This window comes from Helianthus annuus, chromosome 13 (genome assembly GCF_002127325.2).
Source record: "Helianthus annuus cultivar XRQ/B chromosome 13, HanXRQr2.0-SUNRISE, whole genome shotgun sequence".
Taxonomy (NCBI): Eukaryota; Viridiplantae; Streptophyta; class Magnoliopsida; order Asterales; family Asteraceae; genus Helianthus; species Helianthus annuus.
In genome coordinates this window covers 53470717-53542805 of record NC_035445.2, presented here as the reverse complement: position 1 = coordinate 53542805, position 72089 = coordinate 53470717, and the positions used below count along the sequence as shown (strand labels likewise).

General features: G+C 39.2%; 1 protein-coding gene, 1 long non-coding RNA gene and 1 other non-coding gene across 7 annotated transcripts; 1 reads left to right on the top strand and 2 right to left on the bottom strand.

The window, feature by feature from the left end:
* Positions 1-43948: 43948 nt before the first annotated feature.
* Positions 43949-45512, top strand: LOC110900823 (extensin-like). The gene is made up of 2 exons (XM_022147686.1): positions 43949-43988; positions 44926-45512. The coding sequence occupies exons 1-2, from the start codon at positions 43949-43951 to the stop codon at positions 45510-45512; spliced, it is 627 nt and encodes a 208-aa protein (XP_022003378.1).
* A 3714-nt stretch (positions 45513-49226) lies between these two features.
* LOC118486239 lies at positions 49227-49333 on the bottom strand. The gene has a single exon (XR_004878091.1). It is a non-coding gene; the product is annotated as a small nucleolar RNA R71 (small nucleolar RNA).
* A 19001-nt stretch (positions 49334-68334) lies between these two features.
* On the bottom strand, positions 68335-71278 carry LOC110897847. Of its 5 annotated transcripts, none has more exons than XR_002569022.2 (11): positions 71176-71278; positions 70637-71078; positions 70376-70457; positions 70242-70279; positions 69891-70111; positions 69711-69806; positions 69528-69596; positions 69300-69432; positions 68839-68946; positions 68595-68738; positions 68335-68503 (listed from the first exon to the last, which is right to left on the bottom strand). It is a non-coding gene; the product is annotated as an uncharacterized LOC110897847 (long non-coding RNA). The 5 variants fall into 5 exon arrangements; XR_002569020.2 differs by having other exon boundaries at positions 68844-68946; positions 71176-71276; XR_002569023.2 differs by having other exon boundaries at positions 68844-68946; positions 70637-71029; positions 71176-71274.
* Positions 71279-72089: the final 811 nt, after the last annotated feature.

Below are 72089 nucleotides of genomic sequence, written 5' to 3'. Positions count from 1 at the left end.
ATGTAGGTATACTCACAAAACCTACCGATAACCACACTTTCGACTCCATCCTTGACACCATTTCTGCATCAAAGTACAAAACTTTGATAACAGCAGACGCTCCTATTTACCTTGATACCTAGAGAGAGTTCTGGAAAAATGCCACCCTTGAAAAACAAGGAGATATCATCGCCGCCATCAACTCCTCGATAAAGGGTAAGAAGGTAAACATCTCACCAAAATCCATCTCTGAAACCTTTAAACTCGATGATTTAAATGGAAAAACCTCATTTACAAAAGACTAGTTGGTAAAGGATTTCATGAACAGGGGCTATGCAGAACAACCAAATAGGGATACCCTACAAAAGGGTTACTTCCCTTCTGCACCCAGATTTTTATTCCACACACTGCTCATGTGTGTTTCTAATAAAACAACGTCTTTTAATGAGATACCAACGAAAATCCAATGCCTGGGGTATGCAATTTTAAATGATAAAAACTATAACTACTCCCAGGAAATATTTGATGATTTGGTAAAGAACGTTGATAATACAGCATTTCTGCTCTTTCCAAGATTTCTAAGTTACTATTTTGAACAAAAGTTTGTTGAGAAAGATGCAGAATTGCCCAAACAAGGTGTCTCATTCAAAATAAACTGTTTAACAATTGAAACATTTTCAAGAATGATGGCACCAATAAAATTAAAAACAAAGGAGGCTGAGCAGGTTTTAGAAACTGCTACTGATCCTCAAGCAACCACTGCTGAGCCCACTGCTCCAGGTGATCAAAGTAACACACCCACTGCTTTGAAACCAACACCTGCCACCAAAAAGACCAAAAGAAAAACATCCAGAAAACCCACCAAACCCACACCAAAGGCAACTCTGGAAGATGAGATCCCAGAGTCAATGCCAGTGACAACACAAAAGTCACAAGAAACCACTGCTGCTACTTCCTCACAGCAGATGGAAGAAAGATCTCAACCCCAGCCTAAAACTCCTCCTGCATCCTCACAAAAGGATCAGGTTGTAAGCACAGGGACACCAAATTATGAAGCTCTGTATCCACTCGGATCCATCTTCCATAGTCCTGATCCCAAGGACATGTCTCTTTCAACACCCATACCCTCACCAATCATATTACCACAATCAATAATACCCCTGTTGCATGCAGTTGATATGGCACAGACACAAACCAGTTCCTCTCTATCACCTATTACTGAGAGTATACCTCCACAAGTGACTGGGTCTGATGCTCATACCTCTGCTATCCCAGCAACAGCTGAGGAGGTTACACCCCCTGAGTTACAAGTAACTCTCGGTGGTAGTTCAAGTGGAGCAGCAACTACAACTGATGGATCAACAGATCTTCAGTTGGACAGTTGTTACATTACTAAGACTCCCTTGAAGGCAATTTCTTCCATGGCAACATCGGTAACCACCAGTAAGTTATCTTTAACTGCTGGTAACATCAAAGGATTATCGAGTGCTGAAGAAAGAAGTCCCCAGTACCAAGAAAAAGGGGCATCAATGGATGACTTTTGGGCCACAGCTCCTAAGTCACACATTGATACAACCACTGCTGGTGGGGATTCAGATGATCCTGTTAATTCAGGTGATGATTCAAAATACAATGAATTGATGGCCAGAGTTGAAAATCTAGAATCTTCTGTTGCCGAAATAAAAGATATGGTGCAGCAGCTGTTAGAAGCTCAAAAAGCCCAATCAACTGTTCCTCCTGCTCAAGCACCTGCTCCACAAGCATTTGCTGCAAATGAGCTTTGGAATATCTTCCAGCCCATGCTTGAACAACAGCAACAAATGGCTGATAATAAGCATGCTCTTCAAGTAAAAATGCTGACCAACATGGTGGAATCAAGGTTCAAAGACACTCAAGCAGATATCAAAGCTATAAAGGCTAGCATCCAAAAGACTGCTCAGAGTGAAAAAGCTCCATCTACCATTTTCTTCATGGATACACCCCTGGCAGATAATGCCAAAAAGGGGGAGAAAACCAAGCTGAAAAAGAAAGGTATAGAAGATGGGATATACAGTGAACCAGAAAAACCCAAAACCTCAAAAACTTCAACAGCTGATACAACAGTAGTTACAAAAACTGCTGTGAGTAGCCAAACAGCTGTCGTTACATCAACACACACACTACCAACACACACAACTACTGTTTCAACACACACCACCACAACTACTGCTCCACCACCATCTTCATCTGTGTCTATAACACAAAAACCACCACTATCATCATCTACAATCATATCACCACCACTGCCTCCTGCCACAAAGCAGAAGACAGCAGATGTTACAACATCTGTTGTAATGACAACAGTGATTGAAACACCAGTCGTCTCAACCACTGTCAGTCAATCACAATCACAAACCACTGCCATCAAATCTCAAACCACTGATCCACCTAAAACATCATCAGCCTCCCCTCCATTAAAAAGGAGAAGGGTTTTCATTCCTGATGAAGAGTCACCACCACCATCACCACCATCAAATATTATCTCACATCTTCCATCCCCTGCTCAAAAGCAGAAGACATCTGCTGACATATCAGCAGTTGTAATGACAACAGCAGTTGAGACACCAGTTGTTTCAACAGTTGTTAGTAAATCATCCACCACTGCTCTATCCTTTCCTATATCTCAACCAAAGCTCTTTAGCAGAAAAAGAAAGCCAATCACTGCCGATGAAGGGATACATGATCCGAATGCTGAAAAGTATCCACTGGAGCTTGAAGCCATTAAAAATAAAAAGAGGCAGTTTTATACAGAAACAGATCCATCAAAAAGAAAATTCTCCTCACTCATAGGCTATATAGCTCCAGAAGATATAACTGATTATCTCAAGATAAAGGCTAGGCAAGCTAAAGTTAAAGCTAAGGTTGACAGTGAAAAAGAAAGGCTAAGCGAAGAAGGCATTGCTAATAGACCGGAGTTCTACCTTGCAAAGGTTAAGCAGATGGAAGAATTTGCACAAGAGCTAGACAAAGAAAAGGCTGATCAAAAGAAGAAATTGAGAGAACAACTTCTAGCCTTCATCATGAAAGAAAAGTTCTATCCTGCTGAAGAATCCCAGTTTAAAGAATGGCCTTTAGTAGCTTTAAAGCATGAGGCTGAAAGGATCCAAAGAATCAAAAATGATCCTTCAAAGAAAAAGAATGCTCCAAACTGGAGTAAATATAAAAAGCTCATTGCTGACCTCACTACTGAATATAAAGGAAAGAAAAAGGAGTTAGTGGATGCTAAGGTGGACACTGCTGAAGCCATATCAAAATGGTCTAGGCAGCAAACTGATGAAGCCTATGAGAGGCTGAAGAAAAGGAAGAAGAGAGAACAAATGGTGAAGCTGGAACAACAAATTGAAAGCCTCAAAACAATGCTAAAATCAGCAGACAACCTTACTCTTGTGACAAACCAAGAAGAAGGTAAACAGCTGTCTGACAAGGAGGTCAAAGAAAAGGAAGCAGAGTATCTCAAAGACACCATCATGAAAATGGGTCTAAAAGAAGATAGCTCAGCAAGAATTCAAAACCTTTTTAAGAAGGTATTAGACAGTCCTGCATCCCCAAACACTGCAACAGGCATGATAGAAAAAGAAAAATAAGAGCTTACTGGACAAGAAACTGCATAAGACATAGCTGCAGCAAACAAAGTCATTGAAGAAGCTTTCAAAAGAATGTCTGAAAGTTTGCATGTGTTTTCAAGGCCATCATCCCTCAACTCATCTGAAAATAAATCTCTCCCAAGAAACCCATTAGGCTTAAAAATACTAAAGTGGCTGTCTGATCAAAAGACCCACGTATTGACCTTGGTCAGAGCCAATGGTGAGGTGAAGTATATATCAAGGAAAGAAGCACTTGGCCTAAGTGTTGAAGATTTGCAGGATCTCCTTGAACTTTCACTGTGCAGGGATGAGGATGACCAGAGTGCAAAGGAATTTGAAGCTGTATTCAAAGAACAAGCTAAGGCACTCTTGATGAGTAATAAATGTCCTGAATAAGGAAGGGTTTTGGCATTATCTGTTCCAGGGGGAGATTGTTGGGATTGAACCCTAACAGAGGAACAGATAATCTAAAGCCAAAACGGATCTCATCAGTGGACCATCAATAAGCAGCAGTTTACCCTATGCTCTCCCCTTAACAGTGGTTTTCTAACAGCTGATGAATCTTAAGTGCTGCTCAACTACAACAACTGATGAACCAAACACTGATGATACCTTAAAGACTGCTGAAGACAAACACTGATGCTCTATCTACTGCTGTTTCCTAAGTACTGCTGAAGACTCAAGCACTGCTCTCTCAAAGACTGATCATCTTTGAAGAATGCACTGAAGATTCAACATCTGTGCTCAGGCTACAACAGTGGAACGTGAAGCAGTAGTTTTCCTTAGCTTTGCATTTTATTGATCATCAGATGTTGCATTTCAGTAGTTTGTATAGAACAGTATTTGTAGTTTGTTAGGTCGTTAGATGTCACTATCATGGTGACGTCAGCTGAGGTAGATCAGTAGTTTGGTTTGCCTATAAATATGACAGTATTCTGTACTGTTATACTTGATTCGTTTTGAGTGAGTTCACCTCCTCAATTCAATCCTTTCATCTTGTGCAACCAACTCTGGTGTATCAGGCTGAGGGGGAGTTTAGATTGTAAGCTTGCTGTAATCATTTGCTTTATATTGTAAATCTTTTGACTCAATGAAATAGCAATTGTTTATCAATCTATACTTTCCTTTGATTGTGTTTACAAAGTTTGCTACTCATTTCCGCCGCACTCATTCGTTTTATGCAAACAAACACTATCATGATGGCCCCTAGATCCCAACAGTAATTGAAAAGGTTCAGACATAGCTATTGTTGAAGTTAAACTCTCAGTACAGTGTTCGTGAGAGGGATTGCTATCACTCTGAATGTCAATAGCTTGAAGCAGTGTTACAAACTTTGGTGGAATGGAAGATGAAGGGATTGCTGTCGAAAGAGACATTGCCGTGGGAGAAGGGCTTTTAAGTATACTCTCATATGAGGGTATGACATCATCTTGTGGTGTCCCTGTGAATACAATATGTTCCTTTTGTAAGGAATCATGAGGAGTTTGGTTTATGGGTTGAGATCTTTCCACATGTTGTGAGGAAGTAGCAACAGTGGTTTGTAGTGACATCTGTGTTGTCACGGGGTTAACCTCTGGGATCTCATCTTCCAGAGGACCCATTTTGCTGGTTTCGGTGGGCTTTTTGGATTTTGTTTTGGTCTTTTTGAGTTTTGTTGGTGGGGGTTTCACAACAGTGGTTGTAGTGCTGTGATCACCAAGAGCAGTGGGCTCAGCAACAGACGCTTGAGGAGTAGTTGTAGACTCATCTAAAATTTCCTCATTCCCCTTTGCTTCAGTTTTGAAAACATCTGACTCTTTAGCCATAAGGTGAGTGACGAGGTATGACCCGAATCGGCTAACCTAACCCGGTCATTACCTATTATTTTATTATAAATAAATAATCATAAACATTTATTTTAGAACATTCCATCTTGCATGGATAAGTCACGCAACCAAATCTCCAACTTTTTGGGAAGATTATGCAAATCCCTAACTTATCGGAGCCCATCCTAAGTTAAGGGAAACCCTGATGGTAAACTATAAATAGAGGTCAACATCTAAGGTATGAATCATCTTACTCTCGTGCAGCCTTCTTCTATACACATATTCTTTTTCTCCCAAAACCGAGACTTATTCTCACGCTGGAGGGTGGTTACAGGAATAACTCCATTCCTGTAATGAGTCCTAACGGTGTTCTGTTTTGCAGCTAACAGTTCGGGTCGCCAAGAGTTGAAGTCCTAGTCGGATACTACCGCAAAGGTTAGTGTTTCTTCATTGGCGCCATCCATGGGACCTTTTCGGTAACAATTAGACTGAACCCCATGGCAAGCGATCAGAACGTAGCAGTTACCCCAAGCCAAGCAATGGTAGACAATAATCCGGTGTCAGGAACGGGCCCTATTACCACCGTGCCGGCCTCACCGGCTGTAACCAGGTCGCTCGACTTGGAGTTTGAAGCAGAAGGACCACAACCAGGTTTTACAGGCACTACCGCCGTTTCTTCTGGGAACACGGCGACAGATTTGTTCTCCTACACTTCTCTGCAGTTCCAGTCAGTCGAACCAAGTGTAACAGGCGTTAACATGTTCACCCCAGTAGCAACCGCTAGTGCACAGATAACACGTCTTAACTCTATGCCAGTTATTACATCGGCAAGTCCAAGCACTGTTATACCACAGGTGAGCATGCCTCAGTATTATCAACTTCGGTTACATACGCCATGCCGCCCTTGTATTCCGCAGCGTTAACGGCGGCACTGTCTACGCCGCCTCACCAACCAGTGGTCATGCCAGCAGGAATTATGAACGCTCCAGTCACGCCAGGAAATCAAGCTTATTTCCCCGGGTACTATTACGCACCCCCATATGGGTATTTACCCCAATACGGCAATTCAATGTACACTCCCCAGGGAGCCACGTAAGGCCATATGCAGCAATCGCCATACGCGGCTTACATGCCGCCTTGGTGGACCTTTCCAACGTCACAACCGGTTTATGCTCAAACCCCGCCGACAGCGGAACCTGCTTATGACAGAGGGAACACATCCAGATCTCAATTTTCTCCAGGCGGAGGCCCCGGCTTCATGCTAAACGTCACTTCGGCCCAACCCCCTGTCATTCAGGGTACCAGCCAGAGCGGGGTCATCCCTCCAGTACAACCCATCAATGTAGAAGAAGACGAACTCACCAGACCTTACAAACCAGTGGATGCAACTTTCAAATCCAAGTTCACCAGAAGAATAGCGGAAGCTCCTATCAAGGAAAACCCCAAGATGCCTCAAACCATAGGCAAATACGATGGTCTAGGCGACCCTGATGACCATCTTAATCTATTCAAAAGCGCAGGGGGGGTAGCCTGTTGGCCTATGCCCCTCTGGTGCAAAATGTTTGTACAAATTCTGGTAGGCGCGGCTCGGGTCTGGTGGGACAGTCTGCCCATTGGGGAAATTGACAGCTTCGAAGATCTAGAGTCAAAATTCATCTTGCAATTCAGCCAATAGCACAGGCACACTAAAGATCAAAACGAGCTCCTCCACATCCGCCGGCGAGATAATGAAACAGTGGAAAATTTCATCGTGAGGTTTAATAAAGAAAGCCTGGCAATCCCGGGTGTAACAAATGATCTAGCGTGTGGAGCTTTCCTACAAGGAGAAAATGATGACGAGCTATTAAGAACACTTCATGGAAGAGATGGCGTGCCTCCCACTATCGATGAAATCTTGAGAATAGCTAAGGTGTATGTAATACAAGAAAAGGCAGTAGCTGCTAGTCACGCGGCTAATAGAAAAAAAAGGAGGCTCAGAAAAGCCAAGAGGAGAGGGAACATCGGGGTTCTAAGAATAAAGGCAGAGGAAACCGATACCAAAGAAGCGACAAAACGGACTCGCAGTATGATAGGTCTAGAAATACCTATTCAAGGAGTGAACCCTCTAAGCCGCGATCCGATTATCCTAACTTGAGCAAGACGCCAGCAGAAATCCTAGCCTCCGAGAACCTCAAGTTCAACCCTCAGAAGCCACTAAAGGACAACCCCAACAACTATACGAGCAAGTATTGTGAATACCACAAAGGGTGCGGTCACGATACTAATGATTGTTTTCAGCTAAAGAAGCAGATTGAATACTTTGTAAAAGCGGGTAAATTGGCACACCTAGTACGAGAAATCAAACAGGGCCCGCTGCCCATTAAAGAAGAGAATGACAAGGTGGCGGGTAAGAGGCCGCGGGAGTTAAACATGGTACACGCGGATAAAGTTAAAGGAGCCAAGCGGAGTTTCTCCACGCTCGAACCTTGGATGCTGGCTACCATGACAATAGAGCCCCGCGTGGAAGATTTGCACCTCACTACTGACGCCTTAATCATATCTGCCACGGTAGGAGATTATCACATGAGAAAATTCCTGGTAGATACCAGGAGTTCAGAGGATATCATCTACGAGCATTGTTTCAACAGAATGCAACCGGAAGATAGGAGGTTGCTTGAGTCAGTACACGCCCATATTAAAGGCTTCACGTGGGAAAAGGTTGATCCCATCGGCCAGATTATTTTCCCAGTCACCTTCGGACAAGCCCCCCAGGAAAGAACCATACTCCTTACATTCCTTGCGGTATGCACTGAGTCTTACCACAATGTAATCATTGGAAGGTTCACCCTGGGAAAACTGGACGCTATCGGATATTGCTACTGTATGTCGAGATAAGGTGGGAGAGGTATTGGACACCAAAAGACGCCGGCAGGGGCCTACTGGCGCCATCGGTCCGAAAAGGTGGGTATTAAGCACACGCCATCCAGATCAGACAGTAACAATAGGGGATAGTCTTTCCCAAGAAGTCAAAAATAACCTAAAACAACTACTGAGAAGAAACGCCGACATTTTCGCTTTCGAGCATTCCGACATTACCGGGATACCCCGGGAGAAGGCAGAGCACAAGCTAGCGACACTCCCTGGCATTAAACCTGTTGCACAGGGCAAGCGAAGTATGGCTCCAGATCGAAAAGCAGCAGTAGTCAAAGAAGTTCGAAAGCTGGTTGAAGCTTGAATACTCAGAGAAACAAAGTACCATACATGGGTGTCGAACCCAGTGATGGTCAAAAAACCAGACGGCACGTGGCGGATGTGCATAGATTTCAAAGACCTGAATAAAGCATGCCCCAAAGATGCTTACCCGCTGCCTGAAATGTATTTCAAAGTTGATTCCCTGGTCCCGTATAGGTACAAGTGCTTCTTAGATGCATATAAGGGTTACCACCAAATCAAAATGTCCAGAGACGATGAAGAGAGAACAACGTTTCATACTGATGTGGGTATCTTTTGTTATACCAAGATGACTTTTGGCCTGCGAAACGCCGGAGCTACATACCAGCATCTCATGGACAAAGCTTTTGAGAAACAGATCGGCAGGAACTTAGAAGTATATGTCGGCGACTTAGTAATCAAAACCAGGGAAGAAAAACAAATGCTAGCAGACATCGAAGAAACTTTCCAAACGCTCAGGGAATATAACATCAAGCTCAACCCCAAGAAGTGCTCATTTAGGGTCGAGGAAGGCAAGTTCTTGGGGGTAGTAGTCACCGGGGGCGATTTTAAAAGCCAACCTGGAAAAGGTAGCCGCCATAACGCGGATGACCTCAGGAATCTTAAAGAAGCGCAAGCGTTAAACGGGCGTCTCGTGGCCATCAACAGATTCTTGGTAAGACATGCCGAAAGATCTTGCCATTCATAAAAACACTGAAGGACTGCCTTAACAAAAAGAACTTCAAATGGACCAGCGAAGCGAAAGAAGCCCTACAAGACATGAAGCGTTTCATCGAGAAACTACCCATGTTAACTGCACCATATCCGGAAGAAATACTCAAAATGTACCTGGCAGCGGCACATAACGCAGTAAGCGCTGTACTCATGGTGGAGAGGGATGGGAAACAAACACCCATTTACTACATCAGTTCACGCTACCCGGCGGCTACGAAGATACTTTCAAGGGCACCACGTACAGGTTTTAACAAGCTACCCGCTACAGCAAATCTTGCACAAGCCTGAGATCTCTAGAAGATTGGCTAAATAGGCAATTGAGTTAGGAGCATTGGATATCGAGTACCGAAAACAAACAGCAGTTAAAGGGCAAGTAATCGTCGACTTCCTGGCCGAAATTCCCGAGGGGGAAACTATACAGGACCTCTGTATCCGGGACATCCCAGAATCCAGCACAGCTAGACAAACATGGAAGCTTTATACCGATGGGTCATCCAGCGGGAAAGGCTCTGGAGCGGGTCTAATGTTGATAAGCCCAGATGAAATAAGGCTGATGTACGCTTTACGTTCGGATTTGAATCCTCCAACAATGAGGCAGAATATGAGGCGCTACATGCGGGTTTAAGGATGGCTCAATCCATGGGAGCTACAAGAGTGGATGTATGTTGATTCCTTACTGGTTAATAACCAGGTAAACCAAATGTATGTGGCCAAGGACGAGTCAATGGCGAAATATCTAGCTAAAACAAAAGAACTCATAGCCTCTTTTGACAGCGTCACACTCAATCACGTTCACAGAGGAAAAAATCAAATAGCAGACGTTTTGAGCAAACTCGCCACTTCTGGCATGGAAAAAGAAGTAAAGGTAGAAACATTGCAAACATCTTCCGTTGAACCCCAGGATGTCTCCGCCGTTACAGCGGAAGAACCCTGTTGGTATACTCCCATATTAAAGTTCCTCACAAAGGGATAATTACCTTCCGCCAAGGGCGAAGCTCAAAAGATACAAACTAAAGTGTTGCAGTATGAAGTAAACGGTGGCTCCCTATACTGAAAATCATATTTGGGACCACTGCTGCGATGTGTATCCCCAACAGAAGCTAAGTACCTAAATCAAGAAATACATGCGGGTATATGTGGCATTCACGCTGGACCTTGGGTAGTGGTCGCCAAAATTCATAACGTCGGGTACTATTGGCCTGGTATGCACGAGGACGCCATAGAAGAACTCAGAAGGTGCCGTAGTTTCCAGAAGTTTGCTCCCCAGACGCTCCGTCCAAAAAACAACTTAATCCCAGTCGCCGCTGCTTGGCCTTTCCAAAAATGGGCGGTTGATATCGTGGGGCCATTCCCGCTAGCTCCCGGGAGGCTAAAATACCTTATTGTGGCAATTGATTACTTTACCAAGTGGGTTGAAGCCAAGCCTTTGGCCAAAATCACCGCAGAGAATGCCAAAAAGTTCCTTTGGGAAAACATAGTATGTCGATTCGGATTGCCGCTATACTTGGTAAGCGACAATGGAACGCAGTTTACTGATAAGGTTTTGTAAGAATGGTGCGCAGAACTCCAGATTCAACAAATTTTCACATCGGTAGCGCATCCCCAAGGAAATGGCCAGGTAGAGCGGGCGAATAGGAGTTTGCTTGACGCCATAAAAAGAAGGTTAGGTTATGAAGGAAGCTCCTGGGTGGAAGAACTGCCAAATGTCCTCTGGGCACACCGAACAATGCCTAAGACAAGTAATAATGAAACCCCCTTCAGCCTAACCTATGGCGCGGAAGCAATGATACCCGCGGAAGCGGGATTGCCCTCGCTATGTCGCCTCGCTACCAACAACGATAATGATAGGCTCCTAAGGGAAGGCCTGGATCTACTCGAAGAAAGGCGTGAGGCCGCCGCTATCAGCGAGGAAAAATACAAGAAGACATTAGAGAAATACTACAACAAACGCATGGCTCAGCATACTTTCAAGGAAGGCGAGTAAGTCATGCGTGATAATGAAGCCAGTAGAGCGGAACCCTCAGGCAAACTGGGACCCAACTGGGAGGGCCCCTACGTCATTCAAGAAGACCTGGGCAAAGGGGCCTACCGCTTATCCCGGCTAGATGGTACCACGGTACCGCGTAGCTGGAACGTGGCTCAATTAAAAAAATGTTATCTATAACGCCTTGCACCTAACAGTGGGGTTGGACTTTTCTTTTTCTGGCAAACAAGTGTAATTCATCCATAGCGATGTCGCTTCCTTTATCTAAGTTTTGAGTTTAATAAAAGTTATTCCTTTTTGTTTTTCCTCATTACTTAAACATACGATAAAATTTACCATCGCATTTACACTGCACTATATGGTACAAGTAACTACCATCGCACCTTAACTTCACAAAACGATAAAAAAGAAAAGTATCCTTAACACGAAATATTTTCCATACATATAATTCAAAGGGTCAAAATATACAGCGCTAAGAGCGGGTATCTTGGTAATGGATACGATAACCGCTACAAAAAGATAGGTATTTTGGTAATAAATACATGCGACTATCTTACAAAAACCAAGTACTTGTCCCTGTTGTTAAAAACCAACATATGGGAACCAAAACCGAACATGTTCTAATACCTACTCCTTACAATAATCGCTACAAAAAGATAGGTATTTTGGTAATAAATACATGCGACTATCTTACAAAAACCAAGTACTTGTCCCTGTTGTTAAAAACCAACATATGGGAACCAAAACCGAACATGTTCTAATACCTACTCCTTGGAACGGGTTGCCATCACCTCTGCAGGGGTATGCAACACCTCACCACCATATCCCAACAAACAGGGATCAACGGCCAAGTCATCGGTGTGTCCTTCAACTACCGGTAAAGCTACCATCCCCTGATCATCAACAGGATTCTTAAAAGAACGACCACCACGGCGGCGTTCATACACCAAGTGGCAACGTTGAACATGATCAGCTGGGATGACTTTCATCAAAGTATCAGCTAATAGTGAAGCCACATTCGTGTCAACTGGCAAAGGGTCCTCATAAATGATACTCTTGCACGACCGGCTAACCCGGGGCAAGACAACATCAGAAGGTAACCCTTCTTCCTTGATCATCGTCTTCGTCACCGGAATTTGAAGACGGACCAGACCATCGGCGGCATCTAAACGCCGGAAAATGTCAGAAAGTCTCTGTTTATAACTCCTCCGACTCATCTTTTTAAATTACCAAATCAGGAAAAAGAAGCTCAATTTATAGAGGGACAAACAATTTTGACAGTGATGACGACAGCAATATTAATGAAAAATAATCATCACACGTCAAGTTGCCACATTTAAGAAGAACAGCAACGTTATCAATCATGACATTAGCATTAAATGTATGACAAACCAATCAGATATTTGCGCAAAAACCAAGTCAAACAGTGTCATTACAAATGTTTTGAGGAAGTAAAATACATGATAAACAAAATAAACTACTTATTCCTCCTCCGACTCTTTCGCGGGGTCCAGCATCAGGCGCAAGGAATCTATGCCATCCTCATTCACCTTGTCCATCAGGCCTGCATACGCGGGCAATGGATCGTTGTATACCGCCTCAAGTGCATCAGCCATATCACCTTGGAATTTTCCCCTCACCGTGTGGAAATCGGGAGCAATCTTCTCCGACTGTTGACAATCAAAGTATCCTTTGTAAACACCATCATGGTGACCAGATTGATACGCGGTAGCGGAAAGGCGATCTATTAGCGCCGTAAAAGGCGCCGACTGAAGAAGATATTCAAACGCCCCTACTAGTCTGTTGGTTATCAACCAATTCCTATCACCCTGCAAGGCAGCCAGTTGGCTAGTTAAGCTGTCCACTTCAGCGTTCGTTTGCTCCAGGGCACTTTCCATTTCCTTCAGGCGCGCGGCAGAGGATTGGGCAAGCGTATTCCTTTCAGAGAAAAGGGAATCGCAATGGTACTGAAGTTTCCTAAGCTGCTCTTCCCGTTCCTCCAACTCCGCTTGTTTCGCCTGGGCTTTAGCATTTGATGCCTCCACCTCAACAGTCAAAGCCTGATAGCGCTCCAGCACCTGAGACACAAAGTCAGTGTCAATTCAGAATCTTTCCACCTGAGCAGACATTTCAGATCTCACCTTTTGGGCTTCAGTAATAGCTTTACGCTCCAGCTCCTCCTGCACACTCTTAGCGTGAGCAAGGACCCGGTCCTTCTCCGCTATGTCACGAGCCCATATAAGCCATTCCTCAGCAAGGTGGGCAGTCACCCTTTTTAAGTCATCCCCAGCCTTGTTTTTCTCTGATAAAAACCTGCTCTCCCTTAACCCAGCAGCTTGGAGTTGACTCTCCAAGCGGTACTTCTCATCTAAGTTCTTCGATAGTAGCCCGCGCTTGGTGGAGCTCATTGTTGTCATGCATCCACCTACGCCGGATCTCTGCAAGCCTCCGGGCTGACTAACAGAATCCACAATTGTGGGATTCCTCAAATTCTCATTGTTCAAGCCTTCAACATATGTAGTTTCGGCTGGGGGATAAGCCCGCTCAACCCAGTGCTGAACCACTTGGGGGAAGATCAGCCTAGAAGACTCTGCAATTTTCCACTGGGGCTAGTAGCGTTTATCTCGAGCACTGTGATCCCAGTTGATAGTAGGCAAATAAAGGTCATCACCCAAGCGGGCTCCATCATCAGCAATGTCACTGCTGGACCCCCCAGCATCGCTAGCAGCAGGACCTCCAGCACTAGTCGCCTCGTGAGTAAGGGACACGGCGGGCATCTCTTTCTCGGTAGCAGAAAATATGCTCACTGGAGAATCAAACAAAGAGGAAGGAGCGACACTGGAGGTCAGTGGCGTGGAAACTGGACTAGCTGTTACAGTCACAGCAGCGGTATGCATAGGCGGCGGCATGGCACAACTAACAGCGGCGACAACACTCGCCTGAGATATGAGCTCTGAAAGGTTGCTGCCGCCAGCAGTGGGAAGCACTACCCCCATAGATGACAATGGGATGGGCGTCACATTTTCAGCTTGAGCCCCGCCAGTAGTACCTGTATCAAAGACAAGCTTCAGTCACATGAAGCTCATAATCCATAATAACATTTGAAGGCCAAAAGTACATACCAAGCGGCAGGGCATAGGCGGCTTGCACAGCCTCGAACGCGGTCAGAGTAGGTGCAACAAACGTTTTTCGTTTCTTCGCTACATGGGTGGGGCTTTTCGTTTCAGCAGTAGCAGAAGTATCACCCATGGTAACCTTTATCCGGGTTGGTTTCTTCTCGGGAGCGGCAACACTACTCCCCCCACTGAGAGGAAGGGGAGATACATACACAGCTGGGTCCACTGGCACAGCGGGTAACAAAAACTGCTCTAGGTGAACTTTCAAAACATCTGGCTCTTGTTCATCGAGCACGCGATCCGCGGCCCTCAACGCGATATGCCGCGGAGGGTCAACAAAGTCAAACAAGCTCCATTCCCCTGCAACGTGCATACATGTTATTTCTCGGATAACAACATATATGGTTGGCAAAAATATGTATACCTTCATCATTCCTTTGAAACGAAGGATACTGCTTGATGTCGCGCCACAGTAGACTCATCCCCGCCATTACCAAGGCCCTTTCTGGGATCACTGTGCGCTCAAATGGGTGGCCACACAGCCTCGTATACAGGGCGTTTGCAATGTAAGCATCTTCTGGAGGACTATCATCTTTAACCTTGTCTTTCGGCTCCATATCCCTCCAGTGCATCTCGCCAGGAATCACACCAGCATCAATGTAGAAAAATTTCTTCTTCCAATCTTTGTCTTTGGAACTGGTAGGAATATCCCTCAAGCAAGACACATCGGTATCTCTCCGGTCGAAGGTAAAAAATGGGGAGTTCAACACAAGAACAAAGAAAGCCCTAAAAACGATAAGTTCAGGAATGTGCCCTAGGGCCGCACAAGCAAATTCGAATTGTCGGAGTTTCACCAATCCCAGTGGATGCAGTTGGGAAATGTAGATACGATAATGGTCAAGAACCAATTTGAAAAACTTGGTAATGGGCAATCGGAAGTTGCAGAATTTGAAAAAATCACTAAACAACGTGATTTTACCCTCCTTCAACGGAAATGCCGTGTCCGTTTTCAACGGTAACACCAGATTCCACTCAGCCCTAATGCCATAATCTTGCATAAGGTTGTTGTACGACACAACTCCCCATTTGCAGAACAGGGCATCAGAGCTAGCTAAGGCAGAAGAAGAGGATTCGCCGGTCTTAGAGGCCATTTGTTCGAAATAGGAAATTGAAAGAAATGGCTATGAGAAAGAAAGGAAATGGAATTCAAAACTCACAAACAGGAGTACTATTTATACAAAAAGGCAACTTTTCAAATTCGAAAAGACGAACGGACGGGAACACGCATCAAAACAGGGGAATACAGTTGGCATCCTAATGATGACTTAACTGTCACATCCTATCCCATCGCCACCATTTTTTCATAACACACAACGGTACTTCAATCAATAAAATTTGCCCTAAAATGGGGTATGCTGACGTTTCCTTCTTTTAGTCCGATCTCATGAATTTCATTTCATAACTTCGGACTGGGGGGACATGACGAGGTATGACCCGAATCAGCTAACCCGACCTGGTCATTACCTATTATTTTATTATAAATAAATAATCATGAACATTTATTCTAGAACATTCCATCTTGCATGGATAAGTCACGCAACCAAATCTCCAACTTTTTGGAAAGATTATGCAAATCCCTAACTTATCGGAGCCCATCCTAAGTTAAGGGAAACCCTAATGGTAAACTATAAATAGAGGTAAACATCTAAGGTATGAATCATCTTACTCTCGTGCAGCCTTCTTCTATACACATATTCTTTTTCTCCCAAAACCGAGACTTATTCTCATGCTGGAGGGTGGTTACAGGAATAACCCCATTCCTGTAACGAGTCCTAACGGTGTTCTGTTTTGCAGCTAACAGTTCGGGTCGCCAAGAGTTGAAGTCCTAGTCGGATACTACCGCAAAGGTTAGTGTTTCTTCAGCGAGTAAAAGTTAGACTATTCATTTTAATACCTTCACCTTTTTCAAAAGCTTTTTGAGAAACATGTTTTTGCAGATAGTAGCTTAATAGTCTAGGAAACAAAAGAAAACCAATAGTTTTCCCCTTTTTAATAGCAGCAGCTTTCCCCATTTTAATAGCAGCAGTTTTGCCCTTTTCAATGCTATTTAAATTTGCAACCAAATCAACAAACAGTGCTTGGGAGTAGTTAAAATCAATATTTGTCAAAATTGCATACCCCAATGACTGAATTTTCAAAGGTATTTCATTAAAAGAAGTAGTTTTATTTGAGAGACAGATTAAGAGAGTATGGAACAGGAATTTCATCGGCGGTGGAAAATTACCTTTAAACATAGTTGCCTTATTCAACTCTCCATCATATCCCCTCCCCTTCTAGTATGTTTGAATCTCATTTTTCGGCAAAGAGGTCTTACCTGCCAAGTCGTATACCTCAAATGTTGTTGATATGGTACTGGGGGTAATAGCAACCGATTCACCTCCGACTTTTGAAATTATACTTACGGCCACATTGTTTTGTTCTTCAATATTCGCATTAGCCCAAAAATCGCGAAGCGTCACTTGGAAAATGGGTGCGTCGGCGGTAAGAATGACCTTATATTTTGATGATGTAAGAACATCAATCATCGAATGATAGAGAGTATTGTTCTTGGTTTTCTCAAAAATAGCAACGTAGTTATGCGATTTTTTCATCACCAAAGTCATGATCAGAACTGAAAGTTGCGAGAGGTTGACGAAGAAGTGTTGAAGAAGAAGGTGGAAACCGCTCTGCTGAATTTTAAACTCCAAACAAAAGTAAAACCTCTGTTTGGGGATGAAACAGTTGTTTATAAAGTGAAAAGGTGAATGTTGACGTGTCAGAAGTTAGAAAGATCTGATGGCTAACATCTGTCCACGTCACAACCTCTACTCTGATAATGGATGACAGTTGTTGAGAAAACCACTGTTGGCCAATAACAGATGTTAGGCAACATTAGTAACTCAGCAGTTCTCAGATTAAACAGAACCTATGAGAACAGACAATACCCTTCAGCAATATTTGGAAACCACTGTTGGGCAACAACAGATCTAATGCAACAATAGTAAGTTAGCAGTCCTTTCAACAGAGTTTTAATATAAAGGAATAAATTGATATTAAATATCAGCAGCCATTTAATGCAAAACATTTAAAAAATAAATTTTCATGGGAAAACTATAAAATTAAACATCAAGAAACTGAAAGGACAAATTTTAAACCTCTGCCAAAAAAATATAAAAAAAACCTCTTCATTTAAAGACCAACAATAATCTACATGGCAAACAAAGGCTACTACCACTTCATCGGACACAAATGTTGTAAACAGTGGTAAATCAACAGTTGAGCAATAACAGATGTTCAGAACTATTGAGCAGTGGTAAATCAACAATAGTAAAACACCTCTTCATTTAAAGATGTTGTGCAATAACAGATGTTCAAAACTTCTATTGTGTTAATCATTGACAATTCTTTGGAAACTGTTGTTGGGAATAACATCTGTTCCTAGTAGCAACTCAACAGTCGTTACAAAAAACAGGAATTGTTGAGCAATAACAGTTGAGCAATAGCAGATGTTCAGAACTGCTGCGCAATGGTAAATCAACAGCATTAAAATACCTCTTCATTTAAAGATGTTGAGTAATAACAGATGTTCAGAACTTCTATTGTGTTAGTCATTGACAATTCTTTGGAAACTGCTATTGGAAATAACAGATGTTCACACCAGTAGCAACTCAACAGTCGTTACAAAAAAACAGGAATTGTTGAGTAATAACAGTTGAGCAATAACAGATGTTCAGAACTGTTGAGCAGTGGTAAATCAACAGCAGTAAACAAACCTCTTCATTTAAAGACGTTGAGCAATAACAGATGTTCAGAACTTCTATTGTGTTAATCATTGACAATTCTTTGGAAACTGTTGTTGGGAATAACATCTGTTCCTAGTAGCAACTCAACAGTCGTTACAAAAAATAGGAATTGTTGAGCAATAACAGTTGAGCAATAGCAGATGTTCAGAACTGTTGAGCAGTGGTAAATCAACAGCAGTAAAAAAACCTCTTCATTTAAAGACGTTGAGCAATAACAGATGTTCAGAACTTCTATTGTGTTAATCATTGACAATTCTTTGGAAACTGCTGTTGGGAATAACAGATGTTCGCACCAGTAGCAACTCAACAGTCGTTACAAAAAAACAGGAATTAAGAGAAGAGACAATACCTTTACACAGTGAATGAATCTTTTGCCAAACAGATGTTTTAAAAACAGCTGTTTTCAACAAACTTTTAAAGATTTTTTGTCAATTTTTTTTTTTCAAAATACCTATTTTTTAAGAATGTTCAGAACTTCTATTGGGTTCATGGTTGACAATCCTTTAGAAACCGTTGTTGGGAATAACAGATGTTGGCAACAATAGCAACTCAACAGTCCTTACAAAAAATAGGAATTATGAGAACAGACAATACCTTTAAACAGTGGATAAATCTTTTGCCAAACAGATGCTAGCAACAATAGCAACTCAACATTTACAATAGCAGGTATCAACACTAACAACTCTTGATGCTCAAATCAGTAAAAATAAAATGCTCTACAAAAATTAATAGAATTAAAATTTACATATCACATATGACGATAGATCAACAATTACAATAAGAACTGAACAACGAAATTTAATAATCTTCAGCTCTTAAACAGTAGCCCTATCCTCATATACTTGATCCACAACTTCTTTGATAAAGCGATACTTTAAATCATAAGAACCTACAGAAGGATACGATTACATTTTTAACTTGTATATTTCTTGAACTCTGATGTAAAACAAGGATATAATGGTAGTAGAACTCAACAGTCCTTACAAAAAACAGGAATTATGAGAACAGACAATACCTTTAAACAGTGGATAAATCTTTTGCCAAACAGATGCTGGCAACAATAGCAACACAACATTTACAATAGCAGGTATCAACACTAACAACTCTTGATGCTCAAATCAGTAAAAATAAAATGCTCTACAATAATTAATAGAATTAAAATTTACATGTCAGATATGACGATAGATCAACAATTACATTAAGAACTGAACAACAAAATTTAATAATCTTCAGCTCTTGAACAGTAGCCCTATCCTCATATACTTGATCCTCAACTTCTTTGATAAAGCGATACTTTAAATCATAAGAACCTACAGAAGGATATGATTACATTTTTAACTTGTATATTTCTTCAACTCTGATGTAAAAGAAGGATATAATGGTAGTAGAACGTATTGAAAAAGCTTCTGCACTGTTTTTGAATTCCGAAGTGCAGAAATACATCACCAAAACACCTCTTCAGCTCTTCAGCTCTTGAATAGTAGCCCTATCCTCATGTACTTGATCCTCAACTTGCTTGATAAACCGATACTTTAAATCATAAGAACCTACAGAAGGGTATGCTGACATTTTTAACTCTTGAATGTGGAGCGAAATTCATATATATTATTCAACTTGTATATTTCTTCAAGTCTCATGTAAAAGAAGGATATAATAATCGTAGTAAAAAAGTTAAATATCAATAAGCCAAAAGAACAAAAATAAAATTACAAAAAAAAAAAAAAAACAGATTCTCAAAATTACCATTAACTTCTTCATTTATCATAAAGAAGTACTGCATTTTCTGGCTTCAGACTTCATTAATAGTGTAGAAGAACTCCCCACTGCTCGCTCGGTAAAAAAAAAAAAACTGAAATATATCAACACCTTAAAATAAATATTATCAACATATATCAACAGTTTAAAAGAATCCACAAACCTAAAATAACCCGCAAGAGCTTCCATGAAACAACGATGTTAGAACAATGATATTGGAACAAAGAACTGTATATGAAGATTAACCGGCTCAATCATGAGAGATATGATCACAAATATAAAGGAGAGAGATAAATTGAAATTTGAATGTGAAGCCAAACTCATATGTAGATATGAGCGAGAGAGATTTGAATGTGGAGCCAGATAATTATATCTTATTTATAGGATTAGAATATATATGGTTTAAATTTTGAATTTTGAATGTGGAGCCAGAATTTTGAATTTTGAACGTGAGAAGAAGTTTTTTGAATTTTCAATAAACATCAGTACTTTAAATTATGAATGAGGGCAGACCTTTGAGTGTAAGGGTTTACACAAATGGGCAGACCTTTGAAAAGGTGGATGTGGGCCAACTTTGAATTTTAAAGTCTTTTAATATTTGGCATTATGATGTAATAATGATATAAGAAAAGCCTTGTTGGACATGCTCTCCTGCTGACACATCAGGTTTTCTTATGTCACTTGGATTTCTCCTTTTATAGAAAGTATAGATAGATCAGGAAAGTATATCTAAATTTATGATAATTGATATGCATGTATTAATTATTAATATATATATATATATATATATGTGTGTGTGTGTGTGTGTGTGTAGAGAGAGAGAGAAAGAAAGAGAAGTCAGTTAACGTATAATATTGGTTATCGTTCGTTGCGTATGCGATAACCACAACCACACGATTAGATACAATCTGCTTTGATTAGATGCAGTGGTACGGTCGTAATAAGCAAACATTCTGATAGAAATTTAGGAGAAAAGGACATAATTGTCAATTTCACTCTCTCATTTATCATACGAGATTCGAAAACTGAATACCAAATTGGAGCGAAAGTTCTAGCCCTATATCTCCCAGTTATTGCTTTGATTCTGTCACACCCCCAAATTCCTCCTGCGGATAACACCCGCTTCGAGGGCGTGACTGACCAGGATCCAGCCACCAATTATACTGAGCATTTAATTAATAGTAGAAGTATTTAATATCCGGAGTAATTAGCAACATTAGAGTTTAGATTCGGTAATTAGTTTAACAAAACAGCGGAAGCATAAACCAAAATAGTTTTAAAGACAGTTCATTGTTCAAAACAGTTATCCCGACACACGGGTTTGACGAACACTACACATCCCCAAGCAGCAGCTCCTGAATCATTGGTTACCTGCAAAGCATGCAGTAAGGGGTCAACAATAATGCTGAGTGAGTTCACTAGTTGTCCAGTTTTAATTACCAAAAACTTGTTTCACCGGTTAATTTACCCGTTTATACATGCCCTGGGGAGCTACCCCAAAAGTTAGCGACTAAACTGTTTTTCCAATACCGAACACTAGGTAACCGTTGCGTATCCGCAGGATGCCCCGTTGCCAATGTTCTATCATCATTGACGGATGCCTGAGTCTATTAGTTCACGACCGATCCCAAACCAGGGCACGGTGTGAGGCTGGTAAACACCTAAATAGCGCTATCAACTAATAACCCGTTCGCCTGGCCCCGGCGACTAATCGGTATTATGTAGTAGGGACTTGAGTGATAGAGTTTCGTTTAGTGCCGTTAGTTGCAATCCGTATAAACAGTAATTAACCAAAAGGTTTCCCAATACCAGGGAAGGAAAAGTAGTTTTGTTCCCAATAACCAGGGAAGGAAAAGTAGTTTTGTTCCCAATAACCAGGGAAGGAAAAGTAGTTTTGTTCCCAATAACCAGGGAAGGAAGAGTAGTTTTGTTCCCAATAACCAGGGAAGGAAAAGTAGTTTTGTTCCCAATAACCAGGGAAGGAAAAGTAGTTTTGTTCCCAATAACCAGGGAAGGTATGTAAATGGTATCCCCTTTTACCAGGGGATAGGGTTGTTTTAGTCTCGTGTCCCAAACCACCGGGACGCATGCTTTTAAGTTGTGAACTCACCTTGGGTTGCTCGGTAGGTTTAGGTTACTTGTCAATCACGTTGGTCACCACGTCCTAACATGGTTACCGGTATAGGTCAGGTTTGGTGCACAAGCAATCGCGTAAAAACTATACACATAACTGGCACGTAACATGCAAAACAATACAAACAGTCATGGGGTTATTGGGCCGGCCTAAACAATTAAGCAGTCAACAGTAACACATAACCCCAGTCAACAGATAGCCCATAACACATAATGGCCCAATAACCAAAATGGACAGCCCAGTCGTAACCAGGAGGTCTCGAGTCGCAACCAGGAGATCTCGGCTTGTCACGTTATGGTTGCGAGTCGCAACCGTTTGGTCTCGAGTCATCATGCTGTGGTTGCGAGTCGCAACCGACGTAGTCTCGAGTCGCAATCTCGTGGTTTCGAGTTGTCCTGCTATGGTTGCGAGTCGCAACCGTGTGGTTTCGAGTTGTCACGCTTTGGTTGCGAGTCGCAACGGCGTGGTCTCGAGTCGTAATCGTGTGGTTGCGAGTCGGAAGCTGTCCCTTTCATGTACACGTGATGATGCAGATATGACAGTCCAATTTGTACATATGAAATCAGACCCAGATTAGGAAACTACCAATAAGGTTTCTACAAACACTTTTCCAAATCTGACCATTAAACCAAATAGATCAAACTTTGCCATTTTTAAAACCTTCAAACCATATTCAACAAGTTCATCTTATGTTCTTAGTTTTCTAGGGTTTTCATGCCAACATAATCACACATTTTGAACCAAAAATCATATATTTCAAACAAGATTGTCATGTAAGAACAAGAAACATATTATTTGTAGCCGAAATCTTAAGTCTAGCAACATCATTTTGCAAGAATAATAAAGCATAATATGTTTGGCTATGAACACTTTTAAACTACCCTTTTTCTTGCCATTTAAACATGTTATCACATATATTCAACTTCACAAATCATCCTAAATTCATACATAACACTATGAACCAAGCATACAAGTCCATTCAACATAACATAAATCCTATGCACAAGGATAATACTAACCGGTTGTGAAGAAGAAGAAGGAGCCGAAAACAAAGAGAAAGGAACCGAGAAGATGGAGTGTCCGAGTGATGGTCTTGACCGAGTCCTTGTCCGAGATCCTTGAGCTTGAACCGAAAATTGGAGGAGATGGTAATGTTGTTTGAGGGTTTTCTTAGTTGAGAGAAAATAAGGAGTGTATGTGTTGGTGTGTTGTGTAAAATGAAGGAAATGAAGGAAAGTGGGGATTTATATACAAGCATCAAATAGGCTAAGGGTGGTTTCGGCCCAAACCGGTTACGGCCCAAAGGCCCACTCGCAACCGCCCGGTTGCGAGTCATGGTCTCGACTCACGTACATTTATATATAATACGTACATTCAACACACATTAAGCAAATAAAGATCACGTTTCCATTTAATAATATTTATATACACAAAATATTACAAGGTGTTCGTTCGGAAAAACCTAGAGTGTCACATTATCCCCAAGTTTTAAGAACTTTCGTCCCGAAAGTTGAAGCAGCCACTGCCAAGCTAGCGTGTTTTAACGGGGTGTCACATCATCCCCACGTTAGTTTGGAATTTCGTCCCGAAATTCGGTTGTAGCTTCAGTGCTGGGGTTTTCGTTTGGGAATAACTGGGATACTTGGACTTCATCTGGTCCTCCCGCTCCCAGGTAAACTCTGGGCCGCGACGTGAGTTCCAACGAACTCGAACAAGAGGTATTCTAGTGCTCTTGAGGACCTTAACATCCCGGTCCGTGATTTCGACAGGTTCTTCGACGAATTTCAACTGTTCGTCGATTGTGAGTTCCTTCAGAGGAACTACGTGCGTCTCATCTGACAGACACTTCTTCAGATTCGACACATGGAAAACGTTGTGAACTACACCGAGTTCTGCTGGTAAGTTCAGTCTGTAGGCCACCTTGCCTATTTTCTCAAGGATTTCGAAAGGTCCAACGTACCGTGGGTTGAGTTTGCCTCGTTTACCAAAACGAACCACACCCTTCCAGGGTGAAACTTTGAGTGATACCCGCTCCCCAACCTGGAGCTCAAGTGGTTTCCTGCCCTTATCGGCGTAGGCCTTCTGACGGTCACGAGCGGCCGCCATGCGTTGTCGTATTTGAGCAATCCGCTCAGTAGTGTCTACCACATGTTCTGGACCAGTGATTTGACTATCCCCCCACCTCTGCCCAACGAAGAGGTGACCGGCATTTACGTCCGTACAATGCCTCAAACGGGGCAGCTTTAATGCTGGTGTGGTAGCTGTTATTGTACGAGAATTCCACGAGTGGCAGATGCCTTTCCCAGCTGTTGCCAAAGTCGATTACATAAGCGCGAAGCATGTCTTCTAAGGTTTGAATAGTTCGCTCGGACTGCCCGTCCGTCTGTGGGTGATACGCTGTGCTCATATCTAGACGTGAGCCAAAAGACTTGTGCATTGCTTGCCACAGTTCCGAAGTAAAACGTGCATCTCGATCAGAGATGATAGAGGTGGGCACCCCGTGCCTCGAACAACTTCCTTGAGGTATATCTCCGCCAGAGTGGAGAATTTATCTGTTGTCTTTGATTGCCAAGAAGTGTGCGGATTTCGTGAGTCGATCCACGATCACCCAGATAGTATCGTTTCCGCGCTGTGATCTAGGTAGGCCAGTAACGAAATCCATGGAAATTTGCTCCCATTTCCGTTGTGGTATCTCTGGTTGTTGGAGTAGGCCTGAGGGTTTCTGATATTCCGTCTTGACTTGCGCACAAGTCAAACACTTGCTGACGTAAGTTGCTATGTGGGCCTTCATGCTAGGCCACCAATACGTAGTCTTAATATCGTGGTACATCTTGTCCGAACCAGGGTGTGCTGAGTAGCGAGATTTGTGCGCTTCATCCATCGCAAGTTCTCGTAAGTCGCCATAGAGTGGGACCCAAATGCGTCCTGTTACATAATAAGCACCGTCTTCCTTCTGTTCTAAGCGTTGCCTTGACCCGCGTAGGGCTTCAGCTCTAACGTTCTCTGGTTCCAGTGCTTCTATCTGAGCAGCTCGTATTTGCGAAGGTAGACTAGAATGGATCGTGAGTTGTAAAGCTCTTACGCGCTTAGGCGTAGTGCCCTTCCGACTGAGGGCGTCTGCCATTACATTGGCCTTGCCCGGGTGATACCTGATAGAGCACTCGTAATCATTCAGCAGTCCGACCCATCGTCGCTGTCGCATATTCAGTTCCTTCTGCTTGAATATGTGTTCTAAACTTCTGTGGTCGGTGTAGGTGGCGCACTTGGTTCCGTATAGGTAATGCCGTCATAACTTAAGTGCGAAGATCACTGCTCCCAGTTCCAAATCAAGCGTTGTGTAGTTCCTTTCGTGCGTCCTAAGTTGTCGAGAGGCGTAAGCAATAACCTTCTCGCGTTGCATCCGTGTGTAACTGGGATCCTGATTCGAAGCATCATGGTATACCGCTAGATCACCCGTACCCTAGGGTGAAGATGATGCTCAGTGCATTACAAAGTTGGGATTCGAAAGCTGAAAAGACGTCCTCCTGTTTTGGTCTTTCACGAACACAACACCCTGCTGTGCCAACGAGACTTAAGCTGTGCGACCTTCGAAAATCTTGTGATTAAGCTGCGATAGTATCTAGTGGGACCAAGAAACTCCTGTATCCTCGAAGGGATCTTTGATGTTGATCAGTTCCTAACCAAAATGGATCTTAGCGAGATCCATGTGTATTCCCACTTCGTTGTTTGATAAAAAGAAAATGTGTACTTCCCGAATCCTGAAGTCATACTTAGGTAGACTTCGCACGTAGACGCTCCTCCCCTAGAAGCTCTACAATGGAATACAAGTGTTGTTCATGGTGCCCCTTTCTCCTAGAAGTGATTCAAAACGTACTAGATAAACACAGTTGCAGTGTGATCCATAAAGCAGCTGGTGGGTTGTTCACCCCAAAAGGTCATGGAATAATTCATCCGGTGTCTCCTGGGAATGGCCTTATTGCGTTTACTATGCCGTTTTAGGAACATCCTCCCTTTGGACTTCCATCTGATGTTAGTTCGTTCGCTACTCAATCTTCACATAGGAGCATGACCCATGTAACTGGTCAACAGGTTGTCAATACAGGATCGAGACAAACGGTTATGGGCTGTCACCTTGATGAGTTCTTAATAGTCAGTATACACACGACAAGGTCCATCTTCCCTAGGATAAGTGGGGCTCCCCCAAAGCGAAGAAATAGACCCTACAAAACTCCTGTCCAACGGTTCCTATAGTTGCTTTGATAGATCTTGCGACCTTCCTGGCGCAAAATGGTAAAAGTACAAGTAATCAGGGCTGCCTCAGACGTGAGATCAAACTGAGATTCCGCCTAACAAATTTTCGGAAGAAAAACTGAATGTTCCTCGGATAGCACGCCGAGAGAAACAACGAACAACTGGTGGATCCTCGATCCACTTTTCCTTAGCCTTAACATCCGTAGCGGTTGCTAACACAGCGGAGTAATCCCTCTGTAGACACTTCTGGCCTTCACAGCTGAAATGGCGCTAACTATTGAACTACTCTGATGCTTTAGAACAAAGGCCGATTCTCCACACAAAGTTTTCTCCTTACTGGGTATATTCGCGTGATTCCTGGGTAACCAATTCACACTAACTACTGCGTTGTAACCATCGAGGGTGGTAGAAGGAAGGTCGTCATCGGACACTCGTCCCACAAGGTCGTGTTTACATCCTAACGAACTTTTGAGATTCTATTTGACTTGCCATCAGTCGATTCCACATCTGGTTCGGTTTCAAGAAGTATCAGGGTCAAGCAGAATAGAGATGAAGCAAACAACTACCCATACAAGCTACCATGTTGCTACTACGCCTGGCGTCGCCTGCGCCAATCCTAAATGCCCTTCCACGAGCATCATTTCCAATGTTGTTGTTACGGTTGCGAGGATTCCCATTACTATTATCATTCCCCTGGTTGTTGACCTTGATGTTGTCGCGACTGTTGTTTCTGATGGCGTTGCTTGAAATGGTGCGCTACGATCCTTCACTGACAAGTCCATCTTGTCACGTTTCCGTGCCGCGTCCCAAGGTGTACTTATTGAGCTGGCCGTTACGCATTTCCGCACCATTGTCAATTGTCATCGCTTATGGCCCGACTGATTCGTAAGAGCTGGCTCCTATGAGCCGCTGACTGGAGTTAAGGGTTCGATTGGAGTCAATTCGCTGATGCTCGTTGTCGGTGACTAGGGTCGTTCAAATGCTGAAGCCAGTAAGGTACTACGTCTACCCTCTTGACTGAGTAATACACGGTATGTTGAGATAGTGTTGCAGAAGTGATCGCACTTCGGGATTTAAGACGTCAACACGTTAAGTTCCAGCAAGCGAAGAAAGGTGAGAAGGATATAGACCAATCATTGTCGTTTCAACATCCATCCCAGGGATGTTCGTACAAGCACCTAATGTTCTACACAGTTCGCTAGGCGTTCATATGGGTGTTCAGGTAATACTCGATAGCATCGAGGTTCGAAAGGGATGCAGTGAGAAGTGAAAAGATCGTGTTCGAGTAGGAGACAATCACTGCTACGGCTCCTATGGACTGTTGTGTTTCTCATCATACAAATAACGAAACGGAACCCCTTTTTCACTTGTTAAGCCTCACTGGGACTCACATCCACCCCACTATATTATTATGTGTGCACCCACAATAATATTGTGATTTGCATGTTCATCTCAGCTCCTCTTAACTCATGTCAAATGGTTCCCCACACTCGAGTAGATTTCAAAGAGTATCAAGTAGTGTAAGTCATGGAGGTTTAGGGAATTACCACCCTATCAATCACATGATACGAGAAAGTGTACATGAATTCATATTGGTGTGCTAACGTGCAATCACATGCAATATCGTATGTGGGCGTTCACTAGTTAGGCATACTAGTACGTATAGCGAAACAGGAAACATAAAGTAAGCAAACAAGTAAACACTGGTCCGAGCTATGAGGTCAAAAGTGTTGAGCCTTGTACTTGGAGTGTAGTGTCGTCACGAGTCACGGGTTATAGTCTGGTTTTCTCCAAAAAGATTTTCCCCTTTTTTTTTAAACCAAGTTCACTATAACCAATGGCTCTGATACCAATCTGTCACACCCCCAAATTCCTCCTGCGGATAACACCCGCTTCGAGGGCGTGACTGACCAGGATCCAGCCACCAATTATTCTGAGCATTTAATTAATAGTAGAAGTATTTAATATCCGGAGTAATTAGCAACATTAGAGTTTAGATTCGGTAATTAGTTTAACAAAACAGCGGAAGCATAAACCAAAATAGTTTTAAAGACAGTTCATTGTTCAAAACAGTTATCCCGACACACGGGTTTGACGAACACTACACATCCCCAAGCAGCAGCTCCTGAATCATTGGTTACCTGCAAAGCATGCAGTAAGGGGTCAACAATAATGCTGAGTGAGTTCACTAGTTGTCCAGTTTTAATTACCAAAAACTTGTTTCACCGGTTAATTTACCCGTTTATACATGCCCTGGGGAGCTACCCCAAAAGTTAGCGACTAAACTGTTTTTCCAATACCGAACACTAGGTAACCGTTGCGTATCCGCAGGATGCCCCGTTGCCAATGTTCTATCATCATTGACGGATGCCTGAGTCTATTAGTTCACGACCGATCCCAAACCAGGGCACGGTGTGAGGCTGGTAAACACCTAAATAGCGCTATCAACTAATAACCCGTTCGCCTGGCCCCGGCGACTAATCGGTATTATGTAGTAGGGACTTGAGTGATAGAGTTTCGTTTAGTGCCGTTAGTTGCAATCCGTATAAACAGTAATTAACCAAAAGGTTTCCCAATACCAGGGAAGGAAAAGTAGTTTTGTTCCCAATAACCAGGGAAGGAAAAGTAGTTTTGTTCCCAATAACCAGGGAAGGAAAAGTAGTTTTGTTCCCAATAACCAGGGAAGGAAGAGTAGTTTTGTTCCCAATAACCAGGGAAGGAAAAGTAGTTTTGTTCCCAATAACCAGGGAAGGAAAAGTAGTTTTGTTCCCAATAACCAGGGAAGGTATGTAAATGGTATCCCCTTTTACCAGGGGATAGGGTTGTTTTAGTCTCGTGTCCCAAACCACCGGGACGCATGCTTTTAAGTTGTGAACTCACCTTGGGTTGCTCGGTAGGTTTAGGTTACTTGTCAATCACGTTGGTCACCACGTCCTAACATGGTTACCGGTATAGGTCAGGTTTGGTGCACAAGCAATCGCGTAAAAACTATACACATAACTGGCACGTAACATGCAAAACAATACAAACAGTCATGGGGTTATTGGGCCGGCCTAAACAATTAAGCAGTCAACAGTAACACATAACCCCAGTCAACAGATAGCCCATAACACATAATGGCCCAATAACCAAAATGGACAGCCCAGTCGTAACCAGGAGGTCTCGAGTCGCAACCAGGAGATCTCGGCTTGTCACGTTATGGTTGCGAGTCGCAACCGTTTGGTCTCGAGTCATCATGCTGCGGTTGCGAGTCGCAACCGACGTAGTCTCGAGTCGCAATCTCGTGGTTTCGAGTTGTCCTGCTATGGTTGCGAGTCGCAACCGTGTGGTTTCGAGTTGTCACGCTTTGGTTGCGAGTCGCAACGGCGTGGTCTCGAGTCGTAATCGTGTGGTTGCGAGTCGGAAGCTGTCCCTTTCATGTACACGTGATGATGCAGATATGACAGTCCAATTTGTACATATGAAATCAGACCCAGATTAGGAAACTACCAATAAGGTTTCTACAAACACTTTTCCAAATCTGACCATTAAACCAAATAGATCAAACTTTGCCATTTTTAAAACCTTCAAACCATATTCAACAAGTTCATCTTATGTTCTTAGTTTTCTAGGGTTTTCATGCCAACATAATCACACATTTTGAACCAAAAATCATATATTTCAAACAAGATTGTCATGTAAGAACAAGAAACATATTATTTGTAGCCGAAATCTTAAGTCTAGCAACATCATTTTGCAAGAATAATAAAGCATAATATGTTTGGCTATGAACACTTTTAAACTACCCTTTTTCTTGCCATTTAAACATGTTATCACATATATTCAACTTCACAAATCATCCTAAATTCATACATAACACTATGAACCAAGCATACAAGTCCATTCAACATAACATAAATCCTATGCACAAGGATAATACTAACCGGTTGTGAAGAAGAAGAAGGAGCCGAAAACAAAGAGAAAGGAACCGAGAAGATGGAGTGTCCGAGTGATGGTCTTGACCGAGTCCTTGTCCGAGATCCTTGAGCTTGAACCGAAAATTGGAGGAGATGGTAATGTTGTTTGAGGGTTTTCTTAGTTGAGAGAAAATAAGGAGTGTATGTGTTGGTGTGTTGTGTAAAATGAAGGAAATGAAGGAAAGTGGGGATTTATATACAAGCATCAAATAGGCTAAGGGTGGTTTCGGCCCAAACCGGTTACGGCCCAAAGGCCCACTCGCAACCGCCCGGTTGCGAGTCATGGTCTCGACTCACGTACATTTATATATAATACGTACATTCAACACACATTAAGCAAATAAAGATCACGTTTCCATTTAATAATATTTATATACACAAAATATTACAAGGTGTTCGTTCGGAAAAACCTAGAGTGTCACAGATTCAACACACAATTAAGCGATAAACCTCTCATTGCCACAGAACCTCATAAATACTTCAACTTATCGAAGTCATTTTTTTCTCTGCTCAGCATGTTTTCTAATCACACATATTATAGGAAAAATAATCACGCATGTTGTACAAATCTAGTAATAATGTGTTTTTGTTAATCACGCATATTATAATTATGTAATGCAACATGTTATAATTATGTAATGAAGCATGTTACATAAATCCAGTAATAATGTGTTTTGCTAAGCACGCATGTTATAATTATGTAATGAAGCATGTTATATAAATCTAGTAATAATGTGTTTTGCTAATCACACATGTATAGAAAAAATAATCACGCATGTTGTATAAATCTAGTAATAGTGTGTTTTGCTAATCACGCATGTTATAATTATGTAATGAAGCATGTTAAAATTATGTAATTAAGTATCCTATATAAATCTAGTAATAATGTGTTTTGCTAATCACACATGTTATAACTATGTAATGAAGCATATTATAATTATATAAAGAAGCATGTTATATAAATCTTGTAATAGTGTGTTTTTCTAATCACGCATGTTATAATTATGCAATCAAGCATGTTATATAAATCTAGTAATAATGTGTTTTGCTAATCACACATATTATAAAAAAATTATCATGCATGTTGCAAACACACAGAACATGTAAATACGCATGTTGGACGGATACCTTGTTTCGACACTGTTTGAATTCGGATTTTGAACTTCTTCAATCTAATCATGATCATCTTCCATTTCAACATCTTATGTATTTCATCCGGCACTACTCTATGGATCCATTGTAATCAAATCTAATTGAAACCCCAATCGCCGAAATTTAACCGCACTGTATAGTTCATTCACAGTGTGTTATAGTATTTTATGTTTTAAGAAGGAGATGTATTTGTGTAATTATTGACGTTGTATTTTTATAAAGTATTGGTTTCATCACGATCTGTTGTACTAGTTATGATTCACGAATGACATGTGTTTGTATTTTCTTGACGTTGTGTTTTATAACTTTTAGGGTTCTTTACGATGTGTTGTATTGTATAACACACCATACGTAAAACACATCATAACTGGTCATTCAAAATTATAAAACACACCGCCATATAAAATACACCACGCTGCCATATTTATATAAAACATACCATAACTGGTAAAACCAATCAACTAGTTGAAAAGCAATTTTTAAAATGTGTAGCATTATGGTACTCATATTGAAGATAAAAAATGCTCGTTATTATGGTGTACATTTTTTTAAGAATAAATTATGTATAAAAAAGTTATTGAAGTTTTAAAAAGACGGGGGGGGGAGGGGGGAGTTGTATGTGACTTGCATGTGGGTTCCTAAATTTAAGGCACACTAAATTTACTTTAATACCCTTAATCTAAGAAATCAATCAATTTAATTAAAACAAATATTACAATTTTACCAGTCATTTAATCTCATCCATCAATTACGCTAATCTAATGACCATGATTACTTCTTACACTTTTTAGAAGAAAAAAACACATTTTGTAGAGGAACCCTATATATATATATAGGGAAAGTATAATGTACTTCAAGGCTTAACCTACATTAACATACATGACAAAAAATATAACGTGCGTTATTATCATAGAACGTGCGTGATTATAGTCTCATGCGTGATTATGTGGTCCCATGCGTGATTATGTGGTCCCATGCGTGATTATACACCTGATCCAACGGTTACCATTGTCTCCTACGTGATGTATGATAAGGCTTTTTGTATGTTAACCTTACTCTATATATATATATATAGGGGATGGTTCAAATGAAAACCACTTTTATTGTGAAAACTCGAAAACTAACTAAAAAAAGGCTAAAAAAACACACAAAAAAAGTTTTTTTTTTCAATTTTTTTTATAAAAATCGCAGGTTTTTTATATAAAAAAAAATTTCAAAAAACTTTTTTTTTGTAGTACACATGTGTAGTATTACACATGTGCACTACAATTTTTTTTTGAAATTTTTTTTATATAAAAAATGGCGAAAATTGTTATGTAAAAAAAAGTATGTTTTTTTGGCTTTTTTAATTAGTTTTCAAATTTTCACAATAACTAGTGATTTTCATTTGAACCTTCCCCTATATATATATATATAGGAGAAGGACCAGTTAGGAACCACCCTTTTATTGCGAGAGCTGCGGGAACCAATGTGTACACAACCAAAAATACCTAAAAAACACACAATTTTTTTTATTTTTTAATTAAAAGTCGCTATATTTTGTTTCTAAAAAAATTCGAGTAACGATTATGGATGCACACGTGCATATGTATCATTTCTTTGACAAATTCCGTAATACATTACCAGTATTAGACAATTGCACTTTCATTTACACTACCATCCGTAATACAATACTTTTTCATTACCAATATTAGAAATGCACATGTGCATCTATATGTATGAACATGATATAACATGTTTTTGATACACTACTTTGAATACACTTTCCTTTTCATCTATCATACCATCCATAATACACTACCATTACCTCCTCCTATCCATAATACACTACCATTACCAATATGTATAATATTTGTTGGTGCACTGATGTCTGTTAACTTCGTCTTTATTAAGTCTTGTAATGTATTAGATAGATCAGGGCACGCAAAACGAGATAACAGTGTTAAAGGTAATTCCGCTTGAAAGGTGCATGAAGTAATTTCAAACGGAATTAGAATGTTCAAGCGAAATTAGTAATTCCGCACGGAATTAACTAATTCCGCATGAACTGGTGATTTCGTTTGAGTTGGCTTCAAGTGGAATTAACCCTCTATAAATACCTGTGTGCCTGTTTCATTTCATACGGAATTAGTAGTCATTGTTTGAGAGCCGAGGTGCTGCCGAATTGTTATCAGAATTGTAAAAGCTCAGGAAATCAATATAAGAAGAAAATTAAGGGAAAAACAAGATGTTTTACATCAATTACACTGATTCCGCCTTTGTATTTGATGATGAACTACTCAGATTGACTCGTTAGGGTCACACGACGATCCAACAAGTGGTATCAGAGCTCAGGACGAGGAGTTCATACCAATTCAGCTTGATTTCATCGGATTCTCTCACTTCTTCTCATTCTTTTCTGATTTGAACAAGTTTTAACAGTCGAAATGGCTTAAAATTCCCATATATCACGCAAAACATAGTTTTAACTAATCCTTGAAAGAATTGGACTAAAATTCGAACAAAATCTGATAAAATTGCTAATTCCGCTTGTAAAACTGTTCGAAAATGCTGATGTCATCATAATCTCGTTTGAACTGAATCCTAATTTCGCACGGAATTAGTCACACTGTTCTTAATTCCGCTTGAAAAATTGTATTATTTTCACACGGAATCAAATTCCGCTTGAAAGTTCAAACGGAATTATTAATTCCGCTTCAAAGAACTTAATTTTGTTTCAGTTGGTCTAATTTCGTTTGAAGTTAACCTAATTCCGCACGGAATTAATATCTGTTGGTAATCCCGTTTGAAATCTATAATCTCGTTTGAGTGGTAATTTCGTTTGAAGTAATTCCGCTTCAAGTGATTCCGTTTGAAACTAAGATTTTCAAAATTCCAAATTTTTTTTCTAAGTGTTTGTTGATTATTTCAGGTACTTGAAAGATGGCTGACAAAGTGCTTGCTGCAAAGGAACTTGAGGTAGACTCTAAGTCTGAAACTGATTCTAAATGCAAGGTCAGTTCAAATGCGTCAACAAGTGAGTCAGATAAAAAGTCAAAGGTGATAGTGACTGCAAAAATTGCATGAAAAACTGCAAGATTTGTAGTACACTCACTTACCTCAATGGTAAGAAGGTTGAAGATCTGACAACAAGAGTCAGAAAGGTTGAAGATCAGATTCTTGATCGTGACAAAATGCTAAAAGCTTCAAATGATCGAGTTAAAAATTTAATTGAGAAAATTGAAAATGATAAAATTGAAGTAGAGAGAATTAAGAAAGAAAATGAAAAATTGATTCTTGAAAATCGTAAAATTTCAGAAAATTTTGAGAAACTAAAACGAACTGTAAAAGATTCTGATGAAAGAAATGGTAAAACCAATAAAGAAAATGAGCATTTAACTGGAGTTCTTAGATTCAAAGAAGAGCAAATCAACCAACAACTGGATGAGATTGCTAAGTTAAAACTTCAGTTTGAAGAAGATAAGATTGAGAATGAACGCATCAATCTGAAGTTAACCAGTTACAACTCCGCAAGCTTTGTTTTACAACACATTGTTCCCAAACCCATCGGGAAAACAAAGCAGGCGAAGATGTATACTCAGATGGAACTGGGGTTGGGTATCATCAGGTTCCACCACCAGTTTTAAACAATTTTTCAAAGAAAAAGTCCGGGTTGGTTAATGATGAAGATGAAACAAATGAAATTAAACTTCCAGAGTCAATTGATGTTACATTTTCTTCATCTGATGATAGTATTCAAACTGAGATTGTTAAAGGCATCGCTGAAAGTGTTTTGAAGTCTGATAGTGATTCGGTTGAGGATGAATAGTGTTTTCTGAACAATTACATTCCAAAACCAAAATCCAAAAACAACTTAAATGAAGAACCTACTCTTGTCATGTATAAGATGTCAGGATCGGATAAGTTGTATTCGGATTCTGAGTTTCCTCTGGAGAATGTTAATGTGGATAAACTGACGAACATGTTCAAATTGGTTGAAATTGAAATGTCAGAAATTGAAAGTTTGAAACATTCCAAGAGGCAATTAAATTTTGAGAAAGATAAGGCTTACTATAAAAAACCTGTTGTTCCACCACGGTTTTATAACAACAATCGAAATAGATGGTCGGGTGGTAATCAGGGTGGTAAGAATTATCAAAGAAGGAATGTTCAAAACAAGAAGTGTGTTGATAAAAATGTGTTTGTGACAAGTTCAAGTTCACTTTCTGATGAGGAATCTAAAATTTTTTCAAAATCAAACAAAGAGTTCTTTGAGAAGAAGGCTTCACAGCCTCAGTCTGAAGGCACCGGCCGAGTAGTTGATACTCGAACTTGCTTTAAATGCAATCAAGTTGGACATATAGCACGAAAGTGTACCAATTTGAAGCCTAAGACTGAAGTTATGATGAATTCAAGGAAGAAAGATGATGTAAAGGGAAATGCTCCATTGATTGTTGAGAAAAAGGTTTTGAAAAATGACAACACCAAAATCAAAACTAAACCTGTAAAGAATGTGGTAACTAAAAATGGCAAGTTTTACAAACGGGTTGCATCATCTCAACAAACATGGAAGCCAAAAGTGCTTGAAAAGAAAACAAGTTCTCCAAGACCAAAGGTTGCTGAGATGGAAAAGCAATCATCTTCTACCACACTAGTAAAGATGAATGTTCCTTTGGATTACTATGTGAAACTTGAGAAAGAAATGCAAAATTATGAGAAGAAAGATGTTCAAAAGAAAGACCAACCATCTAGTCAACCTCAGAAAGATGAATTTTTCTTATACAAAGAGGTTGAGGTTGGGTCTGAAGAAAGCTTGAAGATCAATGATAAGAATTTTCCACCATTGATCACCAAAAGAACTGTCCTTGATGTCCAGTTACCTGAGTCGATAGAGGCTTGGGTGACATCAAAATCTAACTAAATGTTTTTGAAATGTGCAGGAGCTTCCAAGATCCGTTTCACGTTGGATTATGGATAGTGGAGCTTCTCGGCACATGACTGGGAAAACAGCCTTGCTGTATGATGTTAGAAATTTCAATGGAGGTTGTGTAGGTTTTGCAGGCAATCAAGGTGGTAGAATTGTTGGTGAAGGAACTTTATCCAATGGGATTGTTACGTTTGAAAGAGTGAATTACATCACTGAGCTTGAGAATAATCTTCTGAGTATTTCTCAGATTTGTGATAGAATGTATACCACTCATTTTATTGACAAAGAATGTTTGATCTTGAAACCAAGATTTGTTATCCCTGAAGAATGGGTTATCATGAGAGCACCAAGAGTCAATGATCTGTATGTGTTGGACATGAGTGTAGCAACTACAACCACGGGTCAGGCTCATTGTTTTGTATAAAGAGCAACTGAGAAGGAATCGCAATTGTGGCACCGGAAGATGGGTCATATACATCTGAGGAAAATGAATCACCTGGTGCATAATGATTTAGTAACGGGTGTTCATGTGAAAGGTTTTCATCTGGAAGGGGAATGTATTAGCTGCATCAAAGGCAAGCAGAAAAAGAAATCACATCCTCATAAGAAAGTCAACTCAGTCTCAAGACCTTTAGAGAGACTCCATATGGATCTTTTTGGTCCAGTGAATGTCAAAAGCATAACTGGGGATCTCTATTGTCTTGTAGTAACTGATGATTATTCCAGATTTTCGTGGGTATCATTTATGAAGTCTAAAGATGAGACGTTTGATAGTTTGATGGCGTTGTTCAGAAAAATTGAAAACTTATACCTAAGGCGTATCAAAAGAATCAGAAGTGACAATAGTACTGAGTTCAAGAACAACAAGATGGATGAATATTGTGATGAGAGAGGTATATTGCATGAATTTAGTGCTCCTTACACTCCATAGTAGAATGGAGTCGCTGAAAGAAAGAATAGGACGCTAATCGAAACGGCCAGGACGATGCTTGCTAATTCCAAACTACCTGTCAATTTTTGGGCAGAAGAAGTGTCAGCCGCATGCTATACGCTCAACCGGGTTCTCACAGTGAAGAAATTCAACAAGACATGTTTTGAGCTAATGAACAATCGCAAGCCAAATCTAAAGTATCTTGAACCGTTTGGGTCTCCCTGTACAGTTCTAGAGCTTCATGGTAAATTTGGTCAAAAAGGTGTAGAAGGAATATTTGTGGGTTATGCAAGTCCACTGAAGCGAGTATTCATTCCTAGCCTGAAGCAGATTATTGAGGCATACAATGTTGAATGTCAAGGCTACACAATGCCACCACAAAATCCCGGCGATTCATGGCGTTTTCACTATGATACTTTGTGGGATTCGTTTAACATGAGAGAAGACGAAGAAGAAGATTTCTTTGACGAGTTGGATATTCTAAGAAATATGAGTCATCGCAGGAAAGGTTCCCAGCTGAGTATTCAAGGCGACCACAACAAACTTCAAATGATGATGAAGCAGGTCTAAGCAATGCTGGAGAACATGATGATATTCTACAAAATGAAGTTGCTCATGATAATCAGACGGCAGTCAATGATAATCATGAATCTGATAGTATGCTAGTATTTGATCATGGTGATTCAGATTCTGAGTGGGAGCAAATCCAGATTTCAAGTCAAACAAATCCAGTCAGTGAACAAGGTGCAAATCAGAATATTACGAATCTGTAGGGTGAGGTAGATGTTCCAGGCGAGGTGATGCCAAGAACTCTTTCATACCATCCAGAGGAGCTGATTATTGGAGAATTACAATCAGGCGTCCGCACTAGACGTCAAATTGACCAAGGCCTTACTTGTTTTTATTCTACAGTAGCTCCTTTACAAACTGAGTTTTCACTAAGTTGTTTTATTTCGCAGATCGAACCGCGAACATACAAAGAGGCGCTAACTGAAGATTCTTAGGTCAATGCTATGCAAGAAGAGTTGAGTCAATTCGAGAAGTTAGGAGTGTGAAAATTAGTAGATTTGCCTGATGGTCACAGGAAAATTAACACAAAATGGGTGTTTAAATGCAAAAGAGATGATCGAGAGGTTATTATTCGAAACAAAGCTCGACTCGTAGTCCAGGGCTTTAGTCAACAGGAGGGTATAGATTTCACCGAAGTGTATGCTCCTGTGGCTAGACTAGAAGCGATTAGAATCTTTCTGGCATTTGCATCGTGGAAAATTTTCAAAGTATATCAGCTAGATGTGAAATCGGCGTTTCTCTATGGGAAGGTAAAAGAGGAGGTGTATGTCGGACAGCCACCGGGCTTCACCGATCCAATCCACAAAGACAAGGTCTACTTGCTAGACAAAGCGTTGTATGGTTTACACCAGGCCCCGAGAGCTTGGTATGAGATATTGTCTCAACACTTGCTAGCCAACAGCTTCATCCGTGGAAAAGTGGATGCCACTCTCTTCACCAAAGAGGTCGACGGACATCTTCTGATAGTTCAAATATACGTGGACGACATCATATTTGGGTCAACGAATGAAAATTTGTGCAAAGATTTCGAAAGAGTTATGAAGCCGAAATTCTTAATGTCATCGATGGGTGAGATGAATTCTTTTTGGGTCTTCAAGTTGATCAACGTCCCGAAGGAATTTTTATACATCAAACGAAGTACGATCATGATATTCTAGAGAAATTTGGGACGTCAGGTTCTACTCTAGCTTCCACCCCGTTAGCAACGAACTATGGGATAAACCCAGATCTCACCGGAGACAGGGTAGATGAAACGCTATATCGTTCCATGATCGGTTCGCTAATGTACTTGACTACTTCAAGACCTGATATCATGTATCCGACCTGCCTCGCAGCAAGATTTCAATCTAACCCGAGAGCTTCGCACATGGTGATTGTAAAACGGATATTACGCTACCTGAAAGGAACTCCATCATTGGGGTTGTGGTATCCAAGAAAAGGCGATTTCACGCTCGAAGGGTATTTCGGTTCCGATTTCGGATGCTGCAAAGTTAATGCAATCAACAACAGCAGGTTGTCAGTTTTTTGGACCACGTTTGGTCACCTGGCAATGTAAGAAGCAAACCTCTGTGGCTCTATCCACATGTGAAGCTGAGTATGTTTCTGCTAGCAGTTGCTGTTCTCAGATCTTGTGGATCCAGCAACAGATACGCGACTACGGTTTGCAATTTCTTAACACCCCTATCTTTGATGATAATGAGGAAGCGATTAATATCACAAAAAATCCTGTTCATCATGCTAAAACGAAACATATCGAAATTCGTCATCACTTCATCCGAGATTGTTTCGAGAAGAAGTTGATACGAATTGAGAAAATCCACACTGATAATCAAAAAACTGATTTACATACCAAAGTATTTGACAAAACTCGGTTTAAATATCTTTTAAAACTGAATGGTATGATGCTTTTATCGGTGTCGGATGGGATTATTGGCGTTGATAAGGATAACATTGTAGATAATGATGTTGAGAAACAATCTGCAATGGTTTGTCGATTTTTTACTTGTTTTGGTATTTAGGGGGAGTATTATATTTTCAGAAAATATAAAAACAGTAAAAAATTCAAAAATCCAAAAGCACGAAAAAATCTCAAAATCCAAAAACAATAGAAAACTGAAAAAGAGCTTGTGTAAAAAGGGAAAATGATAGTACATCGGCTTGACAGTTAGAGTACGCTAAAGAAATGTAAAGTTTAAAGTTTTTAAACAGTCTCGCTGATGACGTGCTGATAGGTTTTTATACATTCAGTAAATCTTGTTTGGGATATAAACCTAAAATTCAAACTTGCTTATTTTGTGGGGAACAAATCTTGGATATATAGGTAACCCTGAAATCTTGTTTGAAAGGTCCCTTTTTTCTGAGATACTAGGTCTTTATACTCAGTGATATCTGGGGTATTATCCCGGGACTTCTGATTTTGCGGAAGCAATGACCTATTTCCCGTATAATACTTTTTGCATGCTTTTAAAGCTCACCCTCAGCATAAAAAATGATGACACATTGCAAAATGTTAATCATGTGCTGTTGAAGAAAAGATTCTTTAAAGGGAACACACCTAAAGACGAACCGTCATCTCTCTGCTGAACGGAAGTTCTGACCTGAGCTCTCATGGTTTCGCATCTAACCCTTTTACAGATATCATCTAGGTATATTCACCTGTAAGACTGAATATTGGGATCTAGATACGGGAGTATATTCAAGAGGTGGGACACACATATAAGTTTAAGTCTTAATTCACCTAAATCGTATCCTGAACAGATTGAAGTTTCTATCAAAATTTAAGAGGATCGGCATATCGACAATCTAAGTGAATTGTTTACGACTTAGTATGTTATCGAGCTTAACGGTGCTAGACAGCTGATATGATTCCCTGACACGCTCACCAAAAATATGTTTGTAAATAGTTTACATTCTGTATTTTAATTCTTGTATTTCGTTTTCTAGTTTAGAAACTTTATTAAAAATCCAAAAAGATTGGAGCAGATGCAGAAAGATTCTAAGCTGGATGATGAGTTGGGAGCTTAACATGTTAATTGAGAAAATGGAAAGCCAAAACAAGTTCATTAACTTGAAACTTGTAATTTTCAGAAAAATATTTTAAAATGTTGAACAAAAATCAGTTTGTTTTTGTCACAGATCAACCAAGGTCATTAAGTTGGACTTGGTAGATAAATTGAGTAATCGGGGTCATTAACTTGGACCTGAATACTTAAGTGGATTTCTGAAACTGATGATCAATTAAGAGAAGTTTAAGAGTGAATAGATTATAATGATTATATGTTTGAGAAACAGGAAACAGGAGTCAAGATCCCCACGGCAACGAAAATGTCAAAGTTTGAACCAGAATTCAAGTCCCAGCTGTTCGAGAGGGGGAGTCATCGAAAAGGGGAGTCTACATTCTGGATCAACATTCAAAGGGGGGATTGAAGGTTTAAGTTTGAAGATAAAAGATTGTAGGATGTTTTACAATGACAAGACAATTCAAGGCAGAGAAAAATAGTTCAATACTAAAGACTGAAGACTAAATGCTAAGGACTTCGTCAACATCCAAGGGGGAGTCTGTTGGTGCACTGATGTCTGTTAACTTCGTCTTTATTAAGTCTTGTGAGGTATTAGATAGATCAGGGCACACAAAACGAGAAAACAGTGTTAAAGGTAATTCCGCTTGAAGGTGCATGAAGTAATTTCAAAAGGAATTAGAATGTTCAAGCGAAATTAGTAATTCCGCACGGAATTAACTAATTCCGCATGAACTAATGATTTCGTTTGAGTTGGCTTCAAGCGGAATTAACCCTCTATAAATACATGTGTGCCTGTTTCATTTCATACGGAATTAGTAGTCATGTTTGAGAGCCGAGGTGCTGCCGAATTGTTATCAGGATTGTAAAAGCTCAGGAAATCAATATAAGAAGAAAATTAAGGGAAAAACAAGTTGTTTTACATCAATTACACTGATTCCGCCTTTGTATTTGATGATGAACTACTCAGATTGACTCGTTAGGGTCACACGACGATCCAACAATATTTTTCACTTTATGCACATGTACATCAACACCCTTCATACCATACCAAACAACATATTACATTATAAAGTGATAAATATAACCAAATCATCAACCACTAGATATAACTAACCAAAAACATGTATATTGGCCTACTTCATCATTCAAATCACAAACTTTCTTTTTACCAAAATACGTTATATCATGTTCATACATATAGATGCACATGTGCATTTTATATATTGCTAATATAAAAAGTAGTGTATTATGGATGGTAGTGTAAATGAAAGTGCAATTGTCTAATATTGGTAATATATTACAAAATTTGTCAAAGAAATGATACATATGCACATGTGCATCCATAATTGTTACTCGAAAAAAAAATTTTGGAATGAAATATAGCGATTTTTTTTAAATTATTAAAAAATTGTGTGTTTTTTTAGGTATCTTTAGGTTTTTTTTTTTTTTTTTTTTGTGTTCGCATTGATTCTCATGGTTCTCGCAATAAGAGTGGTTCTCAAATGAACCCTACCCTATATATATATATGCATATACACATAACACACTCTCTTCTTTTCTTCTCTCTATTCCACCTCCACCTCCACCACCACCACCACCACCACCTGACACCACCGTCATACCCAACCCGTCTATCTCCGCACTCGTACCTTATCTCCCACAGTCGACTCGTCGTACCAAACATCAGTTTCACACGTCTCTCCAGTCTCTTTTTGCACTCACCGATGCAGTCTCCACTCTCTTTGTACTCACCGGTACAGATCCGGTCGATTTTGCAGATGAAATCCCCTGATCCACTCCACACACACAGCCCTAGAACCCCATATCGCTTGATCCGCTCCAGAAACAGAACACCGATTTCAGGTCGATTAGCTGTAAAACCCCTAAAATTCTAAATTTTGATTATTATGTTATTGTGACAAGTAACATAAAGTGTAGTAACTAGGAATATTTAATCTAGTTAAAAACATGTTAAGTGTTAGTAAAATAGGTAGGTGGTGGCTTACTTATACCAAAACCGAACATTAGGGACTAAAATGGGACACGAATGAAAGTTGTGGGAACTTAAGGCTAAAAAAATAAAACACACTTAGTAAGTGTGTGTGTGGTGTGCATGTCAAGATTGAGAGAAGAAGGAGAAAACCCCTCTCTAATTTTCCCTACACAAATTCAACCAAGTTAGAAGTGAAATCAAAGGATTTTTCTTGCATGTTGGAAGGTTTATATCACCCAACATCCTTTAAACCTATGATATGTTACAATTTCACTTTTGGTGGGTTTTCTAGTTTAGGGAATCCATGAAATAAGAAGGTATAGTGATTTAGTAACCATAAAAATGTATATTGATGTTGTATGGAATGCTTAGGATTATCATAATTGCATGATTTGTGAAGTATTTGACTAAATGAGATGTTGGATGATTGTCCATGTATGTGATGATGTGGGTTTTAACCTAAGTATGAAAAAGCCCCAAATTCTTGTATGATGGTTTAATGTAATAGCTTTGTTAGCTGAAATTACATGTTAATTTGATTGCTAATGAATGCTTAAACTTGTTGAGTTGAAATAAAGTGGTAAGTAGTTGGCAGATTAAGCTAATAGAATAGCTTGAAAACAATATACATCAAGTGTTTGATAAAATGCCTAAGTGAAAACTTGATTTGTTACTTAGCTTTTAAACGTGGTGGAAGTGCTATGAATTATTTCTAGTGAATCCCTCAGTAGAGGAGACATGAATGATGTGTATGTTAATGGTCACTTGGGTTAAATCTTTAGGCAACTCAAGTGAGGCTTCGGGAAGCCAAGCTGGGAAGGAAGCTCGTTTAAAAGGAAACCTTTAAGGTACGTAACTACATTTTTGCGTTTAATTACTTGTAAATTTATTGATGATAATGCTAAAACATTAGGCTTTTAAGAAGTTTAGTAAAAGACCCTTTTTGGGTCAAGTGGAAAAGTGTTTTAAGTAAACCATATCAAATGGCACGTACAAGCGAAGTTTAAATGACTCACGAGGTCATAGAAGCGGAGGTGTTGCCTGATGGTAATAAATGTGGTCATGGACCATAGTGAGAATTGATAAAAGGATTGTTGTCCCTTGTGGTTGACGAAAACCATGAGTAGCGAACCAAATGGGTCATTTGTGGTCTATAGTGACATAAACTAAATGACAGACATGTAAAACCAAGATATAAGCGACCTGTGGGGTCGTAGAAACCGAGGTATTGTTCCAAGCTACAGAACATTATTTTGATCATGGTTGGGAAATAATGAGGAACCTTGATAAAGGGTGTAGAAGACTTAAGCTAAATTGCCTAAAGTCTCACAGTGGGTAGATTTTGGGTAAGACACCAAATCAAAAGATGGTATTGTGATGATATGGTTATGTTTAAGAAAATCCAACCATAATTTCAATTGTAGTTGGGAGAAAATAAGGAAAACCTCGACTTGGAAATGGGAGGCATGAACTAGTATGCATGATGACTCCTAACAGGTCGGTTTGGGTAATAAACACCAAATCAAGTAATAGAAGTGAAAACTCAACGAATAATGGGTTTGGGTAGTGGATCCTGGTTTAAAAGTGTTAAGGAAAAAGTCCTAAGCGAAATAAGTTGGGTTTGGACCGACTTGGATGAAATGGCAAAAAATTGGCTAAGTGTGAAAAGTGTCCAGTTCTGAAAACTTTATGAAAAAAGGCCTCCCCGTGCCACGCGAGGGAACAACTGGGGGCAACCTGTTTTCAGAAAAGTTGTTTTGTTTCTTGCTTTTAACGATTTCGTTCAAATAACTTAGGTAATGTTTGGTATGCAGGAATGAGAGGCGGTATGGAATGGACCATTACGAGGGAATGAGAAAAAGGTTGTTTGGTTGGCCAATAGAATGGAATCACCCATTACATAAGGCATTCTATTCCCTCAAAATCATTCCATCTGCCCCCATGTTTTTTTCATTCCATTCCCTCTTGTACCTTTCATTAACAGCACCACAACCCACTACAGTTGCCACCATCTACCACCGACGCTTACCGCCACCGCCACCCACCAGTCGCCGCCACTACCACCACCCAGACAGCCACCACCCTCGTCGCCACCCACCCGCCACCCTTGCCACCTCCGCCACCACCAACCACTACTCTTGGTCCACCGCCGCTGCCACCACCACAACTCATCGTCGCCGCCGCCACCCACCATCGCTGTCACCACCCACCATCGACGCCAACGGTCGTCGCCACTCACCAGTCACTGCCACCCGCAACCCGCCATCACCTCCGCCGCCACCACCGTTGTCCCCACCTACCCACCATTGTTGCCACCCATCACAGCCTCCACCGCCACCAACCACCACCGACGATCGCCACCACCCACCCATCACCGCCACAGTCACCACCACCTATCACCACCTACATTCACCGCCACCGACCCATCGACGCCACCCAGCGCCGCCACCATCCACAATCACCGCCACCGACCACCACCCACCGACCATCACCACTCACCGCCGATTTTATTCTTTGTCTTTTCAAACCTACCAAACAATACATGACAATAATTCATTCCATTCCCAATAGCAACCAAACAAGACATGGAATGGTAATGATCTATTGCATTCTCTCATCCATTCCATTACCTCGTCCATTCCTTTCCCTCGCCCATTCCGTTACCCCGTACTAAACAGACCCTTAATTACTAACCGTTCGAATGAAATCTTATTATAGGTAACTTCTAAATTAAAGCCTTAGATGAAGATCAAGCCACGTCAAGAACCGATTACTTACCGAATGCTCGTTAGCTTTCGCTTTGGATTAAAGTCTTTTGAAATGACAAACATGTAGTCTTGTATTTTAAATCAACTTATTTCTACTTTGTGTTAACTTATGTTTTAAAACATGTTATATTTTGTTAAAATCATACGTATAAAATGTGAAACTATATATATATGGTTGGGATTTGGAGAAAACGGTGAAAAGTGTGAGAACGGTGAGAACGATTATGGATCGTCCGATCAAAACAATCTATGGACTAGATTGCGCGGTGGCGTTTTCGTAAATAACATCAATATTATTAGGTGGGACGCGCTTCATTAAGGGTAAAAGGGTCTTTTTACCCTCATATTCAAAATGCCATCATATGATAAAACGCCATACAAAAATAAAACGCCGTTAAAAACAAAACGCCACAAATTAAAAATAAAACGCGTTGAATATTACAGGAAGATGAAACAACACAAATAACTGAATTTCAGTTATTAACATTTTCTGCAAAAAAAATCGTTAACCAAAAAAGCTAACTTAAGCAAAACGCCAAAAGTGGCAACAATCGTTTCGTGGAGATACACTCTGGGGATCAGGCGATACGTCATCCATTTTGACAACAGAATGAGGGTGTATGTTAAGACGATCAGGGCTATTCTGAAGATGGAAGAAGAGATACAGAGGCAAATCTAATCCATTGGCATCGCTCTAGACAACGAATGCCATGAAACGCATATGCTTATGAAAGCATTAACCAGCAAATTTGGACCAATCAAAGGAAATGTGAAGCTAGACCCTGTCATGACATCATGGTGTTTTGATGATGAAACGGACATGGTGACGATTACATACGACAGCGGAGAGCAGCAAGACTACTGGCTAGAGAACATCATGACAAAGCAGCGACTGGGTTTCATGGAAGAATTGCATAACGCCACCTGTACCAACCCAGAAATTGACTCAAAATTGGAGTTAATGCAAGACATGTTCAGGTGGAGGCTTCAAAATCTTCAGGAACAAGAAGCTGATGAAGATGAATGTGATGACATGGATGAAGATCAAGATGAAGATTCCGAGGAGGAAGAAGATGACACAAGTGATGGATACTGATGTGCACAAAATGCAACATATAAATTACATCAATTGAGGAATAAAACTGACCCTTTTTTAGTACTAATGTTGGAAAAAGTGTGTTTTTGTCTTCCTTTTGTATTTTCAGGATTAAATGAGCTCAAATGAACAAAAGAAGCAAAAAGGCAGCTAAATCTAACATAAATACAAGAAAAGGAACAAACGTGGCATGCCCAACCTCCCGATAGCATCTTCCCAAGCAAAACAAGAGAACAGAAGGCTGAACACGCCCCGTGCTTAGTGAGCACGGGGGCGTGCCCAAGTGTCAGCAGAAAAGACAAAGTTGGAGAAGCTTCTATCGCCCACCACGGGGTCTTGCTCAGCGGACACGGGGCCATGGTCAACTCTAAGATTCGCAGGATCTAGGGAAATCTTAATAGTACAGATACGCTTCTGCACACGGGGCCGTGCTCAGCAGACACGGGGGCGTGGTCAACTAATGCAGACAAACTGCATTTAATGAAGAAAGAGAGAAGGATGGACACGGGGCCGTGCCCGAGCTTCTGTTCAGCCTATAAATAGGGGTGCTTGGATCACTTGCAACTCATCCCTTGGCACACCACCTCTCTCACACTTCACCCACCACCCACCATCATCACAACACCAACATCCACCACCATCATGCATTGTCCATCATAGAGTGTGTGAGTCGTCTCGGGATCCAAGATTGATCGTAAGAGTTCTTGATAATCAAAGGCCATGTTTGCCTAAGTCTCTTACATCACTTGGTGAAGACAAGTGTCTAGTGTAATACTTTTTATTTATAATCTTTTCGCACTTTTTATTTGGTTATGTATTAATGATTTTAATAACTACTTTCTTATGTTGAAGGTGATTTTTCCTTATCGTTTGTCCGTGGTGTCTTGGCATTATTTTACTGTCTATATAAAATAAAAGATTTTCACCATTCATATCTCCACAGTCTATATGGAGATATGCTGGCTACCTGGTCGGGGGTTAAGGGAACGGTTTGGTAAGAGTCTTGCCATTGTTCAGTGTATAGATCCTGCAAAGGACCTGGGTCAAATTTAGTAGGACCTCCTTCAATACCCACCGGTATTGGATGGCGGGGGTCCAAACTCTTTGATCCCCTTATAAGTAAGCTACTATTAAAACTTTAACCCGGCTACTTAGGACTGTATTCCTACTGACTCAGACTACTTAGCCAAGGGTAACGTTACCTTCAAAAGAGGGGCCTACCACAATATGCATTAATAACTTAATTAATTATCTTTCAATAATCCGACCCTTTAGGATTACATCCTTGCTGACTCAAACAACTGGGTTGAGGGTAACGTCACCTTCAAAAGAGGGGCCTACTACAATAACTAAGATAATCTCATAAAAGTGCAAAAGTGCGGAAATAATCAAAGGCTACACTACACACGAGTCGGATCCAAGTGATTCATCTTGTCTATTTGTTTTTATTTTTTATTTTATTTTTCAGCATTCTTAGTTAGTTTTATTTTTCTAGTTTAAAAACATTTTTCTAACTTTTGATTTGATTAGACGTTGAGGATAAACCGGTACTAAAAGCTCTTGTATCCTTGGACGACCTAATCGTTTTTTCTAATTTTTTTTCTGTTTTTTTAGGATTTTCTTAATTTTTCAGTTCCTGAAGAGCTCAGCACGGGCCGTGTCTGGTCGGACACGGGTCGTGCCCAGCATTGTTACTAGCAGTTTTTATTTTCCAAGTTACAGAGAGCTGAGCACGGGGCCGTGTCGGTGCAACACGGGGCCGTATCCAACTCCCCAGTAACAGGGATCCGGAAAGTAGTCACTGTACCTCCGACCACGGGCCGTGTTCATCTGAGCACGGGGCCATGGTGAAGCTTCTGACCAACGTTCTTTTTTATTTTTATTGCAGGACTTGGAACTCAGGCGCCACATTTGCATTCTCCACGTAGTGTATGAGCTCCAGTTCCAGTAGAGACATAAAAGAACCCCTAGATAAACCCGAACGCTTTCTACGAAAGAGACTCAAGGCTAAAAACCAAGAGAATGTTTCGAGGGACCTACTTCCAATGGCGGACCAACGTACCCTCATGGATTACCTACGACCCACCGTAGGTAATCTAGGTGCCGCTATCAACACCGAATGTCGAAGCCAACAACTTTGAACTTCGGCCACAATTGATACAAATGCTTCAAAACTCTGCAACCTTCCATGGGCTTGCGGACGAGGATCCCCATCTATATATTACTAACTTCTTAGAAATATGTGATACCTTTAGGATCAATGGAGCATCAAACGACGCCATCCGCCTTCGAATGTTTCTATTTTCACTAAAAGACCGAGCTAAGGCTTGGCTCAACGCCCTCCCAGTTGGCTCGGTAAACACATGGGATGAACTAGCCCAAAAGTTTCTATATAAGTATTTCCCTCCTGCTAAAACGGCTAAATTAATGACTGAAATTAATACATATTCACAAGAGGATGGGGAATCCTTATATGAAACTTGGGAGAGGTTCAAGGAGCTACTAAGAAAGTGTCCTCATCACGGTCTTGCGATGTGGCAACAAGTATCCACTTTCTACAATGGGTTGTTTCCACACACAAGACAAACACTTGACTCTAGCTCCGGGGGACTTTTAGGTAATCATCGCCTAAATGAAATATATAATCAAATTGAGGAAATTGCTCAAACCAATTTTCAGTGGCACACTCCCCGAGCCAACAAATCTATTGTCCCGGGCGCCCATAAGGTTGATGAAAGCACTTCTTTACAAGCCCAAATTGAGGCCCTTTCTTCAAAAATCAAAAAACTAGAAATGACAAAAACCGCCTCGGATATGGCTTGTGAAGGGTGTGGTGGGCCACACGAAAATTGGAGTTGTTTTGAAAGAATTAGATGATCAAACAGAGTCGGTAAACTACATTGACAATAGACCTAGGCCGTCGGGTCCTCCAACGGGTACCTACAACCAAGGATGGCGTAACCACCCTAACCTTGGTTGGAGAGAACCCGGAAATAGTAGTAACCAACAAAATCTAAACCAACGAATAAACTTTCAACAACCGAGAAACGAGTCACAAAATTTCTCTCAACAACAAGGTGGACGAGAAAGGCTTGAAGATACTATATCTCGCCTCATCTCAGACACTGAAAAGAAAAACTCGGATCGATTTCAACAATTGAAATCGAATTTTAGAAATCAACAAGCTAGTATACAAAACATTAAAAAACAATTAAATCAAATAGCTCAGAATTTCTCCGAGAGACCACAAGGCACGTTACCAAGTAATACCGAAACCAACCCGAAAGCACAAGTCCATCTCATAACATTGAGAAACCGTACCGTGGGTTCCGAAGAGGCTCCATCACCGCCGACTGAAAGAAGCACAACTCCGCCCCAACAAGAGAAGGCTTCTCCACCAATTCAAGAGCCTACTAAGACTCCTCCGGTCCCATGCCCTGGTCGGTTAATTTGTCAAAAGACCGATGAGCAATTCGCAAAGTTTGAAAATTTACTAAAACAATTGCATGTTAATATTCCATTTATCGAAGTCCTAACTCAAATGCCTAAATACTCAAAATTTATGAGGGACTTCCTCACTCATAAAAGGAAAATTGAATCATTGCAATTAGTTAACTTAGGCGAAGAATGCTCCGCCTTACTACTCAACAAACTCCCGCAAAAGAAGATTGATCCTGGAAGCTTCACGATTCCTTGCTCAATCGGGGAATCCCCCATTCGTAATGCACTAGCCGATCTTGGGGCTAGCATAAACCTCATGCCCGCCTCAATGTTTAAACGACTCAGCCTAGGAAAAACGAGCCCTACAAAGATGAGCATACAACTTGCCGACCGATCCGTCAAATATCCACAAGGTGTCGCTAAAAATCTATTGGTCAAAGTCGACAATTTCGTCTTTCCGGCCGACTTTGTCATACTAGACATGGAAGAAGACGCCAAAGTTCCTCTCATCCTAGGGAGGCCATTTCTAGCCACAGCGCAAGCAGTGGAGACATGAATGACGGAACACTAACATTAAAGTTTGGGGACAAGGAAGTAAAGTTTGGTGTTGGAAAAAGAGTAGAAGACGAAGACCCGGTCAATTACATGAAGGTCATCGACTCAAGCTTGGATGATGCTCTCCGACGGTGTAGCATGGGATGCAAAACATCCCACTTGGGTAACATACGACCAGGCTTTGGGTCTAGACAAGGACCCTGATAAACGTTGCGCACCACGGAGGCATTCCGCGGAACTATCCTTAGTTTAGATTAATTTTTATGTTTTCTAGTTTAGTTTTAATTTTCAGGAATAAAACACATTCGGGATGGTGAAGGATGACAAGGGAAACTTGCACCAGCACCCCATGCACGAAAACAGGGCCATCCGACAAAATTTTCTTCATTACAGCAAGTTCAGCACGGGCCGTGCCCGCCCAACACGGCCCCGTGCTGCATAATCTGAAGAAAATGCCCAGTTCAGGTAACTGGACACGGGGCGTGTTCACTGAACACGCCCCCGTGCCCAGGCTTCTGTTTCTTTTTACAAACTTTTGTTACTGGCGATCTGAACACAGGGCTGTGCCCGGACACCACGGGGCCGTGTCCAGACACCCAGTAACATAAATTTTGCTTTTTCACACCTTTTTACACATTCAATCAACCTAAAAACTTATTTTTGGGACACATTGAGGACAACGTGTAATTTAAGTGGGGGGGGTGCTAAAACCTTGAATCTTGCAAGTTCTAATTAACAAGCCTTACACAAAACTCTATTGGAACCGCTAATCACCCCAAATTTTTTCAAAAATTTTCATTTTTTTAATTGTCTAGGTTTAATTTGGGAAATTCAAGTTTTAAAAAGGTTATATTTTTACAAATTTACAACCGATAGCGTCGTGATAAAAAAAACCAACATAAGAAAATTATGAAACGACATGACAAGCTTAGTTAAAATTTGATTATATATACTTGATCACATGAAAACCCATTCCCACAATAAGTGAGTTTTGAGCCTTTATTGAGCATACAAATACACATCTTTAAACTAAATGAACATTTTCCGTTTCTTGTGTGAATAGTCGCTTGGTTCTTACGACTCTAGAACTTGCCACGACGATACATTCCCGGTCCTTACCAACTTAAACCCAAGTAAGTAAATGATGGAGGCATTAGGACTAACCCTTTTTATTTCTACACCATTATTTTTCTTTTTTTTTTATCACCTACCCAAAATCCCCCTAGTTAACCCCTTTGAGCCTAAACCTTTTCATTTCTTAACCCAAAACAAAAACCCTTTTACCCACCTAAACCCTTTTTCATTTTAAACCCTTTATTTTGGTAACAAAGCTCGGTTTTTCTTATGACTTGGTTATGAAAAAAAATGAGGATGAAGCCAAAGAAATAAACAAACAAGTTTATCAAAAACAACTTTGTTTGAAAGAAATGCTTCATCAAAATAAAGAGTTTTGAAAACTAACGAGTCTTATGAAAACCGACGCTTTTTACACTTTTCGCCCTTTTACTAACCACTAACCCAACCACCCACCATTAGCCCAAGCCTAACCCTTCACCCAAAAAGTCCTCTTGATATTTACAAAGGTATATAATTAAAAATGTTAGTGCATTTATGTCTATAGCCTTCGTCAATCCGAGCCGTAGCGAGAAACTGAAGATAGCAAGCTTTATATTGTAATATCTAGGCAAAAGGCAAGGTGGCATTTCTGTAATTAATGAGAAGTCTCATTAATTCCCCTTGACCTATAAATAGGGAGGTTATGTTTAGATTAGAGACTTTTGCCTCATTTGTATTTTTAGAGAACTCTAGATCTAGAGAGAGATTCTAGAGAGAGAGAAAGTGATTCATGGTGCTGTACTTTATCAAATCTTATATAGAATCACGTTTATATTACATCGTGTGTGTTAGGTCGCGTTCGTGTACGGATTCCGCACGTCATACGTTCGTTTCGCAATCGTTTCGGAGTCAAAACCGGTCCTACAAAAAAGGAGGAGGATTGATTGCTTGGCAAGCTTATGGTAGAAGTAAGTTCCATGCCGCTCTCGAGTGATTCACTAAAAATACACCTTCGGCCGAGTGTTGAGTGATCCCCCGTGAGGTATGTGAACTTGTATATAAATGGAATTTTAAAAAAGGCATGTTATGCCCTAATAAGTAATTTATCTTATGTAACGTTTTTAATAAATCATGACGAATAGGATTGTAAATAAATAAAAATAAAACTTAATAAAAAATCTTGGAAATCCCGACACTCTATGACAAGCCCAAAAACCTTCTCTTCTACCCATTCCATTTGGGAGTGTAAAGCCACATTATAAAGAGTTTTGCTTGAGGACAAGCAAAGATTCAAGTGTGGGGTATTTGATGTGCACAAAATGCAACATCTAAATTACATCAATTGAGTCATAAAACTAACCCTTTTTTAGTACTAATGTTGGAAAAAGTGCGTTTTTGTCTTCCTTTGTATTTTCAGGATTAAATGAGCTCAAATGAACAAAAGAAGCAAAAAGGCAGCTAAATCTAACATAAATACAAGAAAAGGAACAAACGTGGCATGCCCGACCTCCCGATAGCATCTTCCCAAGCAAAACAAGAGAACAGAAGGCTGAACACGCCCCGTGCTCAGTGAGCACGGGGGCGTGCCCAAGTGTCAGCAGAAAAGACAAAGTTGTAGAAGCTTCTATCGCCCACCACGGGGTCGTGCTCAGCGGACACGGGGCCAAGGTCAACTCTAAGATTCATAGGATCTAGGGAAATCTTGGTAGTACAGATACGCTTCTTCACATGGGGTCGTGCTCAGTGGACACGGGGGCGTGGTCAACTAATGCAGACAAACGGCATTTAATGAAGAAAGAGAGAAGGATGGACACGGGGCCGTGCCCGATGGACACGGGGTCGTGCCCGAGCTTCTGTTCAGCCTATAAATAGGGGTGCTTGGATCACTTGCAACTCATCCCTTGGCATACCACCTCTCTCACACTTCACCCACCACCCTCCACCATCACAACGCCATCATCCACCACCACCATCCATTGTCCATCATAGAGTGTGTGAGTCGTCTCGGGATCCAAGATTGATCGTTAGAGTTCTTGACAATCAAAGGCATGTTTGCCTAAGTCTCTTACATCACTTGGTGAAGACAAGTGTCTAGTGTAATACTTTTTATTTTTAATCTTCTCGCACTTTTTATTTGGTAATGTATTAATGACTTTAATAACTAGTTTCTTATGTTGAAGGTGATTCTTCCTTATCGTTTGTCCGTGGTGTCTTGGCATTATTTTACTGTCTATATAAAATAAAAGATTTTCACCATTCATATCTCCACGGTCTATATGGAGATATGTTGGCTACCTGGTCAGGGGTTAAGGGAACGGTTTGGTAAGAGTCTTGCCATTGTTCAGTGTATAGATCCTGCAAAGGACCTGGGTCAAATTTAGTAGGACCTCCTTCAATACCCACCGATATTGGATGGCGGGGGTCCAAACTCTTTGATCCCCTCATAAGTAAGCTACTAATAAAACTTTAACCCGGCTACTTAGGACTGTATCCCTGCTGACTCAGAATACTTAGCCGAGGGTAACGTCACCTTCAAAAGAGGGGCCTACCACAATATGCATTAATAACTTAATTAATTATCTTTCAATAATCCGGCCCTTTAGGATTGTATCCTTGCTGACTCAAACGACTGGGTTGAGGGTAACGTCACCTTCAAAAGAGGGGCCTACTACAATAACTACGATAATCTCTTAAAAAGTGTAAAAATGCGAAAATAATGAAAGGTTACACCACACATGAGTCGGATCCAAGTGATTCATCTTGTCTATCTGTTTTTATTTTTTATTTTATTTTTCAGTATTCTTAGTTAGTTTTATTTTTCTAGTTTAAAAACCTTTTTCTAACTTTTGATTTGATTAGACGTTGAGGATAAACCGGTACTAAAAGCTCTTGTGTCCTTGGACACCTCGGTATCTTACCAACACTATACTACGTCCACGATGGGTGCACTTGCCCATATGTGTGTTTAGTGTTAGTAAATATCGTGTTTTATAAATTTAAAACTTGGCTAAAAAGTGTAAAAAGGGCTTAAAATATACACCTAAAATATATTACATCTAACGCACATCAGATACTATTCAGATAAAGTACCTTCTGACGAAGGATTTTAACTTTTTTTTTCCTCTTTTTTTTTCCTTCTCTGTAATCTTCTTTTTTTTTTAAAGATAATTAAATGATATATTACAATCTTTATTAGCAAAACGCCAAAATAATACTAAACCTGGTTTACCCTAACAAAACGCCATAAATAACAAAAAATATTTTCCTCCTTACTATTTTATTTACTCCGTTATTGTATTTTGTCATGATAGTCTGCATAAGGCCATTTAAAAAAAACGCCAAACTTAGAAGATGGGACGTCTATAACCTATGAAACTGATAAAAGCTGATCAACACAGTAAATACAAAATACAGTAACTGAAAAGACAGTTACTTTATAACTATCATTTATTACAATAAAAAGTCCCGCCTAAACTACACGCCAAAAAACTCCTATAAGAGAGGGGTCTATACACAATGAAATTAATCGCACACAGAAAAACACAAAAACGCCATATCCTCTAGAAACCACTCCCTTTAAAACGCCACAGATGTCAAAGCTTTCACTGAAATGCATCCTTTTTCTGAGGGGGTTAACTCAGTAATATTTTGCTGGATGAGATGGATAAATATTCAAGAAAAAGAGACTGGTGACAGTGATATGCCATCATGTGAGCTTTCTTCTTGATGATTATAGGCATGGAAGAAAGGGTTCAACTAAAGTGTAAAATGTTATTTTGGACTCCATTATTACAAATAGCATCAAGCAAGAGTTAATCTTCAATGGCATGCCGCGAAAAAATAATATCACACCAAAAAACAGGATGCCACTAAGCAGCTTCTTCTGAAAAAGACGGGGTTTATGTAGGAAAGTTGGCAACTAGCAAAACTATTCAAAAAAGGTTCAAAACGACAAAACAAATTCAAGAAGATAGAGGCTGATGACAGTGAAGATTCGAAAGAGAAATTAGATTACAATTTTTTATTATTTTAGATTTCATTTTATATTGTTTTGATATCAAGTTATATGTTGATTTGTTAACTAGTTCTATATAAAAAAAAATAACATTATTATATAAAACGCCAAAAACTACAAACATCAAAAAGCTAAAGGTATGGAAACTGGGAGAAAATCTGTTGGCAAAAAACCTTGTAAAGGTTATTAAACGCCAAAAGATTCACTAAACGCAAAAAAAAAAAAAAAAAAAAAAAAAAAAAAAAATTGGTCGTATTGTAATCTTATGCAAATATTAGAGACTCGTATTGAGTTATTATACAAAACGTCATAACGCCAAAAAATTTAACCAGAAAACTCTATAAGGCCAAAAAATATGTGACACAAAAACAATTAATTCAACGCCAAAAAGCTTAAAAAATAAGATTAACGTCAAAAAAAAACTTAGACGCCATAAAATATTATACCGCGTTGGGAAAATAATAGAAGAATGAAAAGACAAAAAAGCCCCTCCGCCCTTCTCTATGACGCAGGACACGTGTTAGGCCAGGAAGCGTTCTCACCGTTCTCACACTTTTGAGCGTTTTCTTCTGAACCCGTTTCTCTGTATTTATATTACGAGAACCCCGAGAACCAGTGTGAACACAACCTAAAATCCCTAAAAAATAAAAAAAACACAAAAAAAATTATTTTTATTAAAATTCGCTAAATCTCGTCACTAAAAAGGTTAGTGACGAGGTTTAGTGAATTTTAATTAATTTTTTTTTTTAGCATTTAGTTGTGGTGGGGTGGGGGGGGGGGTTAAGTTTTTGGGGGGTGGGTTTGGGAGGTTAGATTTTTTTAGGTTTTTGTGGGTGGGAGGTGGGAGATTAGGATTTTTTTAGGTTTTTGAGGGGTGGGGGTTTTTTAAGGTTTTTGTCCGGGGGGGGGGGTTAGGTTTTTTTTGGGGCTTTTTGGTGAGATGTATTTTTTGTTTATTTTTATTTTTATTATTATTTTATGGGGGTGGGGGGTGTTTAAGTTTTTGTGGTGGGATGGGGGTGGGTGTTTAGGTTTTTAGATAGTCATGGGGTAGGTTTATTTTGTTGTGTTCACATTGGTTCTCGCAATAAGGGTGGTTCTCAAATGAATCTTACCCTATATATATATATATATATATATATATATATATATATATATATATATATATATATATATGAATTGCGCTAAAATAAGAACCACCTCGAGTTGTAAGAACCGTGAGAACTTTTTGATCCGGGGCGAGGTGGACCAAATTTTTTTTCATAAACGTAGATGCATGTATTATAAACACATTTTTTTTAAAAAAATTAAAAAAAAAATGTCGTGTGTGTAGTTTTGAGCACCACAAGTTTGTGTTTACGGATACCGTAAATTTTCCGGTAAGATTTACGGTACCCGTAAACACAAACTTGTGGTGCTTAAAACTACACACACGACATTTTTTTTTTTTGAATTTTTTTTACAAAGGTGTTTATAATACACGCATCTACGTTTATGAAAAAAAAATTTGGTCCACCTCGCCCCGTACGGTGTAGTTCTCACGGTTATTACAACTCGAGGTGGTTCTCATTTTAGCGGTCCCCATATATATATATATAGGTAGAGGATCCTGTAAAAAGAGCCTAAAGTGTGAGAAGTGTAAGAAAGAATCTCAGCCATTAGATCTTTTGATCTAATGGTTGAGATCAATAGGGACCAAATTGTAAAATATTTTCATTAGTTTGGACTGATTTGAAATATTTAGGGGCAATATAGTCTTTTAAACCCACTAGAAATTAGGTAATGCACATGTAACTTCTCCCCGTCTTTTTTAAACGTCAATAACTTTTTGTACGTAACTTTTTTTTTAAAAAAAATTACACCATAATAACGAGCGTTTTTTTATCTTTAATATGAGTACCATATTGCTATACTTATATAGAGAAAAAAATATGTTTCGATCAGATGTTTAGTCAATGAATGGTGTTATATACTTGCTGAATGGTGTTATATACTTGCTGAATGGTGTTATATACTTGTTGAATGGTGTTATATACTTGCTGAATGGTGTTATATACTTACTGAATGGTGTTATATACTTGCCGAATGCTGAATGGTGTTATATACTTGCTGATGCTGAATGGTGTTATATACTTGCTGAATGCTGAATGGTGTTATATACTTGCTGAATGGTGTTATGTACTTGCTGAATGGTGTTATATACTTACTGAATGGTGTTATATATTTGCTGAATGGTGTTATATACTTGCTGAATGCTGAATGGTGTTATATACTTGTTGAATGGTGTTATATACTTACTGAATGGTGTTATATACTTCCTATAATTAAGGTGACGGTTATAGGAAGTTTTTAATTAATTGAATTAATGATAAAATTACTTGTTTACCCTTTTCAATTAATTTAGATCTAATGGCTGAGATTCTTTCTTACCTTTCTCACACTTTTGGTCTTTTTTAATTACTTGTTTACCCTTTTCAATTAATGATAAAATTACTTGTTTACCCTTTTCAATTATATATATATGAGAAGGGGTCTTACATTAGCTCGTCGGTTGAGGCACAACGTGCCACCTTCACAACCGTCGTAATGGTTGTCGCGCGCGTCCCCGCTCCAATTGGTAGCTGGTTCCATCGATCTCCATCTCTCTCTGATGCATAAGCGTGTATATGTATAAATGTGTGTATACATTATAATTATTTTTATTGGTTTTTATTTAAGGTAAAAATAAAATTAAAAATTGAAAAATAAATGGGTAAATATAACGATATATTTTAACTTGGCTAGTGATTTTGATGGAAATGGTAACAAAATTAAAACGTTAAAAAAGGTGTTCAGATAAAAAAAGTTATTTTAGATGTAACAATAAAATCAATCTAAAACTCATAGACGATTTTGATATGATAGTTATAACTCAACAAACTACACCAGAATACATACAACTAGGGTTGTTCATGAGCCGAGCTGAGCCGAGCCAGGCCAAGCTCGAGCTCGACTCGATTATAAACCGAGCTGGATTGGCTCGGCTCGTTTTTGAAACCGAGTTGAAAATCTAAGCTCGGGCTCGGCTTAGTTTTAAACCGAGATGGCTTGGCTCGGCTTGGTTTGGCTCGATTTTATAAAAAGCATTATTATATACCTTTTAAAATTCAGTGGCCTAAAATAATATTCAATACTTTAAAAGAATATATTCAAAATAAGTTCAACCAAATATATTACAAACCAAAATCAAGTTCAACAACGCAAAATAAGTTTTAATTTCATTGAAATACAATATTAGTTCATTAGTATGATAATCAACCTTCAAATATACTATAGATATCAAATTACAAACGTATATACATGTAAATAGTAATCAGTTTTTTTGTAATATATTATAATGTATATAAAATTAAAATTTATTATAAGTAAAATAATCCGAGCTAAACCGAGCCGAGCTACAAAGCGAGCCAAACCGAGCCAGCTCGGCTCGTTACGAGCCGAGCCGAGCTAGGCTCACTTTCTAACTGAGCCGAGCCGGCTCGGCTCACTTTTAAACCGAGCCATAACGAGCGAGCTTTTTTCGAGCTAAATCCGAGCGAGTTTCGAGCGAGCTCCGAGCCGCAAACTTTTTGAACAGCTCTACATAAAACTATGCATGCATGCTTTTAAATTGTTATTGAATATATCAAACTAGGTTATCACCCGGGAATGCTTCCCGGGTTGTTTATTTTTATTAGTTAGTAAACATGTTTTTTTTATTAAAATATAACATATTATTTCATTAAACTTTTACTTGACATTAATTAATTGTTAATACAATAATAAATTAAAAAATGTCTTCATAGATGTTAGCAATAACAACTTAAGTAAATAGTGTCATTCAGTGACATAAAAATGCAAAAAAATTAACCAGCTTCATTTGAGTGATCAAGAAATTAAAGAAAAACAGAACTCTACTACTTATCATCCTAATCAAACTCAATTCCCACACGGGATACATTTAATAAACAAATGACCCGACCCGACCCAACTCGAACGTTCGAACTTCAATGCTGCATCACTTGTTCTACCAAATTCAGCAAAGAAGAAAGTTCAATCTTGTTTGTGTTCTCTTTCATCTCCGCTCCTTCATCTCCGTTTTTGAAACACGCAACTGCACTTGTGATTTCTTGTACTCTTCAAGTTTGGGTATATATACAATATCAATGCTACATGCTTTTAGTCAACCCCACCTGACCTGTATACAAAGTCAAATCGAAGGAAACTTGAGGCTTTAAGATTATTCACATGCTTTTCAAGTTCAAAATCATGGGTATAACACGACTGAACTTTAAGATTATTCGCATACTTTAGAATTATTCACATGCAATTTTGACCCGTTTAACAACAAAGGGTTGTAGGATCCTGTCTCGATCAAACGAGTCATTCAGAGGAGTTTTCGTCAATTACAGGTGCGGAAAACAAGTAATCAACGTAGAAACAGCTAGCAAATCACTTTAAACACCTTTTTGCATTGATTTGACACTGATTACATCCAAATCTTGATCCGGCAGCACTTCGGTACGAGTATTCAAGACTTCTACAAATGTTTCGCTTATAATGCTATATATAGGTGCTGAGGTTTCGCTTGAGTATACATGTCATACAAGCGAAACCTTTAGCTGACATTCAAGCGGAACTAAATGTTGACATATAAGCGAAACTTCCTATGTCACTATAAGCGAAACTATCAACTAAAACACATACAATCTCCAGTTTTCTCGTAAAACGTGCCCTTATCTAACAATCTAAAACTAAGACTCGATACAAGACGAAGTGGACAGATGCATGCACCAACAGACTCCCCCTCAGATGTTGACGAGTCGACTATCAAGTCATGACAATACTGTGTCTTCACGTCTTCAGTCTTGATCAGTCTCTGGGTTTCTCTCTCTCTATCTTCGTCTCTTTCTCTTTTATCACCAAGAAACTTCCTCACTTTGAAAGTTAACATCTTTAAACTCCTCATATCCAACATGCACTCCCCCTCAAATATTAACTTTTCCTGCATAAAACTCTACCACAAACATAAGTTTTATGATAAACATTTCAGCATATAGACAATATTTGAAACTTTCACAAACTAATCAATCAATTTGATACTGATGAACCACTTGAAACTGTATTATTCTTCTTATCAAAACAAACACAATCTCCCAAACCATCTGTTCATCATGTTTAGCACTTAGAATTTTGAAAATCAGCTTTTCAATATCAGTCGTCGAGAATCTTTTTGATTTTTCAAAATTTATGCTAAAACACACTAAAATCTTTTTGTATTTCTGAAAAATAATAACTAACACCACTTATAAAAACAAAATAATGCAGAAAATGAAATATTTACAGACAATATTTTTGTGAGTTTGTGCAAAAGGATCATATCAGTTTTGTGACAAATCACCAACACCGTTAAGCTTTAAACATTCTCAGTTCTAAACAATTTACCTAGATTGTCAGTATATTGATCCACTTTAAATTTTCACACAAATTTCAATCGATTCGAGATACGATATTAATGTTTTAGAAACTTAAACTTAATTGTGTATCACTCCACTTGAATATATTCCTGTATCCAAATCCCAATATTCAGTCTTACAGGTGAGTATACCACAGATGATATCTGTAAAGGGGTTATGTGCGAGGGCCGTGAGAGCTCAGGTCGATACTTCCGTATACGCAGAGAGATAACGGCTTCGACTTTAGGTGGGTCCCCTTTAGAGGATCTTTTGATTACAACAGCAGCGACTATCAATTTTATTGCTTCATCAGCTTGCTGAGGGCGATGCTATGTTTCAAGCATTTTGCGGAAAGCATTATCCGGGGACTAGGTTAGTATTTCCATATAGCAGAAGTCCCAGGATAATACCCCAGATATCACTGAGTATAAAGACCTAGAATCTCAGAATACGGGACCTTTCACACAAGATTTCGGGGGTTACCCATATATCCAAGAATAGTTACCCACGAATCAAGCAAGTTTGAATTAGGTTTATATCTCGTTTCAATTTACTAAATGTGCGAAAACCTACTGACACATCCGCAGTAAGATTGTTTATCACATTTATACTTTACATTTCTTTAGCGTGTTGTGATAGTCTACTGATGTACTATCATTTCCTCTTTTTCACAACAAAACTCATTTTTAAATTTTTCATGTTTTTGTATTTTTCAAATTTTCTAATGTTTTTGGATTTTCTAAAATTTTCTACTCCCCCTAAAATACAAACACATTAAAGAAATTATGAAAACAAACTAAGCTCTTGACCCACTTGAAGTAAATTCAAAACAAACTGTACAGAAATATAACAACTGATATCAAATCACTTCAAATCGCCATCCACTTGGCATAAACAATTAGAACTCCCCCTATCAACAAACTATTTTCCCATTTAGATTTCAAAACACTTAAGTTTGTTTTAATCAAAATGGTTTTTCCGGAAAATAAGTTTGATTGATTTTACCACTTGTAGGTTTATCAAACATAGGTTCGGGGATGTGGTTCATCATCTTGTCTCTCAATTACTTGTAGGAAAATACAAGTACAACTTAATGTCCTTGATTTACCATGCGCAATCAAATCGTCTAACCACTTGTAAATATAACCAACAAATACCATTAGTAAGCAAACACCAACAAACCTTTGACCGTTTGAATGATTGACGTTACCGAATAAAACTCAAGAAAGATGCCGATTCATGCTCCACGCTTACCAACCTGGGAGCTCCGGCAAGTCCTGAAACTTACTGTTCATAATATGTACCATCCCAGTCACAAACCAGGGATGGTTCAACCTTTTCTTTCTTTGTTTTCTTCTCATAAAATTCTTTAACCCCTTTGACTTTTCGATCAATCATCTTTCCAAAGATATGTTTTACCTTGGAGTTAAAGACCTTCTCAGCATCAAATTCCTGTTTATCATTATAAAATTGGTTAGAAATTTCAGTTTTACCAATTTTCTTTTTATAATTCTCAGCCCGAAGTGATGGAAACTCCTCATCATTCACAATCGGAACTGATTTTTCATCTTTTAAAACAGCTTCACATTTTGAAACATCATGTGGCTCAACTGATTTTATGGAATCAGTTTCATCGCCAGAAGATAGCTCCTCTGATTTTGACCTATCAGAATCATTGCTAGAGCTTTCATCAACCTTCTTAACAACCCATTTCTGATTGTCAGATTTAGCTCTCTTCTTGTAAAACTTGTTCGAACTCTCACCAATTTCAAATGTAGAATCTTTAAACAATTTAGTTCTATCAATTGGTGGTTCGAACTCAACTACTCTTTCCTTGAGTTTAAGAGATACTCCCTGTTTTGATTGTATTGCCTTAGAACAATCTCAGGCAATATGTCCTACAGTGTTGCACCGGAAACAGGTTCTCGTATCTGTATTCTCCTCGGCCATCTTCTTCAATTCATCTTGCTTCTTTGCAAGGAATTCATTGTTTGACTGCCTCCAGAAATCTTTCTTTTCTTCTTCTTAAGATGACGTTCCTGAAACAAATGTCATTTTGGATTTAAAATCACGAATATATTTTTCATTTTTCTGTTTTTCTGTAGGAGTAAAACCTAATCCTTTCTTTTTGAAATTACCGTTATGATTTGATTTCTTTTGGAAACCTGAACCAGAATTGTAATTCTTTTTCTTGTTCAATCTTTGTTGTACTCTTGAGGTGTATTTTTTAGGTTTTTCATTAAGACATAAGTTTTTTATTTCAGAAATATTAATTTCTGTGAGTTTGAAAACTTTGTTTATCAATTCAGTTTTAACACCTCTTATTGGAAATTCCTCATCAGAATATAATTTGTCAGAATCATTCAAAGTGTATGCAACTTTGAATAATCCATCATCCAAATTAGATTTTGATAACAAAAATTTTCTATCATAAACTATTTTGTCATGTTTTTTCTGTTTGACATGGAGTGCTTGACCCAGACTTTGACTCTGACGCGAACTCCGACTTTGACTCCTCTATTTCATCGTTTTCTAACACATGATCCATGACTTTCTTCATCAATTGAGACTGTTGATCAGTGTCAGTCTATGTAAACACAATATCAATACTATCTTGTAGATTGACTGACGACTCCGACTCCCACTGTAAATTTGTTGCCTTTTTCACTCTTTCATCGTTTGGATATCTTGGCAAATATCCATTTTCCAGCGGGGGTGGACACTTGTTATAACTGACACCTTGTTTCTTACCAGAATCTTTCTTGTTAGTCTTTTTCTTTGTGTCATTCTTCTTCTTTTCAGAAGTTTTTTCATCAGTAATTTTTCCAGCTTCCTTCTCTTCAGTTACCTCATCAACTTCCCATGCCTTCATACTTTCTACTGTCGGATAAATCCTGTCAATGACATAAGAAGTACATGAGTAACTTCTTAACAAACGGTTAACTCTTTCAGTTTCAATTCTTTGCAACTCAAGCTTTTGTTCCAAAGCAGCACACTTCTCGATGTAATTATTCACAACTTTCTGTATGATCATGAATGCTCTCTGAAGTGTCTTCATTGCTGTTGCTTGTTCTTCACTTGATTGATTGTATTGATTTATGGACTTGTTCAGAACATCATAAGATTCCTTTAACTGATTTATGTTATTAATCAGTTCACTGTTTTTCTTCTTGAAAATCTCACAGTTTTCACACATCACAGGAATCTTTTTAGCATTAACTTCAATATCAACTTTAAACTTTGGAACCTCTTTCATCTTTTGCCTTCTGTTTACAAAAATATCTTCATCATCACTGCTCACCGGTGTTTTGACCTTTTTCTTTTTCTTTTGAACTTTTTCATCATCACTATCACTTTCAGCGATAAACTTCATATCAGCTTTGAATTTTCTTGCCCAATACTCAGTATCATCATCACTATCATCTTCAACCTTTGCCATGAAAGCAGTGTAAGCTCTAGTTTGATCAGGAATATAATCATCCCAAGTAAAATTTTCCTAGCTAAAACCCTCTGGTAGCTTTTCATCTTCTTGATCAATCAAACAAGCTTTTGCATTATCTGGAATATATTTATCCCAGTTGAATGACTTCTTTTCATCTTGATTTACCACACATGCTTTCTTTCCAGAATCTTCAATTATAGGTCTTCCATGTGCAGTTTGTGCTTGATGTTGATGTTGTTGTGATGGTGATTGAGCAACTTGATGGTATATGGTTTTTCTGTAATAATCATTGTTGTTATTGAAAGGATTTTGAGCTCCACTTGCTTCGCGATTAGTGCACTCCCTCTTGAAGTGACCTTTTTCCCTGCAACGAAAACAAGTGACTTTAGATTTATCAAAACCTAAAGTAGAAACATTAGCATCACGAAGATCATCTCTCCCTGTTATCTGCTTAAATTTCTCAGCTCTCCTTAGTACGCTAGCCAAACACCATTTAATATCCATCAGCTCCATCTCTTCAGCATCTATCTGGTCGTAGTCTTCTTTGGTTAACATTGGATTCCCGATACGACCTGCAACAAAACAAGTATAAGATTCCAAAACCATTCCTAAAAAAGACATTTGACTTTTGGCAACTTCTTCAGAATAATCTTGATCATTTTCAAGATTTAAAACAATGTTGCACTAAAGTTTTCTCCCATTTTTCGTAGCAGAAATGTTTGGATCAAAAGATGGAAATGATGTAAAACTTGTTTTGCTGCTTGATCCTTTAGATGAGCTTTCAGATGAATTTTTTGACACTGTAGGCAGTTTCAACTTTCGGAGATAGATTTGATGATTTCTCATTCACCCCTGCTTTATAGTATAACCCGATATCTTGTTCACCATCAAAATCTTTCATTCGAATAATTTTTCGTTGTTCCATTTCTTGAGCTTCGATCTTTTCAATGAACTTGTTGAGTGTCAAATTGCTAAAACCTTTCTTGTTTCTTCACATCATAAGATATGTGCCCCAAGTTTCATATGGCAAAGCATCAACAAGTTTTTCGATCAACTCTTCATTGTTTTTCTCAATACTCAATCTCTTCATGTTAGCAAGCAAATTGCAGTATCTTTCGATAATCTCTCTTGTGCTTTCATTATTTAACCCGCGAAACAGATCAAACTCTTTCTTTAGAAGTGATTTCTTGCTTTTGACCATTTCTTCACTACCACGAAACTTTGACCTTAAAGCTTTCCAAATCGAATATGAAGTTCCATTGTGTTGCAAAAGCACCATAATATCCTCTTTCACTGCTTGTTGAAGAAGACTTAGCATCATTTTCTCATCTTTGTACTTCTTTCTAGCATCAGTACTTAGATCTTTTATCGGAACAGGCTCTTCATCATCATTAATTGGTCGAACGTATTTTGTCTCAACACATTCCCAAGCATCTAGATAATTAGCTTGTACCCAATTCTCAAAACGACATTCTCAACCTTTAAATTCTTTTATGTTCATGAGTTTGGGTGGTTTTTGCATTGTACCCGTTTCATTCTCGAGCATTGTATTTTGTGCAAAAGTGATCGGTGTAACCGGAGTAGCGAATGCGTTGAAAAATTCCTCGTCCATTTTCAAATTTTTTAACAATTTTCACAACAGCCCTTATAAGCGAACCAGATTGTTCACAAAAGCGAATCTACAAAGTTGTTCACAAAAGCGAAACTAGTATGTTCGAATAAGCGAGACTGATGTTTGTTCAAAAGAGCGGATCTAGTTGTTGTTCAACCGAGCGGACCTACTTAGTCCAAATAAGCGAACCAGTGATGTCAAATAAGCGGAACCACGTAGTTGACCAAATGAGCGAAAGTCCTTGATTCAAACAAGCGGACCTTCTTGGTTCAAATAAGCGAATCTAAATGCGAAGTGTACACAAAAGCGGAACTATTTGAACTCTTGAAGCGGAACTTCTTGATATGGTGACACAAAAGCGAAAGTATGTGTGTTTCTTGAAGCGGAACTCCTGATAATGTGTAACAATAAGCGGAACTAACACGTTTACTCAAGCGGAACTATGAAGTGTCCGTATAAGCGGAACCTACTCGGAAGCTAATTTTGACCCATTTTAATGCGAATTTTAATACCAAACTTTCCAGGGTTTGTTTATATCTGATTACGCACAATCCGTGAGATTTTGAGCTGATTTTGACCTGTGAAACTTTCTGAACTGAAGAAAGAAGGTGTAGAAGTGAGAAATTTTGACGAATTCCAGCTATTCTCTGCAGAACTCCTCCTCCTGAAGCTCTGATACCACTTGTAGGATCGTGTCTCGATCGAACGAGTCGTTCAGAGGAGTTTTCGTCAATTACAGGTGCGGAAAACAAGTAATCAACGTAGAAACAGCTAGCAAATCACTTTAAACACCTTTTTGCATTGATTTGACACTGATTATATCCAAATCTTGATCCGGCAGCACTTCGGTACGAGTATTCAAGACTTCTACAAATGTTTCGCTTATAATGCTATATATAGGTGCTGAGGTTTCGCTTGAGTATACATGTCATACAAGCGAAACCTTTAGCTGACATTCAAGCGGAACTAAATGTTGACATATAAGCGAAACTTCCTATGTCACTATAAGCGAAACTATCAACTAAAACACATACAATCTCCAGTTTTCTCGTAAAACGTGCCCTTATCTAACAATCTAAAACTAAGACTCGATACAAGACGAAGTCGACAGATGCATGCACCAACAAGGGTTGAATTAGGTTTATTTTTAATCTCTATTCTGAAATGGACGAAACTAAAGGTTTTAAATCATTGGCATATTATTGTTTTGTAATCATATATAATACATTAGTTATTTACTAAATGTTGGTAAAAAGGGTTTCTTGGCCAACCCGACCTTGTCGAACCAGCCCGACCAACACATCTTCCCAACTCTACTCATACATCTAGCTAAAGAAGCACAGGAAGACATCATACCTTAGGCTAGCATTTACAGGTGGACTTTAATTTTCCATTGATGTCTAAAATGGAGTTATTTTGGTAATCTCTGGGTAAAATAACATTCAAGATATAAGCAATGGTCTCTGGCCATTGCACAAACCAGTATATGGTACTTGAGATGTATATGGTACTTGGACTCCCCATATTTCCCCAGAACCTTTTCCTACTCAACAAGTCAGTATTCATAATACATGTATTCACCACAACTTTCATCATACACGAATCTATAAGGAGGTCAGGAAAGCAGTGTTAGCATATTTTGTATCGTGATTGTGAGCATATAGTGTTGGTAATTAAATAAAGATATTTGGACTGCAACATTAAGAAAGATCAACATGAACAAACTGAATATGATTATGAGACTCACAGTCTCATATTAAATTTTAGTAGAATATGATCATGAACTTATAAGTTATAAAATTGTGTGCTTACCTGACTCGTTAACCCCCCCCCCCCCCTAATTAGAGAAATTACATGTCTCTCTATTAGAGATTCAAAAAGCGAACACTTCAAGGTCCTACCCTGAACCAATACAACATATTCACTCAACAAAATTAACAAAAAGTGCAACGCATATTCTAATAAAAAAAGAACCCTAAGAACAATGCATAACTATAAAAATTGTTTAATAGTTGATGCTAGCTCAAGAAAAGTAAACTTATCTTTTTAAGGATGTTTAAACTCTTGAGCTTGGCATGACAGTGATTGAGTAAATTAGATATACTACACATTGGAAGAGAGCTGAATCAGCTAATGTTAAGTTAGAGCAGGAGAAATAGTTATAAGATTAAAAAAGTAGGTAAAGAAAAAGTACCTCAAGAGCCCCATTGTGCATTCCAGAATCGCAACCATGAGTGACAACAATAGAGATCAGCAAAGACTTCGAAATGATGGAAGCAAATTTTGCAAATACAGTTGGGCCACGGGCTGCGTTGTCTAGCTGGTTGTCTGGACGCTCCTACAAGTCGAACATGAAAAGCCTATTTAGGTCATGATCAGCAAGAAAAAGGTTCATAAGATGCCTATTTAGGTCATAATCCGCAAAAAAAGTTTCATACATCACCTTGCGCGGTTGCACCTCGCTTTTAGACCATGTTGACTTGGTGTACTTCTCGCTTTTTAAAACCAAGTCACCAACACATTGTTGTTTTGTTTTTTATGCCCATCTATATTTCAATTCGATTTCATCAGTCACAATGAAATTTATAAAAAAAAATAAATGACTAAATACAAAAAAGAATTCTTTTAGGCATTTACACAAACACTTGGTGCGCAACTCACACAAAACCGATGATTTTACACACCTTTTTTCCAATCAAATCCTCCACACACACTCCAAAACGATACACAAACAACAAATCGGACAAAAATACCTTGACCCAGTACCAAAAATTTGTGAATTTGAAGGAAACAAACAACATTCAACCAAAACAATTTCACATCGGATGCGAAACTCTGATCTAAGAATTAATGTAACACAAAATTAACAATTTGAAGTGATATAGTTGATGAACTTTACCTAAAAAAATGGAAGGATCAGAGAGATTTTGAGAAGAAATTATACGGGTTGGATTGAAACCCAAAACCTCAAATCGTGTGTGTAGTTCCCAATCTCCTTTGAAGACTTGTAGTCCGCTCAATCGATCATCTATCTATAATCAAACAACATATCAAACGAAATAAACAGATTATCAAACAACAATCAGAGGACCGAATCAATTGATTAGATTAACGAACAGAAATATACCTACACAACAATCAACGAATGAATCACCATCGTTGCCCTGGGAACCTAACACCAGCAACCGTTTGGGGGCTTAAGAAGATAGAAGCAGAGGAAGAGGTTTGGATTTATGATTATAAAAGGGATATAATTACAATAAAAATGTAAATATATGAGTTAAAACAAAATAAGACTTTCATATGGCACCTTCAATGACTTAAGATCCATTTGGCTCGTTCCTCTTATAGCTATTTTGTATTTGCCCTGTTTAATATAAGTCACAACCTAAAGGGAAAACCATACCTGCATCCAGAATTGATTCTAGTAACCCATTAACACCACCATATAAACAAAATATGTCTGATGCTGATAATAGAGACTACATACCTGCAATATCAATGACTATTTTTGGGATGGAAAGACCTTATAAAATCCTAGAGAGAAGATTGTTTTTGACAATATAAGATCTGCCAGAAGAGCATATGTGTTGGTGCAGTAGTTTAGTGATAACGGTGTCGATACATAGCGAATCTGGAATCTCTCAACCTTTCTTCCTACGGTATCATAAAACAACCATCCCCGTTTTCCTCCACCTCCTCCACTATCATCTGTGTATGGATATAGATAAAAAAAACTTTTTTTAGCAAAGGCATTTCCAACCAAACAAATATCAAGGAATGGGAATTATCCCAAATCAACCACATTTCTTATAACTTGATTCGTCTACGTTTCTTATACCTTAATTAGTCGGTTCATTGGATCTTTCATACAAAAACCTGCCACATGCCCACATGTCAAGGCTATTAGTAAAAAACTAAAAAACACACCACATTTACATTTTTTTTTACATAATGAGATTGTATTCCTATTACCTATATCACCATCTTGGATACAGAACTCAGTAGACTTGCACCAGTGCTTGAAGATGTGAAGAGGAGAGAAAGTTGACTTTCTCTGCAAAAAAAAAAAAACAGTTTACTTTCTCTGCAAAAATAGGAAAATCAACTCCCATGTCTCCCACAAACCCTAAAATCATGACAAAACACATTCTAGTACTCCATGACCTTGAACCAGAGTCTTCTGATATTAAAAAAACTTGAAAAAAAAGACCAAAAGCAAGTAAATTTAATAACCTTATGTGGTCATCTTTCTTCCTACTAATTGCAAGATCTGAAAAACCAAAACAAGAACTCCACCTATCGAAATGTCAATTCAGATTCAAATTTCACCACTCTGTACAAAATCACCATATATTCATCAAAATCATAAGATCGAGAACAAATAGCAAGTCTAAGATTGAGATTCAAAGAATCAATCGAGACAATAATTATATAAGTAGATGAACACACAAATAGAAAGCAATAAGTAACCATCAGAATGCACAAATCAACTTTCAATTTCAGTCCATTAAACGCTACCAAAACCAACTATAACTAACCTTTTGGTGATTCAAACCCATACACAACTCACCGCCTATTTTATTCGGATGACAAAACCGGTAGCCGAAAAAAGCACACTCAAGCTGGCTGGGACAGTGAGATATTTTAGATATCAGAAAAGGCTCACAACATCGGCCTAGGGTTTTGAGGGAGAAAAGGAAAGACGAAATGAAAGATATAACATAGAACAGATAAACAAAAGGATTAAGTATTAGCAATAGAAGATTTCTTACCTTATGATTGAAGCTTGAATCGTGGATCGGAGATGAGTAAACCAGAAGGAACACGAAGTTAATATCTAGGGTTTTAGAAAAGAAGCGTGTATGAGAATATGGCAGTTTATATAGGATTCGAATTCACAGGTCGGATTGCACCAAACGGGGTCCGCGTCCCATTTCTTGACCCGAGCAGTTTCCCGCCAAAACCCATTGTCAGAAGCTCTAAGGAGCTGCCACGTCAGCCCAAATTCTTATGTTTATTATATATAATAGATTAATCAAACCTAGCTTGTGAAACGATAAACTTTAAAAGATTATGACTTGATGTGTTCACACTTCACTTAACTATTGACGTGCTATTAACACGTATCTTTTTTTTTTTTAAATGTAATATCATTGGTTAACTATATCTAATGACTAATCAAATACCCATCCACATACGTCTTCTCCATTATGTCACTTCCACTACAGAGATCCAGTTTCCATTTTGATTTTACAAGTTTATTTTTACGGTGGAGACTTAATTTTAATTTGGAGTTGCAAGGTTGTTTTTCAGTAGGAGGGGTGTGAACCGTGGTTTTGTTGTAGCATGACTTGGAGGCATGTGAGGCATGCAATTAGATTTTTACAGACCTGCCATAAATAGTTTATTTAAATTACTTATATGATAATGGACCCGCAATTACACATGGGTCTTCAATACTAGTTTTTATTTTGTAACAACAAGATGTCAATAGAGAAACACGTCTAATAACTTTAAAGACTTGTTATATCAAAAGAAGATATCAGCAGATAAACACGTCTAATAGTTTTAAAAATTTGTCATATCCAACGGGTTAGATTCTGATTATGTGTATGAGTTGGATTGTATGCACATGCCCCTTCCTGATTTCGATCTTGGTGATTTCTCTAATAAGGACACCGCCCCC

What these genes read in the sequence shown, in the direction of transcription:
- LOC110900823 (XM_022147686.1), top strand. Translation starts at nt 43,949, where the DNA reads ATGACTCACGAGGTCATAGAAGCGGAGGTGTTGCCTGATG. An exon ending in AGCGGAGGTGTTGCCTGATG is followed by an intron (nt 43,989 to 44,925) that starts GTAATAAATGTG and finishes TTTCATTAACAG; the next exon opens with CACCACAACCCACTACAGTT.